This window comes from Ascaphus truei, chromosome 8 (genome assembly GCF_040206685.1).
Source record: "Ascaphus truei isolate aAscTru1 chromosome 8, aAscTru1.hap1, whole genome shotgun sequence".
In the NCBI taxonomy this organism is placed as follows: Eukaryota; Metazoa; Chordata; class Amphibia; order Anura; family Ascaphidae; genus Ascaphus; species Ascaphus truei.
The window spans coordinates 49,270,129-49,330,910 of record NC_134490.1 but is presented as its reverse complement, the minus strand read 5'-3'; the positions used below and the strand labels follow the sequence as shown (position 1 = coordinate 49,330,910).

The 60,782-nt window shown below is 44.2% G+C and overlaps 1 protein-coding gene across 3 annotated transcripts; it reads left to right on the top strand.

The window, feature by feature from the left end:
• Positions 1-13,051: 13,051 nt before the first annotated feature.
• GPAM (glycerol-3-phosphate acyltransferase, mitochondrial) lies at positions 13,052-56,369 on the top strand. 3 transcript variants are annotated; one of them, XM_075611865.1, is made up of 21 exons: positions 13,052-13,234; positions 19,898-20,024; positions 20,986-21,108; positions 25,159-25,232; positions 32,712-32,825; positions 33,422-33,562; positions 34,294-34,393; positions 35,070-35,206; positions 35,463-35,562; positions 36,640-36,852; positions 37,910-38,023; positions 39,057-39,142; positions 39,846-39,961; positions 40,595-40,665; positions 40,864-41,122; positions 42,238-42,380; positions 46,334-46,411; positions 46,610-46,747; positions 48,176-48,365; positions 49,383-49,441; positions 51,970-56,369. In XM_075611865.1, the coding sequence occupies exons 2-21, from the start codon at positions 19,923-19,925 to the stop codon at positions 52,084-52,086; spliced, it is 2,475 nt and encodes an 824-aa protein (XP_075467980.1). In that variant the 5' UTR covers positions 13,052-13,234; positions 19,898-19,922; the 3' UTR covers positions 52,087-56,369. The 3 variants fall into 3 exon arrangements, with proteins under 3 accessions (XP_075467980.1, XP_075467981.1, XP_075467982.1); XM_075611866.1 differs by lacking the exon at positions 13,052-13,234 and adding an exon at positions 19,365-19,504; XM_075611867.1 differs by lacking the exon at positions 13,052-13,234 and adding an exon at positions 19,375-19,425.
• The last annotated feature ends 4,413 nt before the right edge of the window (positions 56,370-60,782 follow it).

Genomic DNA, 60,782 nt, shown 5'->3' with positions numbered 1-60,782 from the left:
GGCACGCAGTGATGTCCAGTTGTCCCTCCGTGGTGATAGATCATCAGGGGCAGCCGGTTGCGATCCGCGTCTCAGGAACGCTGCAGCCACCCCGCGACAGCAGAGCTTCCCACGCTCCGATCTCCCTGTGTACTTCCGGGTTTTCACGCCCAGCACTGACGTCTAGCGTCTGACGTCGACAACGTCGTTACTGGCCGCTTGCCAAAAAATCTTTGCAAATCCTTGTCACAGTTCTCTGAGTGAATGTACATTGCCACCTAGCGAACCCTACGCGTTTCCCTCATTCCAAAAGCTTTGTCAGGTGTCTTTTTGAAGATAAAGCACTTTGACCTTCTTCACTACATTTTATTGGGCGATTAGTTGAGCATTGGTAATTTGTCTGTAGCTTTTATGGATATCCCTGCTTCAGCACAGGTGGCTCAGTCAGGATGACTAAGCCACTGATTTAACCACCTGTGCTGAAGCAGGGATATCCGAAATACCTGGCCAGCTGGTGGCCCTTGAGGATCGGAGTTGGCCACCTCTGATGTAGAGATTAAAGCAGCAGTCATTGCCATTTCTTTGCACTTACATTCTTTTCTTACTTTAGCGGATCTCTTCTTGCCCTTCACCATGCTGTTTTTGTTTTAAATCTAATGTTCTGTTTGGGAGCATTTCAACAATTTGAAATCTGTCCGGGAGATTAAAATAATGCTCTCCCAGAGCCCAGTACCTTGGGGACTTCAGAAGCTACTGATTAAGAAAACCATGATTTGTAGCACAAACGAGAAGCAAAAAGGAGAGCAGGACAAGCTCAGGAAGCAAGATACTAACATTATGAGTTAAAGTCATATTACTCCTGGGGGAGGATTGCTGTCCTCTTTTGTCATCAGTTCCTATAAGACTTCTTTTACCTCATAATGTCATCTTTCCTCTATATAATAATAATAACTTATTTCATATCGCACCTTTCTTCCAAATGGGACTCAAAGCGCGTCACAATTACAGCGCACTGCACAGCACATAGGAATGTTACACACACAGTCTCTGCCCAGAGGAGCTTACAATCTATGATTTTGTTGTCTGAGGCACAGGGAGAAAAAGTGACTTGCCCAAGGTCACAAGGAGGTGTCTTTACTCACTGAGCCACCGGTACCTAAAAAAGCACAAGAAACTCAAGCCATCAGATATTGCAACTGCTTGTTTATACATACAATGAAAAATATATACCTGATTATTTTTTTTTTTAAAGCATAACTCTTATAAGGCAACATTATTTAAAATGAAAAAAAAAATTATGGGCAAATCTGAAAAATTCAAAAGCGACCCCAATGTCCTTAACTGACACTGAATTCAGTAGTAGGAGCCAATGAATTAATTGGGCATGTTCGTCTCTGAGTAATATTTTGGATTTTATAAAAATGTACCGTGTGCAATGTAGAGTATTGTTTCAAAACACAGAAAGCCTTGTTGGAGCGATTCATTCCACAAGTAGAGTTCTTGCCAAAAAAATAAAGTCTTTTGCAGCTTTTGGTTTATTTGCTAATACCAAATTAATTAAAACTGCAAAATGAGAAACAGATTTTTGAATGACGATTGAAATGGACGGTAATTAACATACCAGAGATGTTTAGTTTTAGGTGTTGCTTTAGTGTTACATAATATAGAACACAAGGTAACAATGTGTGACAGAGCTAATTGAAATGATAATGTGTTTGGAAAGTAACTGATGAGGGTGTCCTGAAACAGATGTTAGATTTTACTCATTATAGTATCCATACTAATTCCCATTTTTGCTGCCTTTGCAGTGGGTTTCAGCCGAGGCCTCTCTGCCAGGGAAATGTTTACATTCCACACTATTAATGTGTAGCTCCCTCCCCCGTACCTGGGAAGGAACTACCAGTGCTGCTATTACCTGTCTGGCAACCAGGACGCCTGAGCCTCCACCACCGCGAGCCTGGTGTGATATCTCGTTCATCCCGGTGCAGTGCCTCCACCTGTAAGGGATCCCAACGTGGTGGGATAAGCACCTTGCAGGAACAATACCAATAATACACACACTTAGGTATATAATAACAACCTTTTCTGAACCACAAGAAACAGTACCCTGTACCACACAGTATAATAGGCCCAACCTAGTACCCCCCAGTGAGTGTCCCCAAAGTACATAGGGCACCAATACACTGATGTCCCTTTTCCCCAATGTCACAGCCCACCCAAAAGTGTTGGAGATAGCACTATCCCGTGGAATGTTGGTGCACTTTTGGAGGTACCTGCCCGGGGCCCCAGCACCCGGGTACTGCAGATTTACAATGGGGATCTGTCTGATCCAACGTTGTCGTCGTCATCGACGGCACCCCCACCGGAACCATCCCTGCTTCCTGGACCTGGCTACAAATGTATTTGCCTTCCCTAGAAACATTGACATTGTGAATGAAGCCGGATTGGGGACCTCTGAGAGACATACCATTGTGGTTTTTCTATCTTTCTTGTACTTTTCTAGCGTTCAGCGTTTTTGTCCCTTTTTTTTTTTTTACCCATCAGCATTGTGTCTAATTTGTAATCACTACCAGCCTCACGATGCAGAATCAGTGACCACGCTCAAACTGATGAGCTGGACGATCTCAAAGGACGGTTTTTGAGTGGGTCCCATGACTCTTTACTTCCTTGTCCCAGGCCTAGCTGCATAAACTGTGAAAAAGTCTAGAGAACCAGTGCAGAAAATTGGCGAATTGGCCAGTGAGAGTAGCACAATGATCTGTGTACAGATCACACATGACTCTGCAGGGATCATTATCAATCTGTTTGCCTACAAGCACAGTTTGAACGTAGTTGCATTATACAGAATACAGAAGTGTCACTGCTTTCTTTATCTATTTTACCTGATTTTGTATGTTTTTAGGTCCTCTTACATGGTATGTGTACGAAGCTTCTGCCAAAGCTGAATCAGCAGGTTTTCAAACCAAAAAAAAACTGAAGTTAAAATGAATTAAATGGAATATTGAATATCTCCACTAATCACGTGCTGTATATAACATTCAGGTCATTGTGCCTCCGATTGTCACAAACCCCCAGCAGCTTGTTGCAGCAGGAAACTCATTACTGATCTTATCTGCACAAGAAGGGGTCAATTGTGCAAAGACTCCCAGGCTACAAATACTGGAACACGTGGTGCAAACAACTTCATCAAGTTTCTATTCTCTTCCAAATCAGATTGCTTCCAATGAGATTTATTTTCTTTGATAAATATGGTGCTGTCTTTTCTTTAGTGTGCAGCTAGATCAGGTGAGGCCAACTCCAGTACTCAAGGGCCACAAACAGGTCAGGCTTTCAGGATATCCCTGCTTCAGCAGAGCAGAGGTGGCTCAATCAATGGCTCAGTCTTTGACTGCGGCACCTGTGCTGAAGTAGGGATATCCTGAAAAGCTGACCTGTTGGTGAACCTTGAGGTTTGGAGTTGGCCGCCCCTGAGCTAGAGGCATTATACCCTTCTACTGTACTTATTTAGCAGGTACTGTACCTGTTTTTATGTCTGGTACCTATAACAACAACTAGATGTTCTTCTTGTACCCATTTCAGCCAGTGGTTGAAGCGCAGAATCTTCCTATAATTAAAGCAGGAAACTAATGATGATCTGCTAATGATCAGACGTTAGGAGCAATTGGAGCTGCCCACCCCTGCTCTATCCTGTACTGATGAAGCCCAGCCCTGCTCTATCCTGTACTGATGTAGCCCAGCCCTGCTCTATCCTGTGCTGATGTAGCCCAGCCCTGCTCTATCCTGTACTGATGTAGCCCAGCCCTGCTCTATCCTGTACTGATGTAGCCCAGCCCTGCTCTATCCTGTACTGATGTAGCCCAGCCCTGCTCTATCCTGTACTGATGTAGCCCAGCCCTGCTCTATCCTGTACTGATGTAGCCCAGCCCTGCTCTATCCTGTACTGATGTAGCCCAGCCCTGCTCTATCCTGTGCTGATGTTGCCCCTGCCTGCTCTATCCTGTACTGATATTGCCCCTGCCTGCTCTATCCTGTACTGATGTTGCCCCTGTCTGCTCCATCCTGTACTGATGGACAGTAGCAAATAAAGACTATCTACGGTATTTGCATGTGCCAAATGTTGTAGGGTCTGGAGACATTGATAAATAGACCACAAAGTGTCCGTGTTTTTGTCAGTGATGTTGGCCGTTGCTGTTTTGATTCTATGATAAAATTATATTTTAACACTAATGAGGCAAAAACCAGGGCTCACATATTTTAGAACTCTTTGATAAAAAGAAAAACACCAATATTTACGGTACCCGAATTGAACACATTTTTGTCTTCTTGCTCCTTTTATTTATTGGTGCTTAGAGCATTTTTTTTCAATGAAACACACATTCATTTCCTATTTTATGATCTTTTCCTATATTAAATTATAATCTCAACAAAGAAGAATAGTGATCTTTAACATACAGTAGATTAAGACATGAATAAAATGTTTTGGGTTTCAAAATGGCAATGGAACAATAAGATTTAGGAATGGCATGCGGCAGTTATTTAATGCTTTTTTACTGAGGTAACCTTGCCTTGGGGGATGTATTAATGAAATAAAACTGGTTTTCTTTTGAGGTCTCACCATATTCTATAACTGCACAGAGACCGTTTGTAGGAGCAACTGGAAAAAACATATAGGGACATACTGTAGTTTATGGCAGGGGTGTGCAAACTGGGGAGTGTGAGATTTTTTGGGGGGCGCGGTGCTTTCAGAGGTCCCGCACTCTTCCCCAAAAGCATTTAAATGAAATGTGGGGGGACCACGCAAGGCCTCTGTAAATTCCCTTGACTCAGATGGCTTCGGGCGGCGTGTCGCCATGGCAACGTGGCATCAAATGACACCGCGGGGTCACATGATGTGACGTCACATGACCCCGCGGCGTCATTTGACGTTTGAGACAAGGTAAGGGGGGCGTGAGTAGGGGGGAGAGCAGGCAGGGCAAAAAGTTTGAGTACCCATGGTATATGGCACAGCACCCCAAACTCACAGCCAACTAAACTAAACATGGTACAAGTCAATATGCAGCTTTGTCCTTCAATGTAAGTACAACACACATCACTGCAAAATGCTCAGAACTAGATTGGCCATCACAAGATTACAGGCGCAAAGTACGTTTTTCCTTTCTTGCCTTCAAATAATTTCTGGACAAGCTTGCACAAGCTGGCCCTACCACACGCAGCTCTTATCATCTTACATCTGACTCCAAAAGAAAGTTCACAGTGCCAAGGTTCAACAAAGTATCCGGCCGCTCCTCCTTCTGTTACTGTGCACCACAAGCAATATACCAGAAACTCTCAAAGTCGCCAGCAGGCTAAGCTCTTTCAAGACTTCAGCTCTCACATTGTAACCTTGTCTGTAACTGTTACATACGCCCATAACATATATTATCCCTAAATGTCTGTGAAATGTCTGTAAATATAATGAATAACCCTGTTTATTTAATGTAACTATGTATCTGTAACCATGTATTGTCACCATAACTCTGTGCCCAGGACATACTTGAAAACGAGAGGTGACTCTCAATGTATTACTTCCTGATAAAACCTTTTTATAAATAAAAAATACAGTAAAAGAAAGGCAGGGAGGTTCTAAATCCTCTCCTTTCTCAGTAGTGGGCAGCAGTAGGAAATAATTAATTGAGCATCCAAAGCGTCTTCTTTAAATTCTCACTTTATTTAATCGAAAGAAAAATTGAAAAAAGGCATAAGGACATAAAAAATGGGGTTACATAAAGTGCAAAGCTTCGTGTCCTGTTGCTTCATGAGACGAGATGAGCCTGATTTGGATGCTCGATTGAATTCTTTCCTGCTGCTACCCAGATTCTATAACCCTACAAATATTGTTTAACACCTTTCATGCCAGAGAGGCCCCTGGAAGCAAAAAGGATAAAAACACGGCATTAAGGGGACTGTTACAGTATATTTTTGTCTGTTTGTGAACAATATTATTGCACATTTTACAAAGATATATTTCCATAAACAATGTTGTTTTTGTTGTATGTTTTGTTGTGTACCAAACACTGGCCCTGATATCCAGTTTGAAATCCCAGACCTCAGCATTGCTAAACATTCCAAGCTGAGCTCTGCGGTTTCTTGACACAAAATAAACTTTGTAGCAGGAATCGGGGGATCCTTTTTAATGGACATACAGTATTAGCTCTTTGCTGTCTCCCAGTTATGATCACCAGGAGTTACATACTGGTTGTCCCCTTTTAGTCAAAAGAAAATAAACACATTAGAGCAGCAGATTGAAATGGAAAGCAGCTCATCTCAGGTATAATCAGATTTAATCAGGATTCCTCTCAGCTGCAAAAAGCCATATGGTGCTGTGCCTGCAGGTTCCTAATGCTGCCTAATTGAGTGATTGTCTGTTACAATTTATACACAGCCTAGAGCAGGGGTGGCCAACTCCTGTCCTCAAGGGCCACCAACAGGTCAGGTTTTCAGGATATCCCTGCTTCAGCGCAGGTGGTGCAGTCTTTGAAAGAGCCACCTGTGCTGAAGAAGGGATATCCTTAAAACCTGACCTGTTGGTGGCCCTTGAGGACTGGAGTTGGCCATCCCTGCCCTATAGTAATTAGGGACAAGGTGATAGAAATTCTTTCAGTGTTCTGAGGACTCCAGTTTCTAAAAATGAGGGCTACTCTGTGGACTTTATTGTTAATGGTCTAGGTCAGCAGTTCGTAAACTGGGGGTGCGTGAGATTGTCTGCGGGGGGCGCAGTGCCGGAAAAGCGGCGAAGGCCTCTGTAAACCTTACTTACCGTGGTTCAGCCAGCATCTAGAGACGCGTCATCATGGCAACGGGGCGTCAAATTACGCCGCTGTGTCATGTGATGTCGCGTTGCTATGGCAACGTGACGTCATGACGCCCAGAACCACGGTAAGGAGGAGGAAGGGAGGGGGCCCGCGGAGAGGACAGCCGCAGGGGGGCGCAGGGGAAAAAGATTGCGCTCCTCTGATCTAGGTAACTATTGTGGCTTCTGGTTTTTAACTAAAGGTGCAAGCAGACCACACATCTTTATTGGGGATTGAAGGATTACCTCGGCCGCTGACTATGGGCCAGCAACACATTGCCGGCCCCTTTAGCGGTGAGTGGGTTACAGGAGCAGTGCCACTGTTCACATACTTGGCCTATGTCATGAATCAGTAGAATATTTCTTATTTCAATTCAATTATAGAGACAAAAGCCCTGAACCAAGATCCTTTTGGGGTGTAGGCCGGCTTAAAATTCACTTCTTCCCCATATGGCATTGACACCTTCCAGCTCAATGGGCTTGAATGGACTGGAAGGTGTGTCCAAAGGTTTGTGGGGTAGGGGTGGTGTGGTGGGGGCAGGCATCATTTTGTAAGGGAAGGAGAGCCCGGCGGAGGGAGGAGAGAGCCCGGCGGAAGGAGGAGGGAGCCCGGCGGTGGGAGGGGAGAGTCCGGCGGTGGGAGGGGAGAGTCCGGCGGTGGGAGGGGAGAGCCCGGCGGAGGAAGGGGAGAGCCCGGCGAAGGAAGGGGAGAGCCCGGCGAAGGAAGGGGAGAGCCCGGTGGAGGGAGGGGAGAGCCCGGCGGAGGGAGGGGAGAGCCCGGCGGAGGGAGCAGAGAGCTCGGCGGAAGGAAGGGAGAGCTCGGCGGAGGGAGGGGAGAGCCCGGCGGTGGGAGGGGAGAGTCCGGCAGTGGGAGGGGAGAGCTAGGCGGAGGGAGGGGAGAGCCCAGCGAAGGAAGGGGAGAGCCCAGCGAAGGAAGGGGAGAGCCCGGCGGAGGGAGGGGAGAGCCCGGCGGAGGGAGGGGAGAGCCCGGCGGAAGGAAGGGAGAGCTCGGCGGAGGGAGGGGAGAGCCCGGCGGAAGGAAGGGAGAGCTCGGCGGAGGGAGCGGAGAGCCCGGCGGAAGGAAGGGAGAGCTCGGCGGAGGGAGGGGAGAGCCCGGCGGAGGGAGGGGAGAGCCCGGCGGAGGGAGGGGAGAGCCCGGTAGAGGAAGGGGAGAGCCCGGCGGAGGGAGGGGAGAGCCCGGCGGAGGGAGGGGGTTAGTGATCAAAGTCTGGCAGAAACAAAAATGGTGAAAAAGAAAATACAAACACAGAAAAATACTAAGCGCTCAACCTTAATAAACAAATAACAGTGAAGTATATAGATCTACTAGCTGAGAGCCCCGGCGTTGCCCGGGGATCACACTGTCCCCTGTCCCCCCTCCCCCACACACTGTCCCCCCCCCTCACACACACACACACTGTCCCCCCCTCCCCCCCCCACACACACACACACACACACTGTCCCCCCCTCCCCCCCCCACACACACTGTCCCCCCTCCCCCCACACACACTGCCCTCCCTCCCCCCCACACACACTGTCCCCCCCACACACACTGTCCCCCCCTCTCCCCCCACACACTGTCCCCCCCCCCCCCCCCCACACACACACACTGTCCCCCCTCCCCCACACACTGTCCCCCCCTCACACACACACACACACACACACACTGTCCCCCCCTCCCCCACACACACACTGTCCCCCCCTCCCCCACACACACACTGTCCCCCCCTCCCCCACACACACACTGTCCCTCCCCCCCACACACACACGGTGTCCCACACACACTGTCCCCCCCTCTCCCCACACACACACAAAGCCCCCTCACCTCTGCCAGGACTCACAGCACCGCTCCTCTCTCCCGCGCTCCTCCGATTGTCGCGCGCCTGGCCCTTCTCTGCTCTCCCTCCTCCCATCCGGATAGCGCTGCGCACGCGCCCCCTCTCTGCACCTGTGAGCGCGAGCTGCCGGGAAACGTGCAGCAGGGAAGGTGCAGGGCCTGTCCGTGTGACGGGGGAGAGTGACGGCCACCGGGAGGGGGGAAGGTGCGGGGCCTGTCCGGGGGGGGGGGGGGGGGGAAAGGTGAGCTGCGGTCCGGGTGACGGCCACCGGGAGGGGGGAAGGTGAGCTGCAAGGGGGCCTGAAGCAGTGGTGTGAGTGTTTGAGGCCAATGAGAGGTGTGCGGGGGCGGGCCAAGGGGGCCTGAAGCAGTGGTGTGAGTGTGTGAGGCCAATGAGAGGTGTGCGGGGGCGGGCGGGCCAAGGGACCAATGAGATTGCCGCTAGGGACAGGGAACACACCAGGGAAACATACATACATACAATGCTTTCAGAAATATATAGTACAAGAAGAAGAAGATGGGGTGCATGGGGTAATAGAATACTGATATTTACAAGGTGATCCAAGAGGGATCAAAAGATTCCCCATATCTGCACTCGGCCAAAAAATTCCTAACACAATAAAGTAGACCGGCCTCTGGTTGCTGCCTCATCCCACGCCGGGCCTCTCTCTCTCTCTAACCGATGTACGCCGGAAGCTGGGTGCACCCGGATGTTAGGTTCAGCCTCCGGCACACACCAGTTGGAGAGAGAGAGGCCCAGCGTGGGACGAAGCAGCATCTGGGGAGAGCCAGAAACCGGCAGCGGCAACCAGAAGCCTGACCTCTGGATGCAGAAGTTGGGCCGGGCTCAACTTCCAGCACTGATCAGCCAGGCCCCCCAAAGCCACCGGACCCAGAACACTTGTCCTGGCTCTCCCCCCCCCATGTAGGCAGCCCTGGGTCCAGGAGCACATTTGGTGCCGCCAGCCTCCTGGCACTGTAAAGGTTGAAGTGGCCAAGTGCCCACCACAGCTACGAACATATAGGCGTAAGCTTGGACCTATTGCACAGAAAAACGTAAACGGTTTGGAGTACCGTTTCTACAAAACTGGGAGCAACTGCATTTATTCCAATACACCACGGTGGGACTTGTCTCTCCTCCATTTCTAGAGTTGGCAGGTTTGCAATTCTTTGTTAGCCTGTGTTTTCTTTGAAATGATTTCCATTTGTCTGTCTATACAGCAACGACATGCAAACGACTGTTTTGAAATCTGAGCAAAGTCTACGGCCCATATTCATTGCATAGAAGAAATCTGAGCTTTGTAGTTTGGTTGTGCTAAAACCCACTTGGTTTTAGTTTAATTATTATTATTATTATTATTTTAATTATGGCAACAATCTAAATAAGCAGCAGATTTTGCTAAGCTTGGCAAGATTTTTAGTTTGTAAGTCCAGTGTATTAAGCCCCCTCCCCCCTAAAACAAAGCAAACGGTTTTGGCGCAAATTTTAATTCTGAAGTTCAACTCAAACTTCCCAACGAACTTCGAAGTTTGCAAACTTTGGATTCCACACCCGCAAACCTTCCCATCCTTACAAGAAATATAAAATAACTCATCACGTGGATATATACGTATACACATGAACAAATAACCCAACATTTAAGAAGATAAAAGGCAAAAAATCCTTAAAAGTACTGTACATCCATTCATTTGCCTCGTTTCCTTATGTTCTTGTCTCATAAACGTTTATACAGTGCAAACAGCAAATATCAACACTTTATTTTATTTATTTAAAATACTCTGTAATACTCATTGGATGTACATGCAAATCTCCCCCTGTCTGGCACTGAAGGGGTTAACATACTATTTTTGCTTCAAAAGACTTAAGCGAACACTCAAGAAATATTAAATTGTCTGTCAGAAAAAAACGAATCACAAATTCTAACTTCCATTAGTGGCTAACGCGGCCCGTTCAAGTCAATGGGCCTTACCACCGGATAAGATGCTTTAGCCGCTAATGGAGGTTAGTGACCCAAATATAATAATAATAATAATAATAAGTGCAATATGGTCAATTGATAGAAATCTGGATGTATATGTGTTTATCTAGTATCTGCATGCACTATATACTGTATTCTTCATCTATGTACAGTAGAGAATTACTTATATTCCAAAATGTAAATAACTCTCACTGCAGCAACTGGGACTCGCTATAAATAGATCCTTGACAGCGGATATGTGAGACTGCCTTTCATCTGAGAGCTACATAATGATTAGCTGGGCTCAGGTCCTCTGACAGCTTTCCCCAGGACTTAAGTCTACCCTGGGTAGTTGAGGGAGGGAGGGAGGGGGTGTCCACAAACCCCCATGTCGGCAGCTCAGCGTGTGTGCCCCTCTCTCTCACTCCCTTCTTTCCCTCCCCCTATCTCTCTTCCCCCCTCTCTTTTTCTCTCTCGCACTATCTGCCCTCTCTCCTCTCCTTTTATCACTTTCTCTCCTCTCATTTCCCTCCTCCTCCTCTCTCTCTACTTTCCCCACCTCTCCCCTTCTTCCCCAACCTCCCCCATCTCTTCTCCTGCCCCCCCCCCCTTCCCCTCTCTAACTCTTCCACCCCCCTCTCCCACTGCTCTCCTCCTCCTGGGATGAGAGTCAGCTGCTGGACCCGGGACAAAGTCCCTGTGCTTCCCCTCCTTGGCAGGACTCACTTTATATAAGTGAGACAGGCTTCCAATGACTGATTTATATGGCAAGCATCTGAACATCACATTAATGTGCGAAACTGTCCAAAGCGCCTTTGCTAAACTATAAGCAGTTTCCTCCAAAATTCGATTAGCTGATAAACATATCACCAAGTCTCAAAGAGCCAATAATGTCTCAAAATAAGTAATCTTTCCACAAAATGTCGCCAGGGAGTGAAAATTGGCGTGTGCCCTATCTATAATGTCAGCATTAAGCAAATCTAGAATGTGAGAAATTAGCATATTAAATGAAATCGTCCTACACACTAACTTAATGTTTGGTGAATATGAATTCTGACTCAGCCGCAACTGTTCTTGCAACTCAAAAAGGGAACATTATGCAAGGTTTGTGACCTCACTACATGACATGATACATGGTGCAAACTATTCTTGGTACAGGAATGTAAGTAATGTCTCTTGCAGAACGGTAATTCACCGTTGACCTCGAAGATTACTGTTGGGTGGTAGATGAATATTATCCTAATTTTTAATAGGACAACCTCTTTTAAATATATGACAACTGAAGGGTATACAATGTTGATTTTAACTTTTAATAGGGTAATCTAATTTACAATTGTGGGCAACAATTGGAGAATAAAACGCAGTGATACTGACTTTTAATAGGGTCATCTAATCGGATAATGGGGACATCTGAAAGTTCTAAGTGCATCATCTTGACTTTTAATAGATATCTCACTGACATAGATTTCAACATTAATGGTAGTTCTGGGCCCAATTTTTGTATTTTAACTATTTTTATCACTGAGACTCCACTGTAGTCCATGAAATGAAGATGCTAAATATTAGTGAGACCAAGTCTAAACCAGTGAGGCTCAAGGGAATCAGTAATAGTTGACAAGTGGTGGTTTAGGCGATGACTAATATCTCACCACACTATTATTGAGAGGGTGACTCCCTTATTATCATCATAATCAGCCTATTATACACACCGGTTGATCTTATTCCAAGATTATGGTCTTCTACCAAGGGGAAACCCTCTCTTATTAGGTGAAGAGCATTAGCTATATTAAAAGGGTGATCTCGATTTTTTTTTATATACAGTATAGGATCATTGAAAGCAGCAATTCCATCTATTCGCCATAAAAAGCTAGGTTTTTTTTAACCATAGTGAAGTACTTTTGCTGTTCTATTTATGTGATTTTTTTAACGCCGCCGTAGTTTCACTCTGGAGATACCACGCGTTGAAAATATTCCTGCCAGGGAAATTAAAATGGCTGCTTCCATTCATGCACAGTAAAACAACAGAGATTGCCCTGATAACAGCTGCCAGTGAAATAAAAATGTGTATGTATGTGTATCTTTATTTATAGAGACATTAATGTACATAGCGCTTCACAGCAGTAATACACGTGATAATCATATAAATAACACATAATGGGAAGAAGAGCTTCAGACATAAATGTGGCAATTAGGAAAAGGAGTTCCTGCCCCGAAGAGCTTACAATCTAATTAAAGTAAACAATTAAATGAAAACTCAGAAATAAAAACACAAAAGTTATAAACATAGCCAAACATTTAGCAGTTTATCTTCTGATTTGCTGTTTGTTTGGGCGGAGAGTTGCTGCTAGTGCTTGGAGTAAGCCCGCTGGTGTGGGGTGAGTGTGAGTGGTGAATCCCTCACAATCAGGCTGAGCTGAGCTGAGCTCAGAGAGGTATGACACAAGCAGAGCCACAGAGAGAGGGCATCTTGCCCTTACCCGGGATGGCCGCTGCAGACACTGCAGCTTTGAATGCACGGGCTGACTGACGTCATGATTCTGCGCAGCCAGAAGCCCGTTGGAGTGCTGGTCAGTGTACGCTGCTGGTGCATGAGCCGGCGGCGGGAGGAGGGGGACTCGCGAGAAGGGAGAGGTGAGTGTCAGCGCTCCGAGGCCTGCCGTGGTCTCCGGGGCGGGGGGGATAGAGAGAGGGTGTGAAGGTGGGTGCCTACCTGCTCGCTCCATGCAGCTTCATTGATGACATTGGCCATACCCGGATAACCCTGTGTGTGACGTGTATAGGCAGAGCGACGCGTGGCAGCCCCCATGCGGCAGTGAAGAGGTTAATATATCAGAGGACACCATTCTCAGTGCTTCACACCCCAACTCCTCCTGCAGGGTCCCAGGTGCAGAGATAAAAAAAAAGCACTGAAAAAGCCCAATGTATATACACAACCCGGGGCTTGTGTGCAGCACCCGGGACAGTGCAGTGATCTGCCTTTGTGAGACACCATTATTCCTCTGTAACTCACGTCAAACTCCCCCCCCATGCATTTCTTCACCCCCCATTCATTTCTTCACCCCCATGCATTTCTTCACCCCCCATGCATTTCTTCACCCCCCATGCATTTCTTCACCCCCATGCATTTCTTCACCCCCCATGCATTTCTTCACCCCCATGCATTTCTTCACCCCCATGCATTTCTTCACCCCCATGCATTTCTTCACCCCCCATGCATTTGTTCACCCCCCATGCATTTGTTCACCCCCCCATGCATTTGTTCACCCCCCCATGCATTTGTTCACCCCCCCATGCATTTGTTCACCCCCCATGCATTTGTTCACCCCCCCATGCATTTGTTCACCCCCCCATGCATTTGTTCACCCCCATGCATTTGTTCACCCCCCCATGCATTTGTTCACCCAACCATTCAGTTGTTCACGCCCCCATGCATTTGTTCACGCCCCCATGCATTTGTTCACGCCCCCATGCATTTGTTCACCCCCCCATGCATTTGTTCACCCCCCATGCATTTGTTCACCCCCCATGCATTTGTTCACCCCCCATGCATTTGTTCACCCCCCCATGCATTTGTTCACCCCCCATGCATTTGTTCACCCCCCATGCATTTGTTCACCCCCCATGCATTTCTTCACCCCCATGCATTTCTTCACCCCCATGCATTTCTTCACCCCCCATGCATTTCTTCACCCCCCATGCATTTCTTCACCCCCCATGCATTTCTTCACCCCCCATGCATTTCTTCACCCCCCATGCATTTCTTCACCCCCCATGCATTTCTTCACCCCCCATGCATTTCTTCACCCCCCATGCATTTCTTTCTCCCCCCCCTCTCCGCATTCTCTCTCCCCCCTCTCCGCATTCTCTCTCCCCCCTCTCCGCATTCTCTCTCCCCCCTCTCCGCATTCTCTCTCCCCCCTCTCCGCATTCTCTCTCCCCCCCTCTCCGCATTCTCTCTCCCCCCCTCTCCGCATTCTCTCTCCCCCCCCTCTCCGCATTCTCTCTCCCCCCCTCTCCGCATTCTCTCTCCCCCCCTCTCCGCATTCTCTCTCCCCCCCTCTCCGCATTCTCTCTCCCCCCCTCTCCGCATTCTCTCTCCCCCCCTCTCCGCATTCTCTCTCCCCCCCCTCTCCGCATTCTCTCTCCCCCCCTCTCCGCATTCTCTCTCCCCCCTCTCCGCATTCTCTCTCCCCCCCCTCTCCGCATTCTCTCTCCCCCCTCTCCGCATTCTCTCTCCCCCCTCTCCGCATGCTCTCCCCCCCCTCTCCGCATTCTCTCCCCCCCTCTCCGCATTCTCTCCCCCCCTCTCCGCATTCTCTCCCCCCCTCTCTGCATTCTCTCCCCCCCTCTCTGCATTCTCTCTCCCCCCCTCTCCGCATTCTCTCTCCCCCCTCTCCGCATTCTCTCTCCCCCCCTCTCCGCATTCTCTCTCCCCCCCTCTCCGCATTCTCTCTCCCCCCTCTCCGCATTCTCTCCCCCCCCCTCTGCATTCCTCTCTCCATCCCACCCCCTCTTCGCATTCCCCTCTCCATCCCACCCCCTCTTTGCATTTCTCTCTCCACCCACCCCCCTCTTCGCATTTCTCTCTCCACCCACCCCCCTCTTCGCATTTCTCTCTCCATCCCCCCCCCTCTTTGCATTTCTCTCTCCATCCCCCCCCTCTTCGCATTTCGCTCTCCACCCCCCCTCTTCGCATTTCGCTCTCCACCCCCCCCTCTTCGCATTTCTCTCTCCACCCCCCCCTCTTCGCATTTCTCTCTCCATCCCCCCCTCTTTTCTCTCTCCATCCCCCCCTCTTCGCATTTCTCTCTCCACCCCCCCCTCTTCGCATTTCTCTCTCCACCCCCCCTCTTCGCATTTCTCTCTCCACCCCCCCCTCTTCGCATTTCTCTCTCCACCCCCCCCTCTTCGCATTTCTCTCTCCACCCCCCCCTCTTCGCATTTCTCTCTCCACCCCCCCTCTTCGCATTTCTCTCTCCACCCCCCCCTCTTTTCACATTTCTCTCTCTTCTGCCCCTTCCCATCTCCCCCTTCCCATCTCCCCCAAGCACAAATTGGTGCTGCAAACGGTTGCTAGGTATTAAAGCAGCAGTTCATGCAATATCCTGCATGTGTGTTTAAAAAAAAAATTAAAAAATGTTTTTTATAAAAATAAATCAGTTCTGTACTATGAGAAAATACTTGTAGCATATAAAAATAGGAACACAGGGGCGCACCAAGGTAAGAGTAATAAAGTGTAATACCAATGATAAAAAATAGTAAACACATAAAGTAAAACTTTAATAATTCCCGATCTGAACGATATCTTCTTTAGTAGGGCATCACTCTAGGTGTACAGGGGCAGTTTCAATCCTCAGATACCAGTCCCGCGCGCTGGGGCTGACTCTGTAGCGCTGTCCAAACCTCCACGAGTGTAATCGTGGCTGGGAGCGCAAGAATTGACTGTATGGGATGTTGTTAATGCATCTCCTTTCGTGTCCACTTGCTGGATGAAGAAAGGAGTTTACATTCGTGCTTTTAAAATGGGTTTTAGTATATAATTCATTGTCAACAATGTATAATTCTAAATCCAAAAAAGTGATATTGGTTGGATTTAACTCACTGGTGAAAATGAGGTTAAACTGATTGTCATTAAACTTAGCAACAAAACTATCAAATGAGATGCTGTCATGAGAGAGGAGTATTTCAATTTCGATCCACCCCTCTCAGCTATCACCGTGATTGGCTGTTCAGTCTTTGGGAACAGCCAATGACGGATTTAGATAGACATATAAAGGACCCCAGACAGGTGCCCTAGTTACTGCCTGATGAAGTATACTCCGTATACAAAACGCGTCGCGAGTTGTGTTGCTGGCTTATATTCACTTTGATAGCCAGTATACACACAAGTGTATCTTTCCCGATCACGATTATCAAAACGGACAGGCATCCTAAGGACAGCTACAGAGGGCCTCTTTCCTGCGCATGTGCGCTGCGCTCCCAGCCACGATTACACTCGTGGAGGTCGGACAGCGCTACAGAGTCAGCCCCAGCGCGCGGGACTGGTATCTGAGGATTGAAACTGCCCCTGTACACCTAGAGTGATGCCCTACTAAAGAAGATATCGTTCAGATCGGGAATTATTAAAGTTTTACTTTATGTAAGTGTTTACTATTTTTTATCATTGGTATTACACTTTATTACTCTTACCTTGGTGCGCCCCAGAGTTCCTTTTTTTTTCTTGGTTGCTTGGCATTGCCGTCGGAGTTCTCCGCTGGGATCCAACTTTGAGGTGGGGGAAGACGCCTCGAACTACAGGAGCTGCAAAAGGACAGAGAGGAATCAACATTGCACACCCATAAAGAGCAAGAGCGCGGACTGAATACTTTCCATATAAAAAATAGGTTTTAAAGACATATTTTTTTTTAAATGTTTCTCATGTAGGAAGAATTTCTAAAGTGACAGCTCCCTTCCCCTTCTGATAGGCTCTGGCTCTTGAGACCCGCCCTCTCTAGCAGTGAACCAATTGTCAATCATATTCCAGGACTACATTGCCCATGCTGTACAAGAACTGAATTAAATGACCCGGAGCAAGCGATCGATTACAGGGGAACAGATACATCTGCAATTTAGCTAATCACTTGTCAGTGTGCAGATTGTATTGATGCACATATTGAATTGGGAAAAAATATATATATTTAAAAAAAAAACAGCAGCTTGAACTGCAGCTTTAATAGTAGATCTCTAGCACTGTGCTCTGCTGTTGGCTTGGTGTACAGTGCAAAGCAGAGTGGTATGTTTTTGTTGGGAGGGTAGTGGCGAAGCATGTCAGTGCACTGTGTGACCTTGGAGTAATTTTCTGAGCTGCTTGTTTAAGCCCCTTTATTTTAGTCTGAATGCTTGGGAAAGGAGAGTTGATTTAATTACCTTCCTCTGTCTTTACAACTTAATTTACATTTTTGAATAGAAATAATTGTATTATCGACCACTGATATTCTATAGACCTATTGGGGCCAGGGCTCTTCAACTTGCGACCGGTCGGCTAAATCTGGCCCAATGAGGGCCTGGAAGTGACCCCTGGGCTGTCTGCTTCTGCTCATTTTATTGTAGTTAATTAAGCAGTTATGTGATTTTTTTTTATTTTTTAAACCCAAACGTACTCCTGAGCTAAGGTAATGTAGAGATAGATGAACAATGATACCGATGTTAGAAATGCTTGCAAAATATTTAAGTATAGCAATTTGTAAGTCTTTAACTGTAGCAAAATGACATTGTAATATTCTTGGGCCCTTCTAATTCAACATTTCCCCCCCTGATCAGGCCTCTTTAGAAATCTAGTTGAAGGGCCTACCTACCCATGACATTGGCGGGACCCATATTAGGGACTGATAGGGGAGATCTTGGCGATGTTACGTTTGCAGGTTATATGTATGAAGAAATATGCGGCTTGCATTACCTTTTTCTGCTCTGGAATCCTCCATCACCTTAAATGTGGAGTAGGAAGTGCTAAATTCTACAACCGTATGGATACTGTACACACATATGGCACAATTCACAATGAAAATGTATTAATTTTTTTTAGACCCAATTCTTCATAGATCCCATTATCACAGGGCTTTTTATTTTGTATTTTTTTTATCTTACCTGAACTGGGGGCTCTCCAGGGAGCTGAATGGTGGTCTCAATTTCCAGAGATATTTGTAATTGTTTTGTGCAAGTTTTGACAGACAAAAAAAATGACGGGAGACTATACACCTGATCGCTGGAGTCACTCAGGCAAGTGATGTCAATAATGGTGTATGATAGGAGAGACACAATAAAATATCTAGATGGAGATAAAAAGTTCTATAATAAATGGGAGAATTATTTGGAAATTCTTTCGACAACGGAATAACAGTTAATAACAGTGTTTGAGGGATAAAGGTGGTTTTTAATAAAACAGATGATAAAGTAGGAGTGTATATACAGGCATACCCCTCATTAACGTACGCAATGGGACCGAAGCATGTATGTAAAGCGAAAATGTACTTAAAGTGAAGCACTGCCTTTTTCCCCACTTATCGATGCATGTACTGTACTGCAATCGTCATATACGTGCATAACTGATGTAAATAACGCATGTGTAACAGCCTCTATAGTCTCCCCGCTTGCGCACAGCTTCGGTACAGGTAGGGAGCCAGTTTTGCTGTTCAGGACGTGCTGACAGGCGCATGCGTGAGCTGCCGTTTGCCTATTGAGCGATATGTACTTACTCGCGAGTGTACTTAAAGTGAGTGTCCTTAAACCGGGGTATGCCTGTACTGTACAAGCTATATCATAAATAAGGGTGCTCAGCCAGTCATGAACGGGTTAAGATGGGAATTTATAGGAAAATTAATCGCAATATGTTATTTCATGGATACTGCTACGTTTAGTGAGAGCAATATTAACACTGCTTTTTCTGTTTGTGTATAATTTAATAAGTAAGTTAAAGTTTTGTAAAACAGTTTGATATGGAGATACACATATACTTGATGTAGATTTGTTTACAGGGAAAAGGTAAATGATGTAACATTTTTTGTTATGAAAAATAAAGGAAAATAATATGCACAAAAAAATGTTGCAAACCATTCTCATTTCCGACCTGCAGGTTTATTAACAATAATTATGTTGTGCAACCAGATCCGAGCTGTGTTTGATATTGTTTGGCGTATTTTGCAACCCTAGTAAATAGGTTACTGATTAGTTATCCGAGTTGGGTAACATCTGGTGCCCCAGGATGTAGATTCTGTAAAGATTCATTCTTAGGAAGTAGCAGGATTGCTGATCACAACACTTTAGTTCGCTTTGCGTCGACTGGCTGAGTAAATCTTCACTTTTGGTTATAATTTCTGTGTACTTGAGTGCATTTTCCTTTGTTTTTTGTCCTTTGGAAACCTGAAGGTTTGTGAATAACGGACAGCAGAACAAACCTGATAACTGCAGTGGGGTTGATTTTGTATTGAATCACCACTTGGGAAGTCTTTATATTGTCAAGTGACAGACAAAAATAAAATGTGACGATGCACTGCCAGCCCTTCTTGACGCTAAGAGGTTAAAATGTGACTATATTTAGATAGTATATTTCAAAGATCGGAAGAACTATGTGCTGCACACTCCTTCGCTTTACACATGGGGCACTAAGAGACTTATTGGTTTACAGTTGATTGACTCTTTTCACAAAGCGTTTGCTTTTGTTAGTAAATCTTTTCCCCTAGTAGAGTTCTGATGGTTGCACAGTAGGAAGGGGCTTTGCTGCGCGCCTTATGTGAAGCTGCTTTGCATTTGTGTTTGCAGCCTGGGATTTTGGAAGCCTGGTGCCATGGACGAAGCATCTTTCTCTCTGGGCATGGTTGATGTCTCATACATGCCAAATTCTGTGGATTACTCGAGCGTAAAGATGAAGCATTGCACTGAGGAATGGGTGAGTGAAAGACATGTTATATACCTAAACCATTTGATAGTTTGACAGATGCACAAACTAACATTACTAAAGCTTCTCCCACATTGTAATCTCTCTGCAATGTCTTTCCTTGCAGCTGGGCTGATGGTAAAATGTGGCAGAGCGAAGGGAATTATAGCATGGGGTCTCCATCTTTAATGTGACTCATGCATAATGCATATTGATTCTTGCCTTTTAATTGTTGCTGCAGTGCTCGGTGCTCAAACATAAGGTGTCAGGAATTTTAAATAGGGGTGTTAGAAAAAAGAGATACTGTTATGGTCACTTTTAGCCAGCAGAAAATAGTGTCCTTCAGAAACAAAATATTTTAGAAGTGATAATAATGGAATCACCACATATCACTCTGCAGCCTACCTCCTGTCTCTGTAAAACTTGCGTTTAATACTTTTTATGTGTCCCTGCATGGCAGTACACCCAGTGGAATTTAACCCTACTCTCTGGGTAATAGAACACCCTCTTTCATGTAGCTTTATAAAGGCTTGAGGCTTTGGTTAACCTAGCCAGGGCCTCTGGGATGGGAGCTGGGGTGAGCTCACAGACAGATCACGGAGGAGAGACTGGCAAATGGTTAAACCGAGGGGTAAGACTGGCTGGCAAAGCATCACTGTGTGACTGGAGAAATGTTACAGTTTGCCGACCAGCTCATTCGCTATGTGTAATTGTAACCGTGCCATTGGTGATCTGGTGAGGGGGGAAACAGGTGGTTCTGTGTACTGCACGAAGAAGTCGGAAAACACACTGTTTCATGGAGGACCAAGCTAAATAACAGGATCTTTATGACAATATTTATATTTAGGTTTTAGATATTGAGGTGATAGGTATTCTGTAGTTTATCAAGTTCCCTGACATTAGTAGCCAATGGGACATATGTAGAACTATCAAACACTGCAATAAAAACAATCTACGGACCATTCTCTTTCAGGGGGAGCGGATTTCCAGCCCTGCGGTGTTCGGATCTGCAACCCTGAAGTGGAAAGAGAGTTTCATGAGCAGGAAAAGGCCGTTTGTCGGGAGGTGTTGCTACGTCTGCACACCCCAAAGTCGGGTAAAATGATTTAAGTGCCAGATTGTCAGATGATGGGGAATTAAATCATAACGCTTAATGCTTGCACTTTGGGATTGTTTTTCAGAATCGAGGTCACGTGTCCTTGTGCTTCATATGATCACGTTTGAAGTAACTAACTTAAAACCAGGTTTCTTTTACCTCTGTACAAGATTCTTTTCTATAAAACAACTGCACATCCATTGCAAAATGTGAAATAAGTGATTAAACGGTGTTGGAAAAATGAAACTCTGTTGCTGTGCTTTGAGCCTTCAATGTCATAGAATATGGCTGGACAACTCCAGTCCTCGACTGAGCCACTGATTGAGCCACCTATGCTGAAGCAGGGATATCCTTAGAACCTGACCTGTTGGTGGCCCTTTATGGCTGCCACCCCTGTCATAGAAATTCTTCATGGTATTGGCTCAGTGTCCCACCATCTGCGTAACTGCTTGTTTTTAGTAGTTATTCTATTAAAGCCTGTCCAAAAGAATGGTATCTCATAGCTAAAGTAATATTGTCCTTTAACTTCCTGACCACCAGCAAAGCCCATGAATTAGAGCAGGGTTTCCCAAACTTTTTTTTCCGTGACCCGGTTATTTTTTGAACTTCTCCTTCGTGACCCACTAAAATTTTTATCGCCTATACTGGCCTATAGGGCCTGCACAGACACACACACAGCCACTGATACACACACACACAGCCACTGATACACACACACACAGCCACTGACAGACACGCAGCCACTGACACACACACTGATACATACACACAGCCTCTGATACACACACACGCAGCCACTGACACACACACGCAGCCACTGACACAAACACGCAGCCACTGACACACAAACACGCAGCCACTGACACACACACACGCAGCCACTGACACACACACACACGCAGCCACTGACACACACACACGCAGCCACTGACACACACACACGCAGCCACTGACACACACGCAGCCACACAGATACACACGCAGCCACACAGATACACACACACACACACTCGCTCTCCCCTATACCCACACACACTCGCTCTCCCCTATACCCACACAGACACAAACAGTGAATTACAGGCAACGACGGATGTGAGTGACTGGAGAGGGGGCCAGGGGCACTTGGGTGGGAGGGAGGGAGGGGGCCAGGGGCACTTGGGTGGGAGGGAGGGGGCCAGGGGCACTTGGGTGGGAGGGTGGGAGGGTGACCAGGGGCACTTGGGTGGGAGGGGGACCAGGGACACTTGGGTGGGAGAGTGGGAGGGGGACCAGGGGCACTTGGGTGGGAGGGGGACCAGGGGCACTTGGGTGGGAGGGTGGGAGGGGGACCAGGGGCACTTGGGTGGGAGGGGGACCAGGGGAACTTGGGTGGGAGGGTGGGAGGGGGACCAGGGGCACTTGGGTGGGAGGGGGACCAGGGGCACTTGGGTGGGAGGGGGACCAGGGACACTTGGGTGGGAGAGTGGGAGGGGGACCAGGGGCACTTGGGTGGGAGGGTGGGAGGGGGACCAGGGGCACTTGGGTGGGAGGGTGGGAGGGGGACCAGGGGCACTTGGGTGGGAGGGGGACCAGGGGCACTTGGGTGGGAGGGTGGGAGGGGGACCAGGGGCACTTGGGTGGGAGGGTGGGAGGGGGACCAGGGGCACTAGGGGGACCAGGGGCACTTGGGTGGGAGGGTGGGAGGGGGACCAGGGGCACTTGGGTGGGAGGGTGGGAGGGGGACCAGGGGCACTTGGGTGGGAGGTGGACCAGGGGCACTTGGGTGGGAGGGTGGGAGGGTGGGAGGGGGACCAGGGGCACTTGGGTGGGAGGGGGACCAGGGGCACTTGGGTGGGAGGGTGGGAGGGGGACCAGGGGCACTTGGGTGGGTGGGAGGGGGACCAGGGGCACTTGGGTGGGTGGGAGGGGGACCAGGGGCACGTGGGTGGGTGGGGGACCAGGGGCACTTGGGTGGGTGGGGGACCAGGGGCACTTGGGTGGGTGGGTGGGGGACCAGGGGCACTTGGGTGGGAGGGAGGGGGACCAGGGGCACTTGGGTGGGTGGGAGGGGGACCAGGGGCACTTGGGTGGGTGGGAGGGGGACCAGGGGCACTTGGGTGGGTGGGAGGGGGACCAGGGGCACTTGGGTGGGAGGCAGTGACTGGGTGGGGTGACTTACCTTGCCGCCGGACGCTTTCCCCTGCTGCCCCCGATATCCCCTGCTGCCCGGGACGGGAGGTGGGCTTGGGGGGACGGGAGGTGGGCTCGGGAGGGGGTGCCACGGGAGGTGAGCTCGGGAAGCTGGCTGCGGGGGGAAGCTGGCCGCGGGGGGAAGCGGGCCGCAGTAGGAGCTTGAACTTCCCCCTCCGTCCCACGTAACGTGCGGGACGCAGAGGAGCTGGTACTTCCTCCTCCGTCCCACGTTGGGAGCGGGGGGGGAGGAAGGGAGCAGGCCCTGCTTGCCCTGCGCAAGCGCGCGGGACCGCAGGGGGAAATCGCCGGCATTTTTTTAAAATTGAGCAGGGGTGACAGGAGACACCGCGCGGCCAGCCTCGCTGCGACCCGGCAATTTTGGTGCCGTGGCCCGGTGCCGGGTCGCGACCCACCATTTGGGAAACGCTGAATTAGAGCAAGAGGTGGGATAGTCAGACATCCCTGGACCGCGGCGGCAATCCGAGGCAAATGTAGTCCATACGACGGCGTGAATTGGTGTCGGGTTTTAAATTAAAATCTGAAGTCGTTTCTCTCGAATTGAAGCCTATAAGTAAGGGAGACATTGCTATTATATATCGCTTTCCTTGCATTCATTGGCCATCATAGCCAAGCATTGGCCTGTGACTACGCTGATGCATGCCATGCGTTTACAACTGGGGGGAGGTTTGCTAGTTGTTTTTGCTTCAAGTAGCTACCCAAACATTTTTAAATTTGAGAGGTTAAATTCATATTTTCAAATTATTAGAATGAAGCCCCTGTTTGCAGTGATTTTTTACATTTGGATTTTTATTGAATAAAGTACATATCTATATATTAACATTCCCTTGATAACTTGTTGTTGCTGGAATATTATACAAAATGTGGGTACTAGGGTTCCAGATTTTCTACTTGCCTTTAAATTCATGTACACAAAGAATAAAGAGAATACCAGGCAACACTCAGAAGTTCTTAAAATAACTTACTTTTATTCAGAAGAAAACTGGTAAAACAATCTATTCTATCACAACGGTGATGAGTCGCAAAGCAATGCAGTAACAAAAGGCAAAGTTTCCGTGCATGTAACACCAATGTACAATGAACAGTAGAAAAGGGGTGTATATACTATAGGTCAAAGGACTGGTCATTGGACAGCAGCGGTGAGCAGATGGACAGACACTTGGCTTATTTATACCTCTTTCTGCTCTTGAATGTATATATGAGTTACATTATGGAAGCTTTGGCTTGAGTCATAGCATCTCTTTGTGGGCCGTCTTTGTGGTAGACTTAGATTTTGTTACTACTATTTTTTTGTGTGTTTTTCACAATACATGCAAGTGGTTTTTACAGCATTTTTATTGCTTGGTAGCCTTTTTATTTTTGTATACTCTATGCCTTGGGTCTGGACAGGAACCCCCATGGGACCAAAACACCTCAACAAGGTATCTTGTCTCTAATTTTGTGTGTTTATCACTGGTGCAGTTTTTTTTTCTACATTTTTGGTATGCATTCCATTTATTTGTTATTTCTCTAAAGTCTTGTGCTGAAATGTTTTATAATACTGAACTAATGAAACTTTTAACAACCTTCATAGAATCTCTGTTTTTCTCCAGCATACTCTGCATTTTATTTCACCCTGTTCGTTTTTATGTTTTGAAGCTCCTTGTTTGATTTGTTTTTTAGTACACAAAACCATTTCGGTGATCTGACTTTTAATCAGCCTGCATAAAACAAACACTGTTCGATTTCCACCTCCGCTCAGAATATTCCTGTGTGATGTTTTCTAACGTGCTGTAAACTATAAATTATTCTGTATTAGTATGAAGAATTTATTACAAAAAACCCTATCCTTTAACCCCTGTTCTCTGCTTTGTTTTATAGGATACATTTTTCAACCCCAGCATCCCATCTTTGGGTCTTCGTAATGTTATCTACATCAATGAAACACACACAAGGTATGTCCTAGTCTTTGAATATACATCAACTGTACTAGCAAATCTGCAAATGTTTTATATAAAATGTTTCACCTACAGTCATCGTTCTGTTTTTTTTGTTGTTTTTTTTTTTTGGTTTGTTATAGGGAACATGTACTTTCTGTGTCTAGACGGGTTTTAAACAGTCTGCACCATTTGCTCAGCAAATATTGATATTGCATGGATTATGCAAGCAAGGGAGGTCATGGTTAATTATTAAAAATTAAACTGGTTGACATTTCTAGCACCCTATTTAGCCCTATGGGAGTTGAATGGTGGGTGTGTTGTAAACCATTTTATTATGTCGCCATAAAAATTATTATAATCTATATCAGGCACTCGCAGGAACTTCTACAAAATGAATAAAACGTTTCAGTTCCAGCAATGGGACAAAAACGATGCTGTAATAAACGTTTTAATTATTTTTATAAGTTTCCATGAATACCTGATTTCATCTATTTTGTAAACTCTACATTTTCAGTGCACCCTGGCAAGTTTGCCCAAAGTTACGGGAGTGCCTACCGTTTTGCTTTATATATACTGCTCTGGGTCCACATAATGAGACTGCGTTATAACCGGGATGCGGCGTGTGTGTGTAGGCAGTGATGTGTTGCTGCTGCCTCCCTGAGGGGGAGAAGCTGTAGATCTCGTCACCTCACCCAGGGATCCATGCACCGGAGCAATGAAGAGGGGGCTCCTCCCCGGGCAGGGTCCGGGGCTGCGATGTCGGAGGTAGCTGGAGGAGGCAGCAGCGGTAGTGTGTGCAGCCGGTGGATGGAGTGCGGCACCACAATTATCCCCGGCTGTGGTGGGTTCAGCCGCCTGTGGACTGGCCCGGGGAGCTGAGAGCCCGGCCGGGGGAGGAACTGGGGTGCACCACTAAGGATCGTTGCCAAGAAAGGGCAGCTGCGCTCAGCTCCCCGGGCAAAGAAACTGGAGAAACTCGTAATGTACTCTGCATGCAAGGTAACGAGAGAAGCAGGAGCAGCCAGGGGGTGATGCACTGTGTGTGCCAGCATGTTTGTCCCCAGAATTCAACCATTTGCCTTGATAAAGTCATGTTGGCTTAAAGGTGTGTCACCCCCAAGTGTTCAAATGCTGTTCCAGAAGGAGAAGCATCTGTGGAGGGTGGACTGATTTATACGTAGTAGTATCATTATATAGTGCTACATGGTCATTTTTGTGTTAGAAGGAAGATGTTGTTCTGCCCTCAGTATGATGTTTGAGTATAGCATAGAGGAAAAATCTTCACACAGTAATAGGAATGAGCCCCCTACTATTTTTATCACTGACTTCAAAGAAAGCCATAAAGTTTAGAACATTGAGATCTGATGTATTTTTGTGTTTGTTTCTCCCTCTGTGTCTGTTCTTTGCTGTTGCTGAACATATGACTTCTTGTCACTCCCTGTTTCCCGCACGCAAATCTTTTGTAACTAGAAAAGGAAATTCAAACCCCAATCCCCACAGATCATAACTGTTCCACCTAAAAGCCATAACTACACAAATGAATTGTCTGTCTCCGTGTGTGTCCGTTAGCAATAAAGATTGAATGTAAAAAAAAAAAAAAAGCCAAAAATCGTGAGCCATGCTCAGGCCGTGTTATAAGTGGATCCGCGTTGTGTGTGTGTATTACCTATCTATATCTACATCTTCCCTATCTATCACATTAGGAAGATCCGGTGTGGTGTTTTTTTTTTTTTTAGCCCTTTGTAACTTGGAAACTCTGTGTGATTATCCAGTTACATTTGTACTTTATACTCCATGTTTGCACAGGCGTGTGCACTGTTTCATGAACTTAATACACGTGTAAATCTGTGTTGAGTAGAAGGGCGTGCACAATAACCTGTTTAGGTGATGCAACATGTTGAAGTAAGATCTGCTTTTGTGTGTGTGTGTGTGTGTGTGTGTGTCAGTTTGGGTGATTGATTTAGATATCTATATACTGTATCTATAGATCAATCGTATATCAAAGATTAGAGAGAGCACACCATATTGATAGTCATATATATAGACGAGTGCACGGGTCAGACCGTAAGATACAAATATACTTCACTCAGAACCGAAGCACGGAGAAGACAGCGCTGCCCATTCAGATAACTGTTAAACTAAAAATCAATGTATTCAAGTAAAAAGACGAATCCAACGTTTCGTTTCAGCTAGGGAACGCTAGCTACCCTGATGAATATTCCCTTTTTGAAACGTTGGATATATATATACTTACACAAAAAAAAGAGAAGCAGCACTCCATTACAAAATGTTATCTGCATTGAAGAGCAAGTACAAGGAAGTCGGCGCTCGCGCTGTTCCGTGTGTGTAGTAAACTGAGATTCCCGTGCAGCCGTCAGCAGGAGAACTCCAAAACCGCCTGTATAGTAAGCCCCCCCTGGGGGCACAAAAATGGAAGGCAGAGAGTGCACTGAGATTCCGTATGATAGTGATGTGTATATTTAAAGTCCCACAACAGGACTACATAATACAAAAACAGAAAGTACAAATGATAAAATACAACTTACATCTGGTAAAAACAGATGAGCGAGGGGATCGGGAGATCCGGAATGACAGCCAATGGAGTACAGTAGATGTTATAGATCCAACGTCTTGTAGACAATTCTCCATACAATACATGGTAAAATAACATCACAGAAATGCTCAGAGAAAACGATCCATCAAAAATAAGATTGGCACAAACAATATACAAATTCACCTGTAACTGACAATACAGTAATAAGCGAAGAGAAGTTACAAATCTGAAGTTACTCAAAAGGTGTGTGTGTGTGTGTGTGTGTGTGTGTGTGTCCGGTCCGGTCCGGAAATAATTGGACACTGACAGAATTTCATAATTTTGGCTCCGTACACCACCACAATAGATTTGAAATGAAACAACCGAGATGCAATAGAAGTGCAGACTTTCAGCTTTAATTCAAGGGGTGGAACAAAAATATCGTATGAAACGTTTAGGAATTGCAACCATTTTCATACACAGTCCCCTTATTTCAGAGGCTCAAATGTAATTGGACAAATTAACACAATCATAAATAAAATGTTCATTTTTAATACTTTGTCGAGAATCCTTTGCAGGCAATGACTGCTTGAAGTCTGGAACGCATGAACATCACCAATCGCTGGGTTTCCTCCTTTGTGATGCTTTGCCAGGCCTTTACTGCAGCTGTCTTCAGTTGTTGTTTGTTCGTGGGTCTTTCTGCCTTAAGTTTTGTCTTCAGCAAGTGAAATGCATGCTCAATCGGGTTGAGATCAGGTGATTGACTCGGCCATTGCAGAATATTCCACTTCTTTGCCTTAAACTCCTGGGTTGCTTTCCCAGTATGTTTTGGGTCATTGGACGGCGCTTCACTTTACAGATGGACAATCAACTTTGCTGAATCTGAGCAGACAATATATCCCTATACACTTCAGAATTCATCCGGCTGCTTCTGTCTTCTGTCACATCATCAATAAACACTAGTGACCCAGTGCCACTGTAAGCCATGCATGCCCATGCCATCACACTGCCTCCACCTTGTTTTACAGATGATGTGGTATGCTTCGGATCATGAGCCGTTCCAAGCCTTCTCCATACTTTTTTCTTCCCATCATTCTGGTACAGGTTGATCTTAGTTTCATCTGTCCAAAGAATGCTGTTCCAGAACTGGGCTGGCTTTTTTAGATATTGTTTGGCATAGTCTAATCTGGCCTTTCTATTCTTGAGGTTTATGAATAGTTTGCACCTTGTTGTGAACCCTCTGTATTAGCTCTCGTGAAGTCTTCTCTTTATGGTAGACTTGAATAATGATAGGCCTACCTCCTGGAGAATGTTCTTTACTTGGCTGGATGTTGTGAAGGGGTTTTTCTTTACCATGGATAGGATCCTACGACCATCCACCACTGTTGTCTTCTGTGGATGTCCAGGCCTTTTTGTGTTGCAGAGCTCACCAGTGCGTTCTTTTTTTCTCAGAATGTACGAAACTGTTGATTTGGCCACTCCTAATGTTCCTGCTATCGCTCTGATGGATTTTCATTTTTTTTGCAGCCTAAGGATGCCCTGTTTCACTTGCATTGAGAGCTTCTTTGACCGCATGTTGTGGGTTCACAGAAACAGCTTCCAAATGTGAATGCCGCACCTGGAATAAACTCCAGAAGTTTTACCTGCTTAATTTATGATGAAATAACAAAGGAATAGCCCACACCTGTTCATGAAATAACTTTTGAGTCAATTGTCCAATTTCTTTTGGTCCCTTGAAAAAGAGGGGGCTACATATTAAACAGATGTAATTCCTAAACTCTTCCTTCAATTTGGATGTGAATACCCTCAAATTAAAGCTGATAGACTGCACTTTAAGCCCATATTCATTATTTAACTGTAACTTGAATTGATTTTGGTTCACAGCCGAAATAACAAAACTTGTATCAGTGTCAAATTATTTCCGGACCCAACTGTATATCTATATATTTCAAAAGCTGTGAAATGCAGCAAGCATGAGGTTAGTGGACCATGTGATATGGTTTTGAAGCAAAAGGTGGCACTGTGCTCATTTGTATTTCATTAATCAGAATCCCTTGCTGCAGTGGAAGCACTGTGTGCTGGGGGATAATGGTGAAAGGCAGGGTTGCAGACCTGTCTTAGACATGCAAAGTGTATAGATATATATCTATATCATCACACAGAGAAACCAAAATACATAATAGTGAAGGCATAATTTGCTCGCTACTTATGAACTCATTGTATCTAGATTAAATGGGCACAAAAAGGTGACACAAAGATATGTTTGAACTTCTTGTATGTAAAAAAATTCTTCCCATTCAATTAGGTTATTCTGCAGCACCACAAGTTCCAATTCTGGACACACCCATCTTCATTAATTGTGAATAAATTGTGTGGCAAAATCTTCACATGTTTCAATGGCCTCATGTATCTGATGGTGGAGCTGTATGAATGGTTAAGCAAGAAAACAGTTAACTAAAGATTAAGCTGCTCCCTCCTCCCCCTGATGAAGCGTGTGTAACACGTGAAACGTACGTCGGGGTACGTAGGGCGTCACGGCGGTGACGTCATTTCAAGTGGCAGCATCCAGCAGATGAACAGGCTTGTATCGTGTAGCGGCAATTTGACTCAATGCTTATTGCAACATTGTATGTGTTTATGGCATAGGAGGCTTGATTTTTCCACTGCCTAGCCTTTGCTTTCACCTATGCTGTACATCAATAGAGCTGAATAGAGATGGTGTTTATATCTTGATAGTGTATATAACACGGCTGCGTCTTTTGGGAACCAGCTTCTGTATACACTACTATTTACAGCACACAACACCAATCTTTAAGGTGTTTGAAATTTGCTCTATCTGCTTATTTTGTGACAATTATAACCACTCCACGGCTACATGCTTATGATCACAAAGCAGACTCTGCTAGACTATACAACATTCTACTTTATAACTGAGTATACACATTGGCATAGACGACTAGCATTATTTCTCAGTCTATATACATACGAGCCAATTAAGGGTAGATACACCCTGTCCTAAGGGGTTTCAAACTAGCATTGGGTCTTCACAGAGTTCCATTTTGTCTGTGAAACTACATAGACATGGACAGCTGTCTCTGATACAATATTAGCCTATCCCTGCAGCATTTCATTGTATACTTACAAGTCTGGATGTTTGGATATGAATAGTTCAATAGATTGACCCATTATACTCACCTGTATACCTACTATTCATATCAGCCACTTTAATATGGGGATTTTTAATACTGCATCTGTGTTTTTAAGGTCGATATAGACATAATAAAATTTTATTGTTTTTGATTTCTGCGGTGATTCTGACAGTGTTTACTTGCTGACGTAGCAAATTTGCTGGACAATTCCTTGTGTCCATTAATATATCAAATGTGATTAGAGTGCTGTCTATAGAGGGTTGCCTTTCTGATCAAATCTCTTTTTTGATCAACACTGTTAATAACTAAAGATTAAGTACAGTATTTCCATAACATGAGGCGATATACACGGGTATGACCATGCTGACGTCTGCGGCTTCAATTGTGGGGCAATAAAGGATGCCCAGATTAGAATGAAGTGGTTTATGGCTGGAGATGACAAAAAGGGTTCAAGGCAAAAGTGAATATACAAAAAAGTATTACACCATGGTAACGGTGCATCCATCGACACATAGAATAATGGCTATTAGTGTTGACAACACAGTAATCCTAACCATAGGTAATATACAAAACCAGATATGTCATATTGTATTAAGTCCACTTGATTCCAAAGTACCTAATTAGTGGATCCAATTATGCCTCATGTTTAAGCTGTTTGATCTCATCGCCTTCTCTCCCTCCGCTGCCTACTCACTGATTCAGAAATCTGAAGACCTATATTTTGACTTGCGTTATTGTTAATTGGTGTTGGCTGATTTGTTCCTTCGCCTTCCTTGTTGTCTTTATACCAAGCAGTAATAGACTACGTTAGGAGCTTGAGGAAGGAGCTTTTAGGTCTGAAACGTCACTCCTTTTATTTTCTGCATTTGGTGGACTGAATAAAATGTCTTGATTTTATTTACTGTAGTGCTGTGGACCACCGTTATTCCTCAGAGGTGTACTGCGGCTATCCGTCGAGCACCTATCGGAGTGTAAGTTGTTTTACACTGCTCTCAAACTGTTTTGAGTGCCTTTCACCTATGCAATGTTCTCTGGACAGATGAGTCCAAGGTACAGCTTTTGGGCCTCAATGAGTAACGTTGTTTGGCGAAAACCAAACCTCATCCCAACCGTCAGCATGGCGATGAAAGTGTGATGGTTTGGGGCAGCTTTGCTGCCTCAGGACCTGGACGGTTTGCCTTTATTGACACAACCATGAATTCTGCATTGTAGCAGAAGATTCTAGAGGAGAATGTCAGGCCGTCTGTGATCTGAAGCTGATGTGAAAGTGGGTCATGCAGCAAGACAATGACCCTAAACATACAAGCTGATCTGTAGAAGAAGAAATTCCGAATTTTAAAATGGCCTGGCCAAAGTCCGGACCTAAACCCCATGGAAATGTGTGGCAGGATCTGAAGTGAGCTGTCCATGTAAGGAAGCCCTTAAATGTCATTGAGTTGAAGCAGTTCTGTAAGGAGGAATGGACCAACATTTCTCAAAACCGATGTGCGAGACTGACCAGCAGTTACAGGAAACACTTCGTTTAAGTAATTGTTGCTCAAGGGGGGTGCCACCAAGTACTGAATTTGAATCGCACATGATATAGAATGTTAAATAATTTGTGGATAAATAAATGTTTAAAAAGTATGTTTTTGTGTCATTTGTTTGATCAGGTTATCTTTATTATTGGGACTTAGAGTAAGATCTAATAACATTTTAGGTTTGAAATGTGTTATATGTGAAAATCCTAAGGGGTTCACAGACTTTATGCCGCACCTCTGTGTATATTTATATGATGCAGTTTTTGCACTGGGAATGTGTTGTGTTTTCCAGGCATCGGGGCTGGCTGGCTCGTCGTCTTTGCTATGTGCTTTTTGTACAGGAACGGGATGTCAACAAAAGCATGTTTTGCAGTAATATGGCTGAGACCGTGCTGAACCAGAGCAGGTGATAAAAACACCACAACAAGGGGGCACAGGTGGTGGGAGGGTTAGGTCACACTAGGGTTGGACGATAACTAAAAATTTCCCACGATAATGACCATGGGAAAATTTCTCTCCCCCCCTCCCCCCCAGTAAAAAAAACCAAAATGGTTCCAGGTAATTTATTGTGAAATATAATTCTTATTAAAATGCATTTAATTCTTAAATTAAAAAAGGTGAATGTTTTTAATATATTTTAATTTTACAAATATTACATTTAAAAATACATTTATTTAACAAAAAATGAACTAAACCATCACGAAGCCCCCCCCCCCTCCTTTTTTTTTCTCTTTTTTTCTTTATGTACGCCTTCCATTTGGCCCCATCTCCTGCGCACATTTAAGAGCGTGTGGGATTAAGGGGGGTGGGGGGTTGGGGGAGGAAAAGGTTGAGAACCATGTTGAGGGAGGGGAAGATGGGGGATAAGAAGCATGAAGGGGTGAGGTTACCTGGTGGAGGATTCCTTGAAGCTGCAGCAGGTGAAAGCTTCCATTTTTACAAATAATGTACTTGTGCTTGGAAAGTCCTGAGAATAGCGGATATTATCTGTTTCCTTCCAAGGGTACAGAAGGCCATTGCTGATGTTGCCTCTGAAAGGAGCCCCACTGGCACCTCTGACCAGAAGTCTACCAGCAAAGTAAGGAGGAAAGCAAAGAAACTTCTCCAGGAAATGGTGGCCAATGTGTGTCCTGCAATGGTCAGGTACGGGAAGCACGGGGTAATGGGGCAGTGTCGGGTAACGAGGTATTCCAGTCGCAAGGAAAACCTGTGAGACTCATAACACCCGCTCCAATGACGTATGTTCTACAGCAGGCGTAGCCAACTCCAGTCCTCAAGGGCAACAGCAGGCTGTCAAAGACTGAGCCACTGATTAAGGCACCTGTGCTGAAGCAGGGATATCCTGAAGACCTATAGGTAGCCCTGAAGGATTGGAGTTGGCCACCCCTGTTCTACAGGCTATTGAAATTAAGTTGGACAGGCTAACTCCAAACGGCAAAAAAAATAAACCTATATACCAAGGATTGTTAATATTTATCACTTCCATTAAAAGTAACCATTTGTTATATTTCCTGTTTACTTATTTGCTCTTGTCTTGCCGACCTAGTTGCGTGGTTTTGTGGAATATTTCGTCTTGTGATAAATACGTGATAATACTAATGACAACTGTGTGTTTTTGTAATTTGATGTTCCTTCAAGAGAAATTACAAATTGCGCTGTAATTTGCGCGCTGGCAGAGTGTGATTGCACCTTTTTAACACGTGTCTAATTATATGTTGTGTATTTGATTGAAGTTTTCCTTTTCCATGGTACTTTTGCAGGTACTGCAGCGCCGATTTTCCAGGTTTTTGTTATCCATACATGTATAGTATTTCCGATTTTGGTAATGTAAGGAAATGTTTGACCGGTTCTCTGTGGGCTCTTCCCTCCCACAGACTGACCGGTTGGGTTTTGCTGAAACTCTTCAACAGCTTTTTTTGGAACATTCAGATTCACAAAGGGCAGCTGGAGATGGTGAAAAAAGCAGCCACAGAGGTAAATCTTTGTGTGATTATCCTACTGAGAATGCTGTTGGTAGCCCCACTTAAAGCAGCAAAACATGTAGCACTGCGCAATTACATGTTTTACATTTTTGTTATTACAGGATTTTGAAGCAGGAGGTCTTCGAAGATGCACCCTATTAATTTCAGCTCCAGGGACCCCCTGCTTCCAGAGATGCTTATCTCTGTAGGGACTACCATTATCTTCAGCCACTGAACGTGTGTGCCTAACAATGGCGCTTACATTTCCCTGCGGGCCTATAGGAAGCGGTGATGTCATCCGGTGTGACTTCCCATTGGCCCATATGACCTGGAGATTTAAACTTCACAAAGGTACCGGCACCTCTGCGGAGATAAGTTTCTCTGGAAGCAGGGGTTCAGCCCTGGAGACCCCCTGTTTCAATCCTGTAACGAAAGAAAAATGGAAAATAAATTGCGCAGTGCTACATGTTTTCCTGCTTTAACATGTAAGGAACATCTAATAAAGTTGTACTTGGAGGGAAAATGCCATTGAATTAATTGTGAAAGCATGGATAAAGTAGCATTTATGGGCTGCAGAATCCCAACTGAAAAATGAGGCGAACCAGCACTTGTCTGTGTGTGTGTGTCTACAGTATACATAAACCACAACCGATCCCATGTGTATGGGCCCATTGCCTGTCTGTCTTTAGATGGACTTCCCGCTTGTTTTCCTGCCTGTTCACAAGTCACACATTGATTACCTGCTCCTCACGTTCGTCCTGTTCTGCCACAACATCAAAGCTCCGCACATAGCTGCAGGGAACAACCTCAATATCCCCATCTTCAGGTCAGTGTTTGGCTCTCCCGTCCACGTGGCACGGACTTGCCTGTCTCTGCAATCTTTTTGCATAATTGGCTTCATGCTGGAAGGCTGTTCCATGCATCTACTGCCATTGCAGGGAAGTACTGCACAGGGTATGCTCACCATACACCTTAAAGCTATAATTCACATCCTCTAACATTTTTCTTGGTGTTCTTCCGTTTTATTGATGCCCATGCAGCCCATGGGATACCCCATGTAACGGCTTTTCCTTTGTTGGCAGTACTTTAATCCACATGCTGGGTGGCTTTTTCATACGACGTAAACTGGATGAGACTCCAGATGGAAAGAAAGATGTCCTGTACAGGTGTCTGCTGAACGGGGTATGTATCTGCAATGCCATTGTGTTAGAAGCTGCTTAGTCCCGTGTCTGTGATCTCAAGAGTTTTAATTCTTCTGAACCAGCATGGATGCCGATCTCCTTCTCTTTCAGAGAACACAGGCCCCTCTTGCAGCAAAGGGGATGCATTTACCCATCAGACTTAAGTATTGCAGAGATTAAACGAACAATCCAAGCTGTTTTAAAAAAAATATATATATAATACAGGGTTGAAGCAGGGGATCCCTGGAGCTGAGCCCCATTAATTTCAGCTCCGTGGATCCCCTGCTTCCGGTAATACAGACCTCCTGTAGGGGGTGCCGGTATCACCTGCACTTTTCTGCTTCCTCATCACTGGGCCAATAGGAAGCCAAACCTGATTACATCACGGCTTCCTATTGGCTTGCAGGGCCTGAGAGCTTTGAAAAGTGGACATCTAGGTTACCCTGGAACAGCGACCGGCACCCACTATGGAGGTACGTTCCTCCGGAAGCAGGGGTCCCTGGAGCTGAAATTACTAGGCTTCCACTCCGGAGACCCCCTGCTTCAATCCTATGTTAAAAAAAAAATCAAGATAAAAAACCCGGCTTGGATTGTCTCTTTAAACGGCGTTATACAGTATAAGAAAATATTGATTTGTAGAGAACAGCATGTGTGGTTCTTGCTGCTATGTTAAACCAATTCTTGCTGACCGCACGTACCTCCCAAGGTATACTCAAAACTTAACAAAGGGACATGTGATATTGAACCCTGCACATTTGTAAGCATTTTAAATAACAAATGGGGGTCTGTTTGCAATGTACGTACAGTACTGTAGTGATCAGACAGAAGCACAGGACATTGAAACATGAGACCTGGGGTTTTCTCAGTTGGACATGTCTGCCTTGTGGGTGCCTCTGTATATTATTTACTAACTCTCAGGGATGTGCAGCCATGTGTCCAACACCATCTGACTGGTGTTCAGACTCCAGGATTGCAGAAGAGTTTAGACCACTTACCTGCTTGTACTTTCCCGTTTTGCATTTCTTTGGACAAGTTCTGTTTCTCTGAGATGACCGGCAGCGTCTCCTGTGTGTTTCAGTACATCGAAGAGCTGCTTTGCCGGAAGCAGTTCCTGGAGATATTCCTAGAGGGCACTCGCTCACGCAGTGGGAAGACCTCCTGCGGCAGAGGAGGCCTCCTTTCTGTCATAGTGGATTCTGTATGCACAAGTTCCATCCCTGATGTTCTCATAATACCCGTGGGCATCTCCTACGACCGCATCATTGAGGGACATTATAACGGTGAACAGCTGGTGAGATTCGCTCGTGTGCTATAGTTAAATTACCAGGGAACATTCAAAGGTTAGCAGAATTGATATAGGGCAGGGGTGGCCAACTTCAGTCCTCAAAGGCCACCAACAGGTCAGGCTTTCAGGATATTCCAGCTTCAGCACAGGTGGCTCAATCAACGGAGTCACTGAATAAGCCATCTGTGCTGAAGCAGGGATAACCTGAAAACCTGACCTGTTGGTGGCCCTGAGGACTGGAATTGGCTGCCCCTGCTAAAGGGAGATCTCGTTGTGAACTCTGCAATGTTATTATCTATGTACCCAACATGTACACTTTATAACAATTGCTACAGCTGGGGTTCCATGTGAATTTTTGTTTGACTCCTTTGTTTCCAAAGGGTTTCATTTGAATTGATGAAAAAAATATAACTGGCACTGATAATGATCTTGCTGAGATATAAATTGATACTGTGTATAACAAGAAACCATTTCAACCATCAAAATCATCTTCTACATCTGATCTGCTTCACTTATTCCCTTGAATTTAATTGCACCAATGGAATTAAAAATGCAACGTTGTGCATATTTACTTTCTGATGTAATTGTATTCATTTTATTTGTAGAGCTACAGTGATTACGTCTAATTATACTATATGTTTGCCTCTAATGCCTCGTATTTTACATCATTGTTTTTAGTAGTCTTTTTTATGAAGACTTTCTAAATAAAATGTAAAAGAAATTCTAACATGTAAAATCCCATTGACAGCTTTAAATACCAAAAAGTAACGAGGTATTGATATTTTATCTAGATAGACCGTTCACAAATCGGTTCCAAATTAGAAAAGGATTTATGAATATTCTTTATGTAAAGGAAAAATAATAAAATACCTGTAATTTGGCAAATCAAAGGATCTACAATTCTAACAGACTGTGTAATATACAGAAGAACTTAACCAGTTCGTTAATATTCTGCAGCAGTTTCACATCCCACTCTCTGCTAGTTTGAGTATCTGCTTAATTACCAATTTATCGTCTGCCATTTTGCTTGCAAATCTCAACGATTTCCCGCGACGTTTTGTAGGGCAAACCCAAGAAAGACGAAAGCCTGTGGAGCGTCGCACGAGGAGTTTTCCGCATGCTAAGGAAAAACTATGGCTGTGTGCGTGTCGACTTCGCGCAACCCTTTTCCCTGAAAGTAAGTGCGGCAAGTTTTCCGGTGTTCGCACATTCCGTGCGAGCTGGGTAAACGCGACATATATACACTTTTCTGATCAAACAGAAGCCGCGTGTTAGCGGGACCCAGGCACTGAAACGGTGACTTTCTCTGCATTGTATATGACTTTTGCCTGTAGTGTAAATAATGCAGTTGCTGCTATTGTTTTTGTGAACGCAGCTGTGTTATTCCGCTTTTAATTGCACTTCAGAGGGTTTTTTATTTATTTTTTTTAAACTGATTTTTAATAACGCCAAAGAACGCTGACAGTATAAGACCGTTCTGCAGAATTTATTGGGTGCTGTAGAATTTGGAAACCACAAAGCTGTCCCTTCCTGAGGCACAGGGAAAGAAGTGACAGAACGAGACCTTGTACAAAATGTTCTTAGTAATAGTTGTATGGAGCCTTCCCTATCTTTCTAGAATCCCAATGAGAGATATGGACAGGGTAGGCGTCACGCCAAATTCCATATAAATTCAAACCTGCATTGTAGCTTTGACTTATTGTTTTTAAATTGAATGTATGTGAAATTTGGTGCTACACTACTTTGTTATATTTAGATAAAATGCCTTACACTCGTCATAAGGAGCTGAGACACCGCGAGGAGGCGTGTTGCTCCACAAACACAGTACGATTTCCAAAATGGCACCCCTCGCGTTATTAAAAAGGATGGGGTTTTTTTTGTGTTTTTTTCCCCCAACTTTTTAAGATACTGCAAACTTCTTTTTAAAATGAATTTCAGCATCTGTGCTTCCTAATATTTAAATGTTATGGGATTAGTAATGATTTGCTGTGACCAGATGCTTGGTGCTATACCTCCATTGGAGCTTGTCAGGTGCAGGAAGCCTCCTCTTGGCAGGTATTTCAGACAGCGCCTTTGGTTCTGTTGGGGATGATTTTTCAGGACACCAGTTGGTAATGGGCGGAAGATTACTAGTGCATAAAGGCAGCCAATCTTTTTCTGAACACTGTGTCCCTTTAGCTTTAATGATTCAATGTAACATTTGTTTGTAGGAGTACCTGGAAAACCAGAGACAAAAACCATCACCACAACCACTGTCTTTAGAGGAAGTGCTATTACCAGCCATCCTCTCTACCAGGTGAGGTGCACTATAACCTTCTCCACTTACATACTGTATAGATCTCAACAATTATTATTTTATTCTGAAACACCATACTTCTTTTAATCCTCTGACTTTTTTCCCCCTCCTCTGCTCGGAAAGTAGTTAAATATATATGGTAGATTACCTTAAATAAGTGCAAGAAAAACAGATTATATTCAGAGGACCGGCAAGTGCGCAGTCTCCAATTTTGAAGGCGCGTTGAACCATTGGGGGTACCCTTGCAAGTCCAGACCTTCTGGTTTTTATAAAAAGACGGCCAGGTGGGAACACCCCTTTAAATGGTTTCTCGGATGCCTAATTCGGGTTCTCTTGACCTTCAATCCCACTGATGTATTTGATGCAGTAATAAACCGTTATGTTGAAGTGTTCCCTAAAGTTTCTGTAAGGAAGTCTCTTGCTGGTGAGCTTGACTGTAAAACTTATTTGGGCGCACTGCCCTCACATGTTTAAGAGTAGGTGTGCGGTGTGTCTTGTATAGTCCTTGAAGGTGCATCACCCTTTAATAGGAAGTGAACCCAATAACAATCCTTTGCATCACACCCTTGCATTTAAGGTGTTGAAGGGTGGGTGGAATTTCCCTATTTCCAGTATTCACCTTGCATGGAATTTAATCAATTTCTTCACTGGCGCCTAATTCAGCGCTCTTAATTCAGTTATTTGTCTCTTTTTTGGGCTGAAGACCGAGCGATGTTTTGAATGAGAGTGATGTGGCCGGCCATTCAGAGTCTCGAAACTTGACGGACGAGCCTCTCAGGAGACAGATAATAGCAAACTTGGCAAACCATGTGCTTTTTAGTAAGTACATTGAAGAATGCGCTATATCTCACTAACACCAGCGTAAAGTTGTCTGTCTGTGAAAAGTGGGTTCGGGGTTTGAAGGAGTGTGGTGACACTAATGGATAATTATTATAATATGCCAATAGTCTGTCATACTTTTGATGCTGATTGTCATGGCTGCAAGTTCAGTGACGCTCGGCCTCTTCTGTAGGCATTAACATAATTTGTTGTATTCATAAGGAGTTTAGGAAACCCTGTCTGTAATCCCATTGCCAGCTCTCTGTACCAAAGCCTTTCTGTTTCGTAGACTACAAAATTAGACTCTTAAGATTGTATTTTACAGGCTCAATGAGATCATTTCCTCAAGAACTATGCACATCTCTGTGAGGAAACGGGGGGAAAAACTGTAATACTAAATTTTAGTTTTAAGGGTTTATTAAAGATGGACACCACAGAATATTCTTCTAAGCGCCCCCTCATTACTGTGCTTGGTGAAAAAGTTTTAGTAGAGTAAATAACCTTCTCTGCTTGTGCTGATCCGTCATATAAAATAAACCACAAACCTGTTTGGGGAAAATGGAATCTGGTTTAGCTCATGTAAAATAGCTGGGAACAGCATTCAAATGTTTTTTTTTTTCTTCCCGTTTTAAGCTGCTGATAAATCCTGTGCTGTGATGTCAACACACATAGTGGCGTGTTTGCTGCTGTATCGCTACCGGCAGGTGAGCTCTGACCCACTTCTTGCTGGCCTCAGGTGGGTCGTTTCTCTCAGAATTGGGGACATTAACTTTTGGACATTCAGTCCATTAGTTCCCCACACTTATTCTTGAGAACCTCCAACCATAACAGGTTTTAGCGGCAATGGGTGGGGGTGTGCACTCTTCACCCAACAACTTGTACATGCCCCTTTCTTTTTCCAGGGGATAAGCCTCGCTCTCCTGGTGGAAGACTTCTTCTCCATGAAAGAGGAAGTCTTAGCCCGGGATTTTGACCTGGGGTTCTCGGGCAGCTCTGAAGATGTTGTCATGCATGCCATACACCTCCTGGGCAACTCTGTGAACATCACCCACACCAGCAACGAGTTCGTCATCGCACCCAGCACCAGCATCCCCGCTGTGTTTGAGCTGAACTTCTATAGCAATGGAGTTCTCCATGTCTACATCACGGAGGCCATCATTGGTAGGAGATCTGCTAATGTGGGGGAGAAGCCGACACACAAATGATAACTGATATTTCAGGAGTAGCTTGTGGTAATTTCATTGTCTTTGAAGCAGGTGGATCTGGTTTGGTTCCCAGTGTTGGCTCTCCCAGACAACAAAATTAAGATTGTAAGCTCTACGGGGCAGGGACTTGTGCTTGCCAAAATTATATGTACAGCACTGCGTGCACGGTCAGTGCTACAGATATAGCAATACTCAACTTATTTGGTGTTGCGGCATTGAAAGACTAACGCTGCAGGGTGTCTCATTCATAAGCATGGGCCCCTTGTAGCGTGATGGCGGCGGACACTGTCCCCAGAGCCACAGACGTTTGCTTGTTTGCTTGTTTGTCCGTGGCGCTTGGGACAATAAGACTCACTACCTCTGTATAGGAAGAAAAAAAGAAATACAAGGACCATATTTACTAAGCAATCTACCATAAGACAGATTCCGTCACTTGAAGTTACGTTACCAACTATTCAAGGCAATGGGCAGTAACTAGTCTTCCAGCACGGCAAGGTGTCTTTATTATTGTAGTAGAGTTAAGTAAATATGGGCCTATTTGTCTCTGTCTTTTTAAGAGCTTACAATCTAATTCTGATGCCTGAGAAATGGGGAAGTAGGGACTCGCCCAATTAATTGCCAGCGGATTCATTCCTGAACAAGACATGTTCATCTAAGCCAGCGGTGCGCAAACTTTCTGAGCTGTGCCCCCCCTTCCTGGGAGCCACAGCGTTCACGACCCCCCCCCTCTCCCGATGGCTCGGCGTCAAATGACGTCGCGGTCACGTGACCCCACCGCGTAATTTGACATGTGTTTCCATGGCGACGCGTTGCTGAAGACCCGGCTGGCAGCAGGTAAGTGAGTTACAGAGGCCTCACGCCTGCCCCGGCATTTAATTTAAATGCCATGGGGAAGAGCGTGGGGCCACTGTAACTGCCCGCGCCCCCCCTACAAATTGTCCCGCCCCTTCCCCAGTTTGCGCACCGCTGATCTAACCCTTTAGTTACCATGTATGGTCACTTTTCTGGAAGCAGAGGAGTAAGTCCAAGGCATTGGTTTGTTTATAGCTGCTACGCTCGTATATTTTGCAGCCTGCGGACTGCACGTGGAACTCGGCAAGAGAGGCTCAGACAGGACAACGGTCGATTCCGATTGGACAATCAGCCAGGAGAGACTAATCCGTACAGCTGCTAGCTTGTGCTACCTTCTCTCTAATGAAGGAATGATATCTCTGGTAAGGTGAAAATGGCTGAGAGGTGCTGCTCGTCAAAGGTGTGGGTGTGTGTCGGGGGTGGGTGTGGGTGTGTTGGGGGGTGGGTGTGGGTGTGTGTGGGTGTTGGGGGTGTGTGGGTGTGTCTGTGAGTGTTGGTATAGACCACTGGAGAGGGTGCTGCTATCAGTGCCTATAAGGTACTGTAGAAAAATAACAAAGGGATAGGCACACCAAAAATATGCAAAGATGTATTTTATTGGTAAACATTACGGCTACCCTCTGGAGCCTTAATAAACTTAATAAAGGCTCCAGAGGGTAGCCGTAACATTGGACCAATAAAAAAACATTTCTGCATATTTTTGGTGCGGCTATCCCTTTGTTATATACATATACAATGACTGAAAAGAAAAAATGGTGTATATAGCGCTAAAAATACAATATAATGAAAATATATAAAAAACAAATGTAAAATACCTATAAATAAACTAAATGTGGTACGGCTGCCAGGAAAAAACTAACCCAAACACAGTTGGTGAAAAGCACAGAGAAAAACAATACAGACCGCGACGCCTCAATGTCCAATTGGAAAAAAAGTGAGTCCAAAGATATGCTGCAATGTCCAGTAAAAGGTAATCCAGTTGTTAGACAGCAGGCTCCACAGCAGCAACCGTGGTATATCATGCAAGGGAGATAAAAGGAGAAATCATAGCGTGACACTGTATGAACAAAACACATAACACACAAACACAAACATACAACACTTACAACAAAGACAGATAGGCTGACTAATATACAGAGATTTTAATAAGACAATATTACTAAAAGTAGTCAGTGAACTGACAGAGCAGGTCTAGGATCCGGTGTGTAAAACCGGAATCCTACTTACAGAAATCCAGATGTAACAGGCTTTGGTAAATAAGGGGCTCTGTCCGGTGGAAGCTGATATAAGACGCGTGGTGCTCATGAATGGCCGCCGGCGCCTCTTCTGATCACCGTCAGACCGTGCGTCCCTGCAGGCCACTTCTCGCGATATCTCACGTCTGTGACGTCACCCGCTAGGCGGAGCCGCTTGCCGCACTTGCCTCCCTTCCCGTCTGAGACTAGGGATTTCTGTAAAGGTCTGCTCGTGGTGAAGTTCACTGCCCCATCTGGGGCCTTTGAGAGAATTATTTTGGCAGTGAACTTCACCACGAGCAGACCTTTACAGAAATCCCTAGTCTCAGACGGGAAGGGAGGCAAGTGCGGCAAGCGGCTCCGCCTAGCGGGTGACGTCACAGACGTGAGATATCGCGAGAAGTGGCCTGCAGGGATGCACGGTCTGACGGTGATCAGAAGAGGCGCCGGCGGCCATTCATGAGCACCACGCGTCTTATATCAGCTTCCACCGGACAGAGCCCCTTATTTACCAAAGCCTGTTACATCTGGATTTCTGTAAGTAGGATTCCGGTTTTACACACCGGATCCTAGACCTGCTCTGTCAGTTCACTGACTACTTTTAGTAATATTGTCTTATTAAAATCTCTGTATATTAGTCAGCCTATCTGTCTTTGTTGTAAGTGTTGTATGTTTGTGTTTGTGTGTTATGTGTTTTGTTCATACAGTGTCACGCTATGATTTCTCCTTTTATCTCCCTTGCATGATATACCACGGTTGCTGCTGTGGAGCCTGCTGTCTAACAAATGGATTACCTTTTACTGGACATTGCAGCATATCTTTGGACTCACTTTTTTTTCCAATTGGACATTGAGGCGCCGGTCTATATACATACAGGCATACCCCGGTTTAAGTACACTCACTTTAAGTACACTCGCGAGTAAGTACATCTCGCTCAATAGGCAAACGGCAGCTCACGCATGCGCCTGTCTGCACGTCCTGAACAGCAATACCGGCTCCCTACCTGTACCAAAGGTGTGCGCAAGTGGGGAGACTATAGAGCCTGTTACAAATGCCTTATTTACATCAGTTATGCACGTATATGACGATTGCAGTACAGTACATGCATCGATAAGTGGGAAAAAGGCAGTGCTTCACTTTAAGTACATTTTCGCTTTACATACATGCTCCGGTCCCATTGCGTACGTTAATGCGGGGTATGCCTGTATACTGTACAATGCTCCTCTTAGCATTATTTACTTAGTCATCCATAATGATGAGATAATGAATTCTTTATGCACGTCTGGCATTGCTGCTATCTAGAAAATAATGTGTTAAAAAAGGCACCCACCTTTGTGCCTCAGGACTGATCAACTCTCAATTATAGGCATTAACAGGAATGTGTTTACATTAGCCGGGATGGGATCTGGTAACACAAGACCTACAACCGCTCTGTTTGTTTTGTCTGCAATGTTTGTATTGTACAGTATGTTGTGTCTAGAGTACAACTGCGCTTGGTCCGAATAGGGAATTTGTTGAAATGCTACACATCAATGCAGCATTTTACCTCAATTAAGTATATTCTTTATATTTCTTTCACCTTACACTTACACAAGTCCACTAATTGATCAAGAACATCAGCTAAAGTACTTTAGGCCAGGGGTGCTCAACTCTAGCCCTCAAACCCCCTCAACAGGTCAGGTTTTCTGGATATCCCAGGTTCAGTACAGGTGGTTCAACCTGTTTCTGCTTCAGCACATGTGGTTCAGTCTTCGACTGAGCTTCTGATTGAGCCACCTATGCTGAAGCTGGGATATCCTGAAAACCTGACCTGTTGGGGGGGCTTGAGGACTGGAGGTGAGCACCTCAGAATTAGGTAAAGAGAATTTGAAACACAAAAAGTGAAACACGGCGCTCTAAAATGTAACCTAAATGGTAGTAATTGCCCAAATTGTAGGAACTCCCACATCCTTTTCCCCCACAAATTAGTCTTTATGAAGTGCTGTTCTGAGTGAAAAGCCAGAGATTGAGATCCGCCTTGGAGCTTCTGCTGCTGCTTTTGTAGAGGAGATCTGTCCGTGTTTGCAATCGTGTGAAAAGAGAAGAGCTCAAAGCAGAAGAAACCCCCCCAGTGCAGTAATGCACACACACAATAAAATGCTGTGTGCAATTTATCTTCTCGCAAAGTATTTCCAGAATAAAGAGTTGGCGGTCTCGCGTGTGCTGGCATCTGTATGTACAGTCCGTTCTGCGCCTGCTTACTTTCCCGCGACGCTCTGGCGGGCACGGCCGAGGCGCGGCTGTGCTTGAGTGCGACTATACCGCTTTCTCTCAACCATACGCATTTCAAAAGCTATGTTCTCTGTTTTATGATAGTCTCTTTTCCTTCAAGGAGAATTTGAGCCCTTTTCAATGTTACTTTAATGTGACACATATACGACACACACAATGACTGCAGTGAATCCCTCGTACAGCTTTGCAGATGTTGATTAATTGTCCGGAGGCATAAAACGAGACGGTCCAGCAGAGGGCCCCCTAACACAAGCTATGCCTAATGAACGACATCAGTTTGCTGGAGAGGAGCAGAAATGACTCAGAACATTATGTTCCAACCTCCTTTTTGAAAGGCCTCCGATTTCAGGAGCGAAGGTCTCTGGGCAGGATTAGTTGTACTTTCTTACTATTGGACACTGCAGTGTAATAACCTTTTCAATGATAATTTGTATCTAGCGTTTGTTTATATGTTAAACTAAATTACATGTCACCCCTTGAAGCTATGTGTAGTTGCTGGTAAACCTGTTTCCTGTATGGTCTTAAAGGAGCCATCCATGCCATTTTTTTTGTTGTTCATTTTTTAATACAGGGTTGAAGCAGGGGGTCTCTCGAAGCTGAACCCCATTATTTTCAGCTCTGGAGACCCCCTGCTTCAATCCTGTATTAAAAAAAAAATACTGGCTTAGGTTGTCTTTTCAATGGGGTGATTATATGGTGTAACCAAACTCCTGTAGTGCATTTGTCCATCCGCAGTGGAGAGGGTTAAATCCAGCGGTTTATCTTCTGCACTGAAGTTTTCTGTCTCTTTTTTTCCTTTTGTATTTTAGCCGTGTCAGATGTTTCACCAAGTGTGCCATGGGGCTGTGCAGAGGCTGATAAAGTACGGCATCCTTCTGGTTGCAGAGGTAAGGATGTTACGTATAACCATTTATTCCATCAGTATAACAAAATATACAAATGGGCGACGTTTCGCACCATCAAGTTCATTGTCAAGCTCCTATATATATAAATATATGTAACTGTATGGAAAGGTTTGCGAGGGATTCGAGACGCTCCCTGTGCATAAGAGAAGCCTGCACAGCTGTAATTACCGTTTCACATAGGATGACCAGGAGGACGGAAGCCCGAACCTCGCAGAGCAGCCGTGGGATAACAAGCTTCCAGAACACCTTTCCTGGAGAAGCGACGAAGAGGATGAAGATAGTGACTTTGGCGAAGAGCAGCGGGATCGTTTCCTGAGGGTACGTGGAAAATTACACACACCACTTCATTGATGCAGGAAAAAGACACCCATGGTCTTAGCAACATGATATTCCGTGAGTCCAAATTGCATTCATCTTGGTTATACCAGTACCAGGAGATAGACCATGATGGAGCTCAGCGGGCCATTACAAATCATGTGATCTATAATTACGGTGTTTCAAAATGATTGCTGTTTGCATTGACAAGACAGGGGTAAAAGGTGCACTATTGTCATGGAGACTGCATTAAGAAGCATTGTTTAGATGCTCTGGGCCATGTTCATTAAGTGGTGCAAAGCCAAGAGGCTTATGCATTTGAATAGATGCTACTGTATATACGGCTTAGTACATCTTTGTAAATATTGTCCTGTAAGTCGTATTTAGAATTCCTTGTGGAATCCCCTGGTCAGATAATGGGGATAAGTCCTATATAACCATCCCTACCAGCAAGGGCAGGGAACATGTCCCTATAGGTTAGTGTGTGCTATTTATACTGTTGCTAGTGTCGATTTGGCACAGGAGTTTGTTTATTCTTTGCATTAAGTAGATATAGCTGTGTTAGTCCAGTCGCGTGTTGGTCCAGAAGTGCATAGTAAATGAGTACTTCAGTATTAGATGATAACTTTTTTTATTTGGTCTGACAAAAGATATGACACTTTCGAAAGTTCTCTCTTCCTCAGGTCAGCAATACTTATTTACAGAGATTCCATGCGTTAAACACATGTAAAATAAAAAAAACAAGATAAGCCTAAGGCAGATGAGTAGGACAGGAATGGCAGAGAGAACAGTAAATACACAAAGCAATACATGGATGGAAAGGACAGTGAAACCCATACATCCATCAGCAGTGTGCAGGGGAGGGATGCAGGGAGGAGAGGTGCTATGGCACAGTGAGACACAGGACCATACATCCATAAACAGTGTGCGGGGGGGAGAGGGGTTGATTTGTTTATTACTTGATATTAATATTCATGCTATTTGATGCACAATGTTTGGATTTACAACACATTTAGCATTTTCCTTTGTGTGGTTATTGTAGATACATAGTTTTCCTGTTGGCATTTCTACTGGATAACAATTTCCTTATTTGATAAATGGTAAAACTGTGGACTTTAAATGGGTTTTGGAATTTTGTTGTGTTGGTTTTGCTGATAAAACCTGAAGAGCTTTTCAACAAGTTTATATGTTGCAGATTGAGGTTTGAGGTTATCTGTTTCTGCCCATCAAATATCTATCCATTTCTTGTTGGGAAGGATCAAATCATAACCTACTATTTCTGTGACCGCAATTGCTTACTATTTGCATTTAGAGGAAGCGCCACAGTTCTTCCTTCTGTGCCTAGAGCACAGTATTTCACTGCGCGTTTCATCTTGCTGTATATTATTGCATAACGTGGTTGCTTTTCAGTAATTAGCTGTGTTTTTTTAGGTGAGTCCATCCCAGGAGCACCAGCAGTTCATTTCTTTCCTTCAGAGGCTACTGGGCCCTATCCTGGAGGCCTACAGCTCCGCTGCCTCCTTCATCCACAACTTCAGTGGGCCTGTCCCCGAGAAGGAGTATGTCCAAAGTCTGCACAAATACCTGATCGCCAGAACAGAGAGAAAAGTTGCCGTGTACAGTAAGTTATTGTTTTCTCCTGGGTGCTGACTGCTTCACTCGAGCTGTCCTGTGCTGATCGCCATTATTGATCCTGACATAGCCCCTGCGATTAGTGTCCCCTGGAGATGTGCTGATCTCTGGTATGTGGAGTTATCCCTGTTAATGCTGAACTTGTGTATGCATCTCAGTCAATATCAATATTGATCTCATGTATGTCCCAAGAATTTGTGTTGATGCAATGTATATTATGTGGAGTTGTTCCCATTATTCGTGATGATTCACCATGTAGATTTCTTTTTATTGCAGGTTGTCTTTGTGTATCCCGGGGCGATACATTGTCTTTGTTTTCATCCCTGTGTTTATCTCGGAGCTGTCCCCATTATTAGAGATCCATCCCCTGTGTATATCCCGGACTGTTCCCCAATAGTATTGCCAAGTCTGTCTCTGTATCTGAATCTCAGAGCTGTCCACAACATTAGTGCTGATTCCCTGGGCAATGTTTTCATTGCTTCTGGTCGACTCTTGTTTAGCGCCTGGATCTGTCTAACTGTAGTTGTCATTTTACTGCTAATTTTAAGGGTGTGACTGTTAACTGGTAAACAAACTGCTGCAATATAACGTGTCTAAATTCCATAATGAAGACTGTAAACTGCCTGTGATTGATTTTAGACGTCGGTCTGCTTTTTGCTGACCTTCCTTCTCGTTCTTAAGTTTTTGAACTTCATGGAGATGAGATTATGTTTGAGTCCCAGTGATAATAGTTGGCAGATTCTACTTAAGGAAGCTGAAACCAAGGATGCTGCATTTCTGTATCAGAAATACCGGTATCGATTTTAATTGCAGGCTGCGTTCAGTCTAATTGTTAAAGCAAAGGATGGAGATAGGAGTCAGAGAAAGATGTGTTGGGAGTAATCGTGAAATGAAAATTAAGTGCAAGGTGGTTTTACATGTGTAGGAGAATTTCATTTAAATTGTAAGTACAGTGCTGCTGTTACCAGATCTGGTAAAAATACTATTTCTGTTTTTTTCCCCGCAGCGGAGAGCGCCACCCTGTGTCTTGCGAGAAACGCTGTGAAGACCTTTAAGGATCTCGGGGTAAACCTATCTCTGTGCTTTGCATGTTTTCAGGTTGAATAATTAGCAGTTGTCTGCACTGACACAGTGTATCTATTGCTCTGTCCGAGACCACAGATCCCGCTGTGCCTTCTCCCACTCCCTGACCCCATGTATCTGCAGCTCCTTGACGTCAAACCTGTCAGATTACAGCATTTGATTATACTCTGTGGGGCACAGCTCAATTATTGGCATTATTCATGTCACATTAGGAAGCAGTAAGTGTAAGAGGATTTCTAGATAACAATTTGTTCTTGAGCTTGCATCCTTCCCTCTGGCTTTATTCTCTGGGAAATAATCAGTCCCTGTCCATTTGTAGGAGACCAGCTCTGTCTCTTCATGCTGCTGGCACATTCTTTGTGAAACCTCTCCCTTTGAACAGTGCTACCCCCAGGCCTATTTTCTGCTTCCTTTTGAAAAGCTAAAAAGAAGCGATGCTGCAGTCTTTTTACCTAATGGCGGCGACACGATAGCAGCCATGGAGAGTGGCGATCTGTTAAACATGGGGTCAATGAGACTGGCACCAGGGAAAAAAAGAAACCTTGCCATGCAATATCCTTGCAAGGCTAATGGAGAGAACCGCTGAAGGATAGCAGTCATACTGAGTCCTAATAGCATTGTTGGTGCTGGTGAATGCTTGATTGATGCTCTGATCGTTTTTGTTGGACCTTGAAAATGGATGTTTTTCAGAACCTCGATGTCATTTTTCAGATGTCCTGTGAAAATTTTACATTTTCAGTCTCAAAATTAAAACATAGAAAAATGATGCTGTCTTGCGCTCCGGGATACGCGTCCAGTGCCTTGTAAGGCTGTAGTGGATCTGGGGGAGAGACTCAAACTGTCCCTGATAGTAGTAGCACTGCGGCTGTATTTCATTTAGGGAATGAGGCGGGAGACTGCCTATGTGAGCAGTAATTTAAATGGGACCAACAGTGGAGAGAAGGAGGCAAGTGAAATCCTCTTACCTCCTGTGTGTGCACTCACATCCACCTGCGGTCCCGCTGCTGGCTGTGCTGTTCCTCGCCGACCTCCGTTGTCTCCGGAAATCTTCCCCCTCCCCCCTCCTCCGGGTGCCACCGTCGGAGAGTAGATATCAATAAAAAAAGTATAGGAAGAACGGGGCACTCACTTGTAATCCACAATCGGATGAAAAATCGAAAAAAAGGGTAGCCAGGTACACTGAAGCACGAAACAAAGGCTTTATTAGACGTCTGATCCGGTTTCTTAATTAGTCAGTCTACATATGTGTATTTACTTCCAGTAAATCGTTGCTCCTTGAGAAAGCGCAATACTTGCGTGGGAGGTACTTTTTTCCGTTCTGTACACCTGCAATGTTTTTATAAAGCCTTTGTTTCGTGCTTCAGTGTACCTGGCTACCTCCTTTTTTTTTCTTTCTATTTTTCATTCGATTGTGGATTACAAGTGAGTGCCCCGTTCTTCCTATACTGTTTTTTATCAAAATTAAAACAAACTTCTATTTGTAACCGATTATTTTTACTCCCCTTTGAGGTCATAAATAACAGTTCATGTTCTGGTGAAACATGTTTACCCTCTTGTATCTAAGGGGCTTTTTCTATATTGGCCAATGGTACAACATTAGATTGGCTAATTTTCAGTCCAAAAGTTTTTTGTTTTTTTTAAACGCTGAATTTGTAGTGCTCTTTAAATTAAGTCGCGGTAATCAAATACAGCAGTGAGTATAACTACGTATCTCCAGATGTACAAAAACTCTTTTGTTTAGTGATTAGAGACCCCAAAACATTGACTTTGACAATCATTATAGCTGCTGACTCCCACTGTCCATTATAAATGCACTTAGATCCTCTCCAAACAGCAATACGAAGCTCTCTTGTGGGGGCAGACAAAGCATAAAGTGAACACTTCAAGCATGCTAATAATGTTCTGCAGTTTTCTACTGCTTTGCGTTTCATTTATGCCACAAATTTGCTGTGGGAGGCATTTTCTTCCCACAAACAAACTGCTGCATTCAATTATCCATTATACCAGCTGCAGCCTGCAATGAATTCTATGATAGGTACTGTTATTATGTATGTACATCTTTGTATGTATATCTTTATTTATATAGCGTCATTAATGTACATAGCGCTTCACAGCAGTAATACACATGATAATCATATAAATAACAAATAATCCAACTAAACACATAATGGGAAGACGTGCTTTCAGACATAAAAGTGACATTTAGGAAAAGGAGTCCCTTCCCCCGAAGAGCTTACGATCTAATTGGTTATATATATTATATATGTATTCATTACTAATTTTGCTATAGTTTGATACTGCATCCCTTCAACTTCATTCTCTAAATATGAGCTCCAGCTATTAGTACTAATCAATCAAGGAATCGGTGAACAAGCAGAAGTGTTACTGTATTCCTGGTGTTGGACGCCTCCAGAACTTTGTGTTAGATTAATGTCCGTCTCCAAATGCTTTTTTCTGTACCAGTTTGCAGCATCACAAACAAGTGAGCATTTTCTTCCTGCTTTTTGTAGGTTTTCCAGGTTCATAAGCAAAGCCGAGATTGTCTCCTGGAACTGAGCAGCACTTTCCTACCTCTGAGCAGTCGGCAGAAACTCCTGGAATACATGCTCGGTTTCATGGTGCTGTAGAGAACTAGTGACCCCATTCTGAAGGCACTGGGGATTTTGGTTGGCATCTCCCAACGTTGGGTGCCATCTTTGACCACCATGCACTGACAGACCAAGTGCCTTCCCACTACATGTCCACCTGTATTTTTGTCCACCGGTCTACTTTAATCATGGAACATATCCCTCCGTTTAGAGAACAGTTCTGTGTTGTTTTCCCATTTGTTTTTGTTGATAGAAGAGGAGTGACATTCGGAGTGCAGGTAAAAGAAGCAAGAAGGAAACAGTAGTCACCTGCGCACTCAACTAGTCAGCAAGATTATTGTATTATTATTTATAGACAGGCTTCCATTTGGACATTAATGAAGCTCTGAGAAAATTCAGGATTTAAATGTGTATTATTAATTTTTTTTTTTTTTAACCGTTTTTATCCTAGATTTCTTTGGGGGTTGTGGTTTCGATCATGCTGTAGATTTTCTTTTCACATCATTTCAGCTTTTCCAATCATTAGTATAAATCACTAAAGCAATCTGAGCACAAGAAACATGAAATATGAGGGGGAAAGCCACAGCTTGCTTTGCATCCTGTCTTTTTTATTATTTTAGTTGGAAGCGGCGTTGCACTGCTAGCTCCCGGCAATGAAGGGGTTAACCTTTCCCGAGGTCTCTGACACACCATGGGTAGGTTACAACGACCTTGAAGATAATTATCCTGCCCTTTATGATTCCTGATGCTGAAGTTGTGAAATAAACCAATACTCCTCTTTCAGTCCTTGCCAATTCCACCTGTATTCGCCGCACGTGCATCTCTTGTGCTTTCGCATTGTGCAACATGGCGCGTGCCTTTCACAAGCCGAGTCTTCTATTTCATGGAGTGGAAATGCTTTTGTTCGACATCTGAATTTCTGGCATGTTTTAAGACCACCCTCCATCAGACCTCGTACATTCAGTGAACAGGGGTCCTCTAATTCTACCAAGCAGTGAAACCATCCATCGTCATTTGTTCCTACCCGTAGCAGCCTCATTTTGCTTCTATAGTGTTATATTTTGCCAGGGATAGTTTAGATCCGTGTAAACGTCCGTGTAATACACTTCTGTTCTGGAAATTAATGTTGCAGTCGCTTTAACTGTATCAATCCCATTTCTTATTTTTACTTACAAGCTACTCACTGGTGATGGAGGTTTAAACATACCCCTGCAGGCATTACAGACCGCTTTACTAGTAAATGGGTGAAAGGGCTACAACTCCATAAAGCTTTTCCACGTGTCACATAATGACCATTTCTATGTTTTGTCTCCGGTGGGACATAGATACCTAAATGTTATTTCCGTTGACTGGTCACTAATTGTACAGCATAAAATGTTTAAGATATAGATTTAACAGATGTTTATGTAATACTATTTTGTGCCTGGGCATAGAGCTCTGAAGCATCCTAAGCAAGGGCTTTTAATAATATGAGGGGTGTGCTAGTTAGCCATGCGCCATTATCTGTAGCGTAGGCTACAGTCGGATGCTAAATACATGGCATTTATCCTACTCGGTGATTATCCATATTTAAATACAGTGGGTAGGTGACACATCCAGCTCCAGAGAGGGTATATTATGAGCTGGTTGTTTTAGTACATGGAAATGCTTCTCATTTTAATGCACAGACTTTAAAGTCGTGAATAAATACAACCCATCTTGGTTAATGACCAAGTGAGCATTGTATAAAAGAATAGGTGCCTCACTGTGGCTCCAATATGAAATGGAGCTGTATTTCCCTTGCTTAGGAAGATTTCTTCCCATGTTCCCAAATCGCATACAGTATAGTGGCCAATGAGAAGTGAAAGGTCTAATCATTTCACAACTTCTGCTTGAGTGAGCTTCAAGTACTGCAGAGTAACCAGTCCAACACTGAAGAGTTTACATTGTCTTAAAAAAACTCAATGACCCGAAGCTGTACTGCTTTGAAGATGTCAACCAGTTTCGAAATTCATTTTGAGCTTTCGGAGTGCTCATAGTTCCTATAATTGCACTTTCTTGTTGTTTTATCTTTATGTGGACATTCAATGTGACTAATCCCAGCACATATTACAACTTGCATGTTATAGCCCAAGATCATACCAACTTGTTTTTCTATATACGGTCAGAAAGCCATGGATTTCGGCAATCATCGCTAGTGGGTAGTTTTACCTGTAAGTATGAATCTTACGCAGCTTCCACCCCCTGCCTACTGTCTGGAAGTCTCTGTTTACCCTCCATAACATAATGCTCTGTCTTTCCTTCCAAGTAGATTCAAGATTAGCCATGAGTTTGGGAGGGCTTTAGTCATCCTTTATCCCCCAAATCTTAGTTGTTCCTCCACTGGTGCAACATTGTGACCTATCTTATGAACATCGGGGTGTGTTTTACATATATTGATGCTGCTAGTTTTATTCAGGTACAATAAACAATAGCTTAAATCTAGGTGCTTGTGAATATAGATTTCATTCAGTTGCACTTCTTAATCTTGGTGTACACGCCTTATTGACAAAGATGAGACATACATGCAAGCAATATCCTGTGGAAAATCTAACATGTTGGCTGTTTCTCGTGTCTAATTCAAGTCAACGTGTTGGCCCGAGGCAGTGTGTTCAATCCCATCAATTGTTGTAGCAAAGAAGCCATGGGATACACTGTTCTATGCATTTGTTTTCTCCAGCACTTGGCAACAGTTTTAGATCTGTATCAAGCAGTGTGCTTCCCAATGCTGGTGCAAGCAGAGGTTTGTCTCAATCACATATGCAATGTATGGTCTCTGTAGCAATACAAGTATGTACAGATCTGTTTTTCCAGTTCTCTTTTAAAGTGTCAAACACTGTACTATGATTGTAGTTTCTATGTTATACAACCATGGATACCGCTAGCATGAGTTATGTATTCATTCTTTAGCAAAAGGAGTAGGAAAAGTGATTATTGATGTTGTATGTAGGTCTGTTTATCACTGTGTGTATAGACTCAATGGTGAAATAATTTTTCAAGGGCATCATTAGTAAGGGGATGCTGACACTAATAATGATCTGTTATGTATATTTGCATCGTTTCTATGATGCATCTCTGACCATGACTTTCTCTTTTTACCCTTTATGCCTGAAGACTTTATTGGGACAGATTGTAAAACAAATGTAGATTCCAAATGTGAATGCTAGTCTGAAAACATGTATTTAGCATGCACAGAGCACAATACTCATGAACGGCGCTATATAAGATGTTATGGGTTCATGTTAATTTTCCTACCTGTATAATTACATAGGTAATGGGTAAGCTAATAGGACCAGGAGTCATACGTGTTAGATAATAGGCCCTATCAAGTGCTGGATACAGCAATTGAAGGTTACAAAACTAGGCAATCCCTTATTATATAAAATGCAGATAGTGATCCTACAAATCCTAGTCACTGGAAGAATGTAGATAAATGTGTTTAAAATAATCATGTAAAATGAAGCATCCCTTGAATTGTGGTACCTGAACATGATTCGGATGAATTGTTTATTGTATCCTCGTCCGCTATCTAAATCGTGAGTATACACCACCATGGCAGTGGGAAGCATGTCGTGACAACGTCATGATAATCCTGGTCAAGATCATGCGCAAAATTCTAATTTGCCTGTCCCAAGAATTCTCCTAATTCTGGGCTTGCAGGCGACCACAAGAACACTGTTCACTGTGTCTGTAGTCCCAGCGTACTCACTTTTTAAGCAGTGAATTACTAATTGCTGCTATTTTACTTTACAAAAATGTATGCATCAATTATAGCCCTGTGTGAGGTTTATTTTCATCGTTATACAATATTTAGCTCCCCTGCATATGGAACAACTTGGTGTGTACGACAAGGAAACTATAGTGACATGAGGGGAGAGTTCATTTGTAGAGAGCAGGGGAATCTTCCCCTTAGTATGTCCCACTGTTAGTGTATATCACATATTTATACATAACCTAAAGAAAACACCAATTAGGAGGCTGCAAAGAACAGGAAGAGTTTTTTTAGTATATATCTGCTGCTGATATTTTAAGAATAATGAACAAGTCTCAGGCATTGCCTCACCTCATAGTTTTATATTTTACTTTTTCACTCAGCGATTTATTCTCGTGCAGCGGGGGGGAGGGGAGGGGGAGAGAGACAGATATTTAAATGGCAAATATTCACTGCAACACCTGTCTCTACTGTGAACAAATGTAGTTGCATTCTTTCTGTATAACATGATCATTTCTGGGCCCGTTACATGATATATATATTTTTTTTAAGTGCACTGTAGTTCAACTAATAAATGAATGTTTGTACTGTGTGAATTATAGACCTACATATGTGTGTGTATATTTTTTTTAACTGGCAGGAGAGAATGTTGGGAAAGTGGATGGCTTGACACATTGATATTGAGTTCATAATACCCCTATCCATTGGCTCATGACAGTGTCATTTGAAACCCTTTCAGAGCATCATGTTAAATGGATCGTTGAACTGTATTCTGCTCCCAGTAGGCAAAGCCATCACGTCATTCTCCATGACATTGTGCATCCTCATAGTGACAGACGTCTAAATATATAAAGCAAAACGATTCAGTGGTTTTAAAGTCTCCAGCGACGGGAAAATATTTCTCGCTGATATTTTAATGAACCCATAAGACAAGAGGGGAGGGATGGCTGTCATTGAGTTTGTAGCTACCCCTGATGTATGTACGTCGTCCTTTTTTTGTATTTTCATGTAGCTTCCATCTAGCCCTTAATACAGTATAATAAGCATTTAAATCATGTAAAATACACCGAGAAGCATCAAGGAGCTTAAAATGTCTGTGGTATATTGGGAGAAATTGGTATATTGGGAGAAATAGGGTAAGAATAAGGGTTGCAGATGCATGGCTGCATTTCCAAACTTTTGATACATGTGTGTGCTACATGCTACTTTTTTTTAAGAGCAGAAGGAAAGTGATTTTTCTTTCATCATTTAAAAGTAAAGGTTTCCTAACCTGAAGCCACTAATGGCCTACACAAGTACATAGCTGCCCAAATTCAATTAAATGGAATGGCAATCGATAAAGCTTTTAATCTGACACTGTTGGTTTAATGGATTCAGATCCTCCATTGAATTTACATAGAGAACAAACCAAATATCTGGTGATCTCTCAGAGAAGAATTAGGTTTAACACTGGCCACTGACAATAATTGGTTTTAGTTGCCTTTTTTTTTTTTTTTTAAACTGTCAAATTAATTTGCTTTGCATTACACCAGCGGTGAGAAGATCTTACACAGACTGAAATGAATGAAGCCAGAAGCCACGTTCAAAGGGAAAGTAATGTGTACAAGTTCTTTTAATGAGAAACTTTTGGGAAATAATGTCTGGTTTACAACCCCCCCTCCTCACCCCCAACCCCCCCATAAAAAAATACATTGGGCTCAGGACATATTTATAAGAGCAGGTCATGGTTTTCTTCATAGGAATGGGATCTTTTACCACACAGCTTTCCACATGAACTATTTGATTCAAAGCAGTGATCTTATTGAAGTCTGTAGGGTAACTGATTTATGGAGCATGGTGATTGTATTAAATGGTGGGGTAAATAGAGAAGTGCTTAAGTGGATCCTTCAATATATTGTGAAGTGGCCGATTACGGATAACACCCATTCAAGTCGTGGGGTTTTGTGACCAATCGTGGTGCGATCAGCTGCTTCCAAGTATGTTTGCATTACTCCTAACAATCTTCCTGATGTCTGAATCTAGTGTAGATTTTTGGGTGTTGAAAAGAACACCACCTGGCAGGTTTGTTGCCGAGGCTGGAAAAGACACAGTAACCCACGGGCGCACAATTTAAACATGATGGAATGCCCAAATATCTTGTTTCTCTTCATTCTTCATAGGCCATTAGGACATGGTCAGTGGTCCTGCCAATGGCTGCAGTGTCAAAGCGAAATGATTGTCCCCTGGGCTACAAGGAAACAAGCAATCTGTCTGAACACTCATTTAAGTACAATTTGTAACTCGCAACTTTCTCCACAATTGATTAAAGAGCAAAACAAAAATGACAATGATCTTGTTACCTGGCCCGGTCAGAGGTATAACCCCTTGATTGCCAGAAGGGCGTTCACTTAATTGAATGTTTTGGCAACCAAGGTGTTCACAAATTGTATTAAAGGAACTCTCCCTCCCTAATGTTAAGAGGTAGTCATTGCAACTTTTGTTTTCTAGTTCCAACCTTTAGATAACTATGCATATAAATTGTTTCACACAAGATTATTTAAGTGTTTTCTTCATGAATTTTCCATAAAATGCTAGAATTATGTATGCAATAATGGAAATTGTCCACTAGATGGCATTACAAATATACATTCCAACAATCTGCAAGGCCCCACAAGTCTTCAGCTTGGGTCTGTCCACTTATCAGCTATACCACCAATCTCCTTAGAAAAGACACGTTGCCTGAATTAAGATCGCATTTGTGCAACTCGTGTTACGCTGACCTGGGGCATTTGACGTGTGCTCATGGGAACCAGAGGGCCGCGAACTTCCATTCTCATATAAAGGAGATTATAGAGTATGTATAATTTTATTTATATAGCACCACAGTTGATGCAAATATGAGACAACCTTGCGTTGAGTGCAAGAAACAAGTAAGGGTGCAACAAGCGATCAGTGTTTTATAGTCTGGAGGTGCAGCGGAGCGTAGAGCCTTAACGAAAAGGAGGAAGATGTGGTTTATAAGCAGAGGATTAATAACTAGAAGCAGGAGACGAAATTCAGGCGGTCAGAAGCAGATACATTTCTAGAAGACCAGGAGATTATTTGAGCAGCAGCACTTTGAATGGACTGTAAAGGAGAGAGGTGTGAGGAAGGACGGTCAGTTACAGAATGTTGCTGTAATCAATACGGGAGAGGAAAAGGGCATGTATTGGTGTTTTAGTGATCGTGGAACATGGGAAGAGGCGTATCTTAGCAATGTTGCGAAGGAAGAAGCAGCAAGGTTTAGCAACAGCGTTTATATGTGGGGAGAAGGAAAAGGAGTCATCTAATGTCACCCGAGGTAGCTTGCGAGACCTGAGTGGATCGTGTTATTGACTGTAATGGAGAAGGGAACAATAGGACCTGATTTGGGAAAGAACATAAGGAGCTCTGTCTTAGCCATGTTAAGTTTAAGGCGATGAAGGACCATCAAAGCTAAGATTGCTGATGGGCACTCTGTATTGTTTGGGCTGCAAGTGTAGGGTTAGGTGTAAATACGTATATTAGTGGGTCACCCAGCAAGCACGCACAGAACTGCATATAGAGAGGAGTAGCAGACCTAAAACCGGTCCTCGAGGTACACCTAGAGAGGGAAAAAGAGATGAGTTTGCAAAAGAGACATTCAGAGTGTGGGCAGAGAGGCAGGAGGAGAACCAGGATAGTGAGGAATTTGTAGAAGTGGTCAACCGCATCGAAATCTGTTGAGGTCAAGAAGAATAAAAATCGAGTCGTTTTCTTGATTTGGCAATATGGAGGTCATTAGCTACTTTTGCCAGTGCGGGTTCTGTTAAGTATACCTAATGAAACAATTTATTACAGAAGTTTAGAAGCAAAAGGGAGATTTGGCGCTAGTTAAATGGGGAGGTTGGGTCAAGGGTGTTATGCTTAAGAATAAGTCTAACAATAGCTTGCTTAAAAAGAGATGGAAAAGTACAACAACAAAGAGACAAGTTTAAGATATAAGTGAGAAGGAAAATGCTCCATCAGTGGTTTTATACCCCCCTAAGACTCTCCACTTTCTTTAGAAACACTTTACCTCTTGGCTCAAGAGGATGTGGCCGGAAAGGATCCTTGATGCATATATTTTAGAAATGTCCGAAGGTCACACTACTATGGAAAGCCACTCATAGTGATCACACTCCTCTTAGACCCATGGACGGCACCAGTCGAAAATCTGGGACAAAGTGAAAATGAACTAGTGACACATCTATTCCGCTACCAGGTGTGAAATAGCTAAGGCCTGGAAACAGGAATAACTGCAATCTCTAGACCAAGTAAATGCGAGACTTTGTAGTGTGTGCCTTAGGCTGCGCTTATAGTGACAGCGACGCAACCGTTGCATGAAAACAAATGCATTGTCGCAGTCACCGTCATCAGCGTTTATAGTGCACGCGACGGCGCTACCAAAAATCTGGTAGTCACTGATATTTGATTTTTTTCGACGATGGTCTCCCCTTGCGGCCAATCAGGAGCTTCTCCGTGCCTCTAGACTCCCCCCTTTTGTGACATCGCTGGCCTTGTAGCCAGCGACGTCGCCTAAACTTAAAATATAACTTTTGCAATGGTGACGGGTGACATCATCGGTCGCGTCGCTGTCTCCGGCACTATAAGCGCGGCCTTATGGAGAAACTGACCGACTGATACAGTACGATAGTCCAAAAGTACATAAGTGTGGGAACTATGGAGAGATTTATTTAGGAGACACATTTCACCAGGGCAACTCTCCTAATTTAGAGGGACAACAGATCAAAGGAGATATAGAAATCTAAAACAGATAAGAGAAGAGCAGCAATAAAGGCTAGAATCATACTCTCAAAAAAATGACCAAAACACAGAAACCTGGTTTGAAACAAAATGTAAAGCATATCCGGATAGGCATGTTTATTCCACTAAGACGTCGGAACTGATTTAATCCCAACACTGGAATACTGTATACATGTAATGTATTATTGTCAAAGTATGTTCTATTGTTTCTATTATAGTGCTA

Coding starts and splice junctions, on each gene's coding strand:
- GPAM (XM_075611865.1), top strand. CDS start 19,923: ATGGACGAAGCATCTTTCTCTCTGGGCATGGTTGATGTCTCATACATG. Junction 42,381..46,333: donor ATGAAGGAATGATATCTCTG/GTAAGGTGAAAA, acceptor TTTGTATTTTAG/CCGTGTCAGATGTTTCACCA. Junction 46,748..48,175: donor AGCGGGATCGTTTCCTGAGG/GTACGTGGAAAA, acceptor GTGTTTTTTTAG/GTGAGTCCATCCCAGGAGCA.